The following is a 69,584-nucleotide window of genomic DNA, read 5'->3' as shown; positions in this document are numbered from 1 at the left end:
CCCTGACTTGGAGAGATGGCTGGGACAGAGAAACAGGAAGGCAGAGGTGCCCTTCACAGTACAAACTTGTTTCTCTAGGGGTGTGGTGCCCCCATGAAGTCCTACAGCCGTCTGGGTGAGCAGAGCCCTTTTGTGCTGCAGGGGAGAGCCAACCCGGAAGTTCTCTCCTGGTCCCCCTCACCCAGCTAGGTCCAGTAGGAATCTCTAGAGGCTCCTCTGTGCTGGATGTTATGGACCTGTGTGGGCTGGGCTCTTCCCTGCCCTTCATGGGTCCCTGGTGCTGTCACCTTGCTTCCCTGCCAGGGTGTGTGTGTGTGTGTGTGTGTGTGTGTGTGTGTGTGTGTGTGTGTGTGTGCACCTCACCAGGCTCTACATGGCTGGCATTGGGGACAGACAGCTGGGACTCTGTCTGATGTGGCCTGTCATTATGCTGAGGCCACTTCAGGAGGTTTCCCAGGGGCCTCGTGAGGGGAGCAGGGCTCCTGTGCAGAGAGACCCAGAAAACTTCTTTTGACTCTGGTGTGGGGACACAGAACCACCTGTTGCCTGTAGGTCTCACACGTCCAGCCTGGAGAGCTCAAGCCTTGAGGCAGCTGGAATGGGACCAACAGGCAGGATTGAGCCAGAAAGAGAGGGTAAATCTGGAGAGAATGGGGTACAGCTGGGTCAGCATGAAGAATTCTGGTAGGGTCCTTGGGTCCCGAGGGCAACAATTATAGGTTCACTCTGCCTAGCTGGCTGGAATTCCTTCTTCTGGACTGGAGACTTCCTACCCTCTGGTGCTGGTGTAGGTCACGTTACCTCATCCATCTAACCTCAGTTCTCTCTCTGTAACGAGGAGACGAGGACCGCCGGGACTATTGTGGACTTGGTGGGAACTGTCTACTTCTCTGTCCAGCTGAGTTGGGGGGGCATGGTGGGCAACTTGAGCTGAGAACATGGTACCGGCTTTTGTTCACCCAGAGAAGGATACTGGCCAGTGGTTCATTCCAGGTCTTGGGAGGATGGGGAGAATGGGGTTAGTTCTTGTCCAGTCTGTAATTTGGGTACATATTATGGGGGAGGTGAAGCCATGGTACCCCATCTACTTTCAGGGCCCAGGCGCTTACCACGGCGTGGCTGAATAGGCAGAAGGAATGTGGACAGGGCTCCTGGTCGGCCATTCTCATCTCCCTCTACGCCCCAGCCCTATGCAGGACAACCTAGGCCAGAGGCTGGCCAGGGCTGGATCTTGGTCAGGCGGGCTCCCTTGGCTTTCTGAAGAGCCCGATGGGACAATTTGCAGCGGTGACTTTTCACCTGACGGCTGATGGATGTTGTCTATTACAGTCATTTAATCAGTGCCAGGGTCCCCGGAGCCTCTAACAGGCTGTGTGCGAGAAGATGAATTGGGCTGAATTTGTCAGGAACAGGGCGGGGGCTGGGGAGGGGGCCCTAAGCAGGGCCCTGCCAGCTGCAGTGGGAGGGGGACAGGCTGAGTCCGGGAGTCTGGGGGAAGGCTGTGTCCACCACGTAGCGGGGTACACATGGGGCGGCCGCAGGAGCCCAGGCCTTTCTGTAGCCGGCTCTGGAGCGGGGCTCTTTTGCGCTGCGGGGTCTTTCCTTTTGGCTCCCGAGGGCCCAGCCACCACTTCAGCCTGTGTTTTGCTCTGGCTCTTGTGTTCTCAACTGTGGGCACCTCACCTCCAAGACAGGAACTGTTCCTGGGGGAATCACACACACTCCGTATGTGGATGAAATCAGTATGTGGATGAAATGTGGGGAAACTGGCAGGTTCATGAGACAGAGCCAGCCCAGGTGGCAGACCCACCGTGGGGCTCTTCACTGGAAGAGACTGTTAAATGCAACTCAGAAACGCAGCGAGGGATGCCCCAGTGCCTGAATACCCAGGGCACAGGCAAGGTGGGCACTTCGCCTTTTTCTTTGGTGGCCTCTCCCTGTCAAACAGGACTGCTTCACCCTGTGGACCCCTACCCCCACCCCTGGGATCATGCAGGAGTCTGAGCCACACACATATTGCCTCTGGTGCCCCGAGGCTATGGAGGAAGGTGGGCACTGATCTCCCATGTGTGAGCAAGACAAAGCCCCCGCATACTGCTCAGAAAAGGTGCAGGGCTGGCTCCTCCACAGCCCCTCTGTGGTCTCCTCAGCCCCTCCTGGGAGCCACCCAGGGACTGCCTCAGCAGCCAGAAGCTGACAGCTTTGGGGAAGGTGTCTTCTGTCCACAAAGGGTGGACAACCACATTTGTCACCTGCCTTTCCTGATCTATGTTTGGCAAGGATTAAAAAGGGGTCAGTGGTGGTAAGAGCCCCAGGTAGGCTGGGCGATTGCGCACGTCTTTAATCCCAGCACTTGGGAGGCAGAGCCAGGTGGATCTCTGTGAGTTCGAGGCCAGCCTGGTCTACGGAGGAGATCCAGGACAGGCACCAAAACTACATGGAGAAGCCTTGTCTTGAAAAGGCAAAAAAAAAAAAGAAAAAAAAAAAAGAGCCCCAGGAGGGTTTGGACACAATGAGTCTGACTCACTCTCCTGCCTGGGTCATGTGACTTTTCTTTTTAAATCAACCTTTAAAGAAACTCTTTACACATCCTAGATTCTAATTATTGGTCACATGCACACTGTATTAGTGGTATATTTTTGGCATTCAGGCATGTTGTAGTTTAGGTGAGACACATTCATCATGCTCCTTCTTCACTGCTCGAGGATTCTGTGGCTGAAGACATTGCTCTTCCAAGGTGTCGAAAGCGAGTTCTCCTGTGCTTTCTTCTGCAGGTGGTGACGCTGTGGCTTTCTGGAAGTTCTTTACTCCATGTGAGGCTTGATACTCCACTTTCCTAAATGCAAAGAACATGCCAAGGCCATTCACTAAACAGAGTAACTTTGTTCCTGCTCTGCGCAACACCAGACTCACGGGCCACCTGCAGTTAAGTTTAAATTAATTTAATTAAGTACAATGTAAAATTCCACATCCGGAATCGGGCCAGTCATGTTTCAAGTCACGCAAATGATTACAACAATAGGTAAGGACAGGAACGACAGGGAAGCACAATTAGCCTGTTCAGCGGAATGGCGACATGGGTGGCTTCCTCAATTAGAGCAGGCAGGGAACAGTTGGAGAAATTTGCCACATGTCAAAAACACCAACTGTGGGTCATGGGGTGGGGGCACCTCTCATCAAACTGCAGTGAACGTAGGAGCCATAGAGCAAGGTAATAACAGAACCCACAGGTGTGAATGAACAAGCCTGCGTAAGCAATTGTGTTCAAAGAGCTAGCCACACAGGAAGCTCACAAAGGCCTGGGCTGCTGAGCAGAAGCTGCTAGTTCAAGCATCACTGTGGCAGACTTGGAAGGAGTGGGTGGGGCGAGGTCTCCTGTACTATTATTTTTTGAGAGTGCAGTTTTGGTCAGCTGTCCCTCTGATGGACTCTGTCCACTATGCCCCCATTTCTGCTGATACCTTACGGTCTCCTTGCTTCTCCTTCATGGGCTTACGCTAGTGGTATTTTCCCGCTTCTCGACTTGGATTCTGGACTTGAGATCGTCAGCAATGTATCCTCTACTGGATGTACCTCCCCATGGGAGGCCTTGCTTTCTTGTGGGGGGAAAAGAGGGGTTGGTGGGTGGGAGAGAATGAGAGGGCGGGAGGAAGGAAGAGAGGGATCTTTGATTGGTGTGTAAAATGAATGAAAAAAATTTCTTAATAAAAAAATAAAACAACAGCGTGGCCCTGAAGCACATCGTAGGGTGCAGAGCAGTGAAAGGAGCGTGTGCTGACACATGTGCCTGGGAATTCTGCTACAGAATGATGTGTCTAAAGTGGCTTGTTGTGGAATAGTAAAGATACGTTACATTCTTTTATTCTGTGGAATATTTGTTTAATGATGCAAAGATATGTTGCATTATTTTATGTTGCATTTGTTTAACTCTGTAAAGCTATATGACTGTGCCTGTCTAAAACACCTGATTGGTCCAATAAAGAGCTGAATGGCCAACAGCAAGTCAGGAGAGAAATAGGTGGGACTTGCAGGCAGGGAGAATAAATAGGAGGAGAAGGGAGAAGAGGGAGAGGAGGACACCAACAGCCAGCTACCCAGTAACACAGCCAGCAATGGGTAAGAAGGAGGGAATGAAATATAGAATAGAAAAAGCTAAAAGTTCAGAGGCCAAAAGTAGATGGGGTAATTTAAGTTAAAAAAAGATGGCTAGAAACAAGCCAAGCTAAGGTCAGGCATTCGTAAGAAAGAAAAGGCTCCATGTATTTATTTGGGAGCTGGGTGGCAGACCTCCAAAGAGCAAAGAGTAAAAGAAAAAACCAACTACACGGCTTCTATTGGACTAGACCACTCCTACAGGTTCCTGAAGCAAGGCCACCACAGAGTAGACCATGGCTTAGCTGTTGTCTCTGGTGAGGATTTGGGGTAACTGGTGTTACAAGCAGCTGTCAAGGGGTGCTGTCTGCACTCAGTCATCTCAGTGGAGAGATGAACTTGCATAGAGTATATTGGGATGGGCACACAGTCACTGATGCAGACATGCAGATCAACACGTGTGACTGGGGAGGGCCAATGAGATGGGTGGATTGTGCCAGTATCTTCTATGTAGGATTTCCCCCAACATGACAGGGGAAAAGGGTGTCTGCTCTCCTGTGTGTTTCTTTGCAACTTCCTGTGAATCCATGATGATTGCAAAATAAAGAGTGAAAACCCATGGACACTGTCACACGCCCAGATACATAGGCTCATACACAGTTAGTCTTTGTGCAGAGTCAAGCTGCTGACCCTTCCAGTACTAACTGTTATGTACTTCAGGCTCAACTCAGTCATGGGCTTCTGGTGTCACTGCATAAGTTTGTCACATGCCAGCCCCCACTGCTTCCTCCACAGAGGTCCCAAGAAGGTGTAGGGACCCTGAAGACAGTCCTACCTTGCAGCTTTCGTTTCCAGCATTTTCCTATTTTTGTGTATTTGTTTTGATGTTAACTTGTGTGTTTCATTAAAAACAACAACAACAACAACAACAACGATGACACGACAACAAACCAACAACCTTTTGGTGATCTGTTAGTAATTCATTAAATTTGCAAGTCAAAGTAGTGGCTGGAGAGAAGACTCAGTAGTTAAGAGCACCGGCTGCTTGATCATGGAGTCTCCCCTGCCAGGCCGGGCGGTGGTGGCGCACGCCTTTAATCCCAGCACTCGGGAGGCAGAGGCAGGCGGATCTCTGTGAGTTCGAGGCCAGCCTGGGCTACCAAGTGAGTTCCAGGAAAAGGCGCAAAGCTACACAGAGAAACCCTGTCTCAAAAAACCAAAAAAAAAAAAAAAAAAAAAAAAAAAGAGCACCGGCTGCTCACACAGAGGAGTGGGTTCAGAGTCTTCAACTCCAGTTTCAGGGAATCCAGTGCCCTCTTCTGGCCTCCGAGGCACTAGGGATGCATTTGGTGCACAGACACACATGCAGGCTGAACACTCATAAGCATAAAATAACAATAAATAAATCCTAAAATAAAAGTCAAAGTAAATGGAACCGGCATCTCTAGGGTGCTTTTGTGGTAGCTAGTTTTTCAGGGGGGCATTTTAAGGGTTTCTTCCTGTGAGATTGCTGTGTTTCTTTTCAAAAAGTTGATTCCTAAGCATTCCCCCTGCTTCCTGGTTCTTTGGGATTTTCTGAAACATTGCTAGTGCTTTCTTTTTGAAGACTGCTGGCTTCTGGGCATTAATTCACACACTCACACCTCACGCACAGCCTGGGAGCGTGGAGCCCTTGCTGGCCCTGACCTCAGAGGCAGTGGGGGCATAGCCCGGCTATTAAGATACAGGCTCTGGGACAGTGTCTGCTGTCCCATGGCACCTCCCTTCCCTTGTTTGTTTCTTATAGACTGATGCAAGTCAAGAAAGTGTCCATAGATTCTTCTTTTCAGGATGTCTTCCTTTCTCACCAAAGATACTGGAACCATTGAGAGTTAGGTAGCACTCCCCTGGGAAACTGTCCTGGCCTGGTGCAATTTTGGTGGGAAAATTCCTTGAGCTCTTTGTTCATTCTGTTTGTGTCTTGTCTCTTATTATTGGGCTGGTTTGGGTATAGGTATTTTCCTAGGAATTTTTCTCTTTGGTAACAAAGTACCATATACTGAATGATGTAGAGCATTGTGTGTCGCTGCAGTGAGTACTGAGCAATAATTCTCTGTTTCTTGGGCCTCAGGGTGATGGGCCTCCCATAATGGCTTTCATCTTCTCTTTCCCCCAGCTACCCTTATTCAGCTCCTGTTCCTTTTAAGACGGGGGTAGTTGCCTGAGTCATGCTTTTTTGCTCTCTCTCTCTCTCTCTCTCTCTCTCTCTCTCTCTCTCTCTCTCTCTTTCTCTCTCTCTGTTGTTTCCCAGATAGGAATTCTATCTCTGTCTCTGCCCAGATGGTGGCTTCTGCCTGGTTATGTCCTTCTCCCTGGCCCAGCAGAGCCACAAAGCCTCTGGTCTCTTCTGTGACCCTTGATATTTTCTTGTGATATTTTGGCTTCAGATCCTTTTGTGTGTGAGGTCAGCTCATCTCAGGATTGTTCCCCAAAACCTGCATTGCCTGTGGCCTTGAGTATTGCTGCAGGTGGTTTGGCCCTGGCATCTGCTGGGAACTGGGGGAGTTGGGATTGAGGCCTTCATACAGGACACAGGATAGGGTGTAGCTTGAGTTTTCCTGCCTGGCCCACAGTCAGGACAAATCTCTCTCACCCGCCAGTCCCAAGCCGCTCAAACCCGTTCAAGTAAACACAGAGACTTATATTGGTTATAAACTGTATGGCCACAGCAGGCTTCTTGCTAACTGTTCTTACAGCTTAAATTAATCCATTTCCATTAATCTATACCTTGCCACATGGCTCGTGGCTTACCGGCATCTTCACATGCTGTTTCTCATCGTGGCGGCTGGCAGTGTCTCTCTCTCAGCCTTCCACTTCCCAGTCCTATTCTCCTCCTTGTCCCGCCTATACTTCCTGCCTGGCCACGGGCCAATCAGTGATTTATTTATTCACCAATCAGCAACACATTTGACATACAGACCATCCCACAGCAATAGGGACATATAGCTCCCTTTGTGTGACTCTGTGACAGAGGCCGGGGGGGGGTGGGGTGGGATGGGGAGAGGGATAGACGAGGACGGGCTGAGAGCTTCTAGGTGTCCAGAGAAGAGTGCTCCTAGTGGACTCTGCAGCTGCTGCCCTCACCGCTCTGAGGTCCAGACTAAAGGGAGACTTGTGGCAGATGTCATGGGTGCATGTAGTCCACACAGTGTGGCAGAGCATGGGGCCATCTGCATAAATATTGCTTGCAAAAAGCAATTAACAGTTCAGTTACATGTGGGGAGGTTCTCATTTTCACTTTTCAGGGACAATTTCTTTGCCCATGTGCACAGATCCGATGTCTTGCAACTGACTGTCCTAGAGCAAGGCATTATAGTTTATGATTTAAAATATTTTTGGTTCCATTTTTGTTTCCTTAGATTTGGGGATTTTTTTTTTAAAAAAAAGGAACAAAAGTAACCAAAATTAATTATATACATGTATGAAGTTAAATAATAATAATGATGATTATGATAATAATAATAATAACAATAGTACAGCAGGATGTGTGTGAGGTCCCGGCTCATGATCCAAACACTCAGGAGATCATGGTAGGAGGACTGTAAGTTAGAGGTCAGCTTGGCATACATGGAGACCTCTCCAAAAGAAAGAAAAAGGAAAGGAGAATGAGAAGAGGAGGAGGAAGGAGAGAAGAAGGGAAGGGGAGGGAGAGGAGGAGACGGAGAGGAGGGGTGGAGGGAGAGGAGCGGGGAGTCATTTCTTTGAGGGCAGAGCTTCTCCTAACTTGCATCCCTCTTCCCCCTTTCTCGGTCACAGAGGAAGCCCGTCCTATGGGAAAGCCCAGTGTTGGATCAAAAAGGCTTGGCTCAGAGCCCAGAGGATGAGGATGAGGGAGCCTTGCTCACAGTTCAGCTTCTCCACTCCAGGGCTGAGAGTCATACCCGGGACAGGGCCGTGCTGGGCATGGGGGTTTCCTGACCCAATCAATAATGAAGGCAAATGGCTAATACAGATCTTCAGGTCCCTGTCGGGAGCGTGGGACTCTCCCAGGGCCACCAGTCCCACTGCTGTTTGCTTCTTTGAAGTTTGGGTCGAGCCATGTTATAGTTTCTGACAGAACATTTCCCTATGACCACCATGCCACATGCAGAGCTGACTGAAGGCAGAAAAGGGACAGGCAGGACATGAAGACAAAGACGCCAAGCCTTCTCATCCCATTCCAGTCACCTGTTGGACACTGTGGCAGTTTGAATGTAATTGGCCCCCATAATCTCATAGGGAGTGGCACTATTAGGACGTGTAGCTTTGTTGGAGTGTGTACGACCTTGTTGGAGGAAGTGTGTCATTGTGGGGGCGGGCTCTGAGGATTCCTATGCTCAGCATACTGCCCAATGTCTCAGTCAACTTCCTGTTACCTACAAGATGTAGGACTCTCAGCTATTCCTCCAGCACCACCTCTGCCTGCATGCCTCCATGCTCCCCACCATGATGATAATGGGCTGGACCTCTGAAACTGTAAGTGAGCCACCTCAATTAAATGCTTTCTCTATAAGAGTTGCCATGGTCATGGTGTCTCTTGACAGCAATAGAAACCTCAACTAAGACAGAGGACCTTCAGACAAAAACAACCTTCAGGTCCCTGTAGAATAGCCTGGGAACTTACCCCAGCCTCGGGGAGATGCGTTCGCATGTAGGTGGTGCAGCTGTACCATCTTCAAGTTGGCTGAGAGCAAGGGAGCTGGAGCACTGGTTCAGGTTTCTGCTCTGGAACACTCCAAGTAACAGGAGTTCTTCACCTAGAGACAGTTCCCTGTCCTTTCTGCTGCCTCAGAGTTCTGACCGTCATGGGTGAGGCCACCTGGCCCCTGAGTGGAGAGGGCCACACTCGGTATGGGGGCTCCCTGGGTCAAGCAGCATGCTCAGGGGATTAAAGCCAAGTTGAACTCCTCCCAGTGAGGGTGGGTTGGGCCGATTTTCACACCCCTCAGCTCTGCAATCCCTACCCCACCTCTCCTTCCTGACTGTGTTCAAGTCCCATGCCTCCTAAAAGGCCTTTCTGTACAGGGCCACTGTGGTCATGGGCTGTCACCTGAATGTATTTACGTGAAGATTTTCTCAGAGGAGGTGGTGGGTCATGCCTGTGCATGATGCTCTCCTTCCTGCTTGGGTCAGGTGAACAGGATCTGTTCAGGGGTGTTCTGTATGGTCCAGAGAATGACCTACAGTAGCTTTTGGATATGAATGGGTGAGTTTATTAAGTATATAACAAGTAAAAGGATAGCTACCAAGTGATAGAAAAACATCAAACTATGGACTCAAAACACCCAGTGGAAGTCTCCTGGGGAAGCCCTGTGGAGGCAGCCAGCTGGAGATCCTGATAGAGTCCCAAGCAGCGTCATGTCCCCTCAGGTCAGGCTTCCAAGTAAAAGGACAAATAGCAACAAACAGAGATGATGTCATCAAATCGGATGCTCACAGTATCCAGCAGAAACCAAGTGGGGGTGTTGAGGCAATCAGCAGGAGTTTTTGATTGAGTTTTCTCTCCATGGATACATTTTCCACAGCTGAACTGGCTTCTCTCCTCCTGTGGGGAGTTTATATCATAAGATAAACAGTAGCAACTGCTTTTGGATGTTTCACCTTCTAGCTGTTCTCAGAGACACATTGTTTAGACTCTTGGGCTGTTTTATTGTTCTCTACTCCTTGTCACAGAGTTAGGGGGCAGCCATCCCCAGACAAAGAGCCTTGGAGGACACTTGACATGCACATGCTTGGATTTGAAGTATGGGGGAGCAACCTTGCTATCACAGACAAATTCTCAGTGAGTTCAAACATCTCCCAAGTTTACCAGTGATAGACACCCTCTGAGAGGGTGACTTTCAGCCGAGTGGTGCTCAGCTACTGAGCACAGTTCACATAGAAGAAGAAAGGCAGAGATCCCAGCAGGAGAAACAGGAGCAGAATCATGGAGCCACTGAGAACAAAGCAAGTGTGATTCAGTCCCCAGACTGAAGTGGGGCAGTTGGTGTCTCTGCTGGTGAGAGGGCTTGGGGCACAAAAGTCAAGAAGGGGCTGGAAAGATGGCTCAGCAGCAAGCAGTGCCTGCCACTCCCCAGAGGACGAGTTTGGGTTTCAGAACCCGTGTCTTGTAACTCACAACTGCCTGTGACTCCAGATCCAGCGCCTCTATCAGGCCTCTATGGGCACCTGCATACGTGCGGCATATACTCATCTTATGCTGTACATAAATAAAAATAGAATAAATCAAATTTAAAAAGCCTAAAAGAACAGAACATAAAGCCCTTCACAGGTGGGCTGGGGCAGAGTGGACAGACACACGGAGGGGCAAGCTGGAGATGGTGCCGGCATCCCAGCAGGAATGTGGCCCAGAGAACAAAGCGTTTGGGAATGCCACAGGCCGGCTGAAATGCAGAGGGTGATTTGAGCAATCCCCAGGCCCTTGAGACAAGGGCAAGGAGGAAGAGAAAATGGTACAAGCAAGTTTTTATATATTTTTCTCTAGAAAAAAAAAAAAAGCCTATGTGTCTGTCCCGCTGTCTCTATCCCCTGTTTCTGTCCCTCTGTCTATCTCTGTGTGTTTATCCTATTACATGGCATGTGAATCCTTCTTCCACACTGTCATGTGGCAAGGAGGCCCTCACCAGAGGCAGCTGTTAAACACCGAACTTCACAGCGTCCTGAACTGTGAAAACTAAGTTTCTGCTGTCTGGATTCCCAGCCCGTGTCTTCCGTTGTAGCAGCAGAACTCTGTAAGCCTCAGCACAGTGCTGAGGACCAGGTGCTCCTCAGGGTTCTGAGATGAGGAGCCAGCACAGCGGTGTTTGTGCACTGCTGGACTAACACAGGCATTCACACGAAGGGTGTTAATATACAACCGAGGATGTCTGCACCCGTCACCTTGACACTTTAGATAGCTTTGTGACAGACAGTCCTCTGGGCTCATTCCCTGCCGCTCAGTAGTGCATGATTCCTGTCCTAAGGATGGCCAGAACCTCTCCAGCCTCCTGGTTCTGGAACAGTCTAGCTATTTCCATTACTGGCTACAACAAATGGAATAAACATCCGTGCTCATATGTCTCTACAAAATGGAGCTTACACGGGCAAGGTGGCCCCCCACAGAGGCACAGTCAGGTTAAGGGAAGGCCTACCAGCCCAGACTGTCAGTTTATCTCCAGACCATCTTCCTGGCCATGCCTAAGAGCCCCAGCTTCCTCAGGCTGGGATTGGACAGGGCCACCCTTGCACAGCGGCTTTTCTGTGCACGTCTCAATTGAACCAGAACAGACGCCTTTTGTATTCCAGGATGCACACTCGTTCCTCTCCCTTATCAACTTGCAGAACACACTGCACAGTCGAGTGATGGGACCGCCTGTTCAGACAAGTGTAAGTGTTTTCTCTCTGCCTATTGTTCATCCTCTGTTTCTAATCATAACGTATTCCATTTTACCACAGAGGGCTCAGAATTCTGTAGAGCCTAATCTTTTTGTCTTTTACTTTATGGCTCTTGGTTTTGTGTCTCGTGCGGCAGGGTCACCCACATGTGACTTTACAAAGTGGTCCCATGACTTGTGAAATCTCATGGATTTCACTGGGTACACCAGACACCGGAACATACGATTGTGGGTCTGAGTGGGGCAGCAGGTACAGTTACGTGACTGACTGGGCTGCAGTTTCCTGATGTTTGGATAACATGATTCCAGCCAAGTCCAAGGCTGCTCCTGATGAGGAGAGCAGTGGATGAAGCCACATTCACCCCCTGATTGATTTCGAATTCAAAAGTCTACTCCCTCACCTTGTTCCTGTGGCAGTGGCTGGTCTCGGTTACCCAGGTCTGTACATGGTGTGCCTCCCTCAGCCCGTCCAAATGTTTTTGGTGACTGTTGTTCCTCCAGGCCACCATGCTACAGCCTGTTTCATAGCACCATCCCAAATCGGGTTTCTAGGAAACAACTGACTGATGTTTGTGGGCAGGGGAATTTAGGGTTGGACCAATGCCGGCGGGTCAGCTGGCAGGGCTACCTCCCTGGTGACAGAGTGACACTCTCAAATGCAATGAGACACAGCCATCACCTAATCAGGCATAAAAGACAGTTGCCATTTTAATGTCTCATAGTCCAGTTTCTGACTTTCATAGGGACCTCAGCTGGCAATGGCCAAATGCCCCCAGTGGCTGGTATGGATAAATTCCTCAGAGACCGATTTCTTTGGATTGCTGCAGGCTAAGCAGCCTTTGTCTCCATTTGTCAGCTTCCACAGCCCTCAGATGGATCCCTCCCATTCACATGTCCCACAGCTTTGTGCAGGTTCTTTCATTTTTCCTTTAAAAGTCTTTCCTGGTTCATGCAGTTCACAGGCAAAGTATTCCCTGATTATCAAGTTTCCTGCATGGGTTGTTATGAAGACCTCCAATGGTGTACTCAGTTGGGGATTTCCTCTTCTTTGGCATTTAAGGTCAGACTTGTCTTCATTGCTTCTATTTGCTCTCCCCCCTCTTTCCCCACTGTCCTACTGAATCAGAGGTGAGTGTGGAGGATGCCATCCACATGTCTCCCTCCCTCATGGAGGCAAGTTCTTTCTGGGCAGATTGCTGAGCCTCAGTTGCGTGTCTTACTGTCCATCAAGACCATGCAACTGCCATTGTAGCCTGCTTACTTACCATCCTGTCCCATACATGCCACTCTCAGATCTTGCAGTACATTTTCTAGTTAATTAGGCATTGAGGGAGTGTCCCAGCACTCACATGGCCATCAAGGAAGCATGCCATTCCATGAAGCACAGAAGAGGGTCCCCCAGAGTTTCTCTTCTTGGACATTCTACCTGCAGATGGGGCAGCCTCAGTGGCATGTCTTATTACCCATAGGAGGGACAGCGCTACTACCATGACAGCAGGAAAGCATGTTATTCTATGCCACATAGGAAAGGACGGTCACATCCCTTTCCATGGATGCTTAATCCTTGACAGCTTAGCTTCAGTTACATGTTGCATCACTCATGGCAGGGACAGTGTGACTACTCCTTCCAATTCATTTATTTGGTTCTGTCCATCTCCATTGGGTGCCAAGTGTTTTGTGACTTTTCCTGGGGAGTCTATTTCTATTCATGCTAGGGAGCAATAGACCAAAGAAGTGGTCTGCCCAAGTGTTGTTGGGGGTTTTTACTCTTTTTTACTTTTTTAGGGGGTCTGCCACCCAGCTCCCAAATAAACCACACATGGAGGCTTATTCTTACTTATGAATGCCCAACCTTAGCTTGGCTTAGTTTCTAGCCAGCTTTCCTTAACTAAATTATTCTGACTACCTTTTACCTCTGGGCTTTTCTGGTTCTTTTACCTCTGTGTATCTTACTCTTACTCCGTGGCTTGCTGTGAAGTTGGGTGGCTGGCCCCTGGAGTCATCTTCCTTTTCTGGCTGCTAGATCTCAGATCCCTCCTCCCAGTTTTCTCCTTCTATATCTTCTCTCTGCCTGCCAGCCCTGTCTATCCTTTCTCCTGCTTTGTTATTGGCCAGGTCTTTATTAGACTATCAGGTGTTTTACACAGGCACAATAACACAGCTTCACAGAGTTAACAAATGCAACTATACAAAAGTAGCACACCTTAAAATAATAGTCTACTACACCCAAGTCCAGCTTGATGAAGCCATGAGTTTAATTGGGGTTACTTAGAGGAAGAATTGTTAATCACTTACATATCCTTGGGGAGCGTAGAGAACTCTGAGTCTCCCAAGCCCATGAGCCTTCACTTTCCATGAGAGGATGTTAGCAGAATCAGTCTTGGAAGAGTCATGATCAGTCTGATCCACAATGGCAATGGCCTTGAGAAGACAGAGTTCCCAAACACCTCTCAATGATTGAATCCACCAGTTTAGAACCAAGCCTTCAATACATGAGCCTTTTGGGGATACTTCATATTCAAACTGTATGTGGCCTCTGTAGATGTGACTGAGGTAAGGGCACTGAAAGGCCAAGGGTGGGGTATAGTAGGAGAGCACTTGCCTGGCTCTATACGAAAACCTAGGGACTTTGAGGGTGGGAAACATCCTGCTGGACCTAATGTTGGCACAGACCATCTTTTCACCTGTAGAGGACCACCGAGGTGAGCCCAAGAGGGACCTGAGCAGGCATTGCTGGCTTCGAAGATGGAACTAGAGGGTCAGGGACCAAGTATCTAGAAATTGGAAAAGGTGAAGAAAATCCTCCCTTAAAACCCCCAGAACGGAAGCATAACCTGAGTTTCAATTCCGTGCCTCCAGAGTATCAGGGAATAAGTCTGTGTTGTCCAAGATACTCAGTGTGTCGTAATTTGTGGTGATAACAAAAAAAATGCATATTACTATCTCTGAGGAGCTTGGGAAACAGAGTCTGCCCTATGGGAGGTGGAAATACCAGAATGGACCAGACTGGGGAGGAGGGGTCGAGGGCTCAGACACGGGATGTGCAGTGGCTTTTGGAACATCCAACTGAAGCCTGTGTCCCACCAGGCTGGCTGCAGAGCCTCTACTTATCAGAGCTGTGTGGCTGCACCACAGAAAGACACCTGTGGTTGATATATTGTGCACCCCAATAAACTTATCTGGGGGTCAGAGAACAGAACAGCCACTAGATAGACACAGGGGCGAGGTGAGGTTAGCTGTGGCTTGTTCTGCTTCTCTGATCTTTCAGTATTCACCCCAAAACCTGGCTCCAGGTTTGTTTTTATTAATAAGATCTTTTCAGATTCGTGTTACAGACACCTGCACCACTGAGAAGCCCAATGGCACCCCCTGTAGGTGCATGGTGGCAGCACTCAATTCTCAGGTACAAAGTGGGCTCAGGTATCCCCAGGAGCTAGAGTGTGAGAGGAGAGTCAGAATGAGAGAGAGCACAGGGAATAATGGAGATGGCCTGCCCAGCAGCATCTCTAACATGGCTACTGTCCCTCCATCCTCCTTATACAGGAGGAGCAGGATGATTCTGAGTGCAGACATTGTGACTTCTCATTTCTGGACATGAGTAGCTTCAACCCAGAACCATGGGCTGGAGACAGGGAAGGACCAAAGAGGAAGGAGTGTGCCTGCTTCAGCTGCCTCACAATGGATCCCTCCGACCAGGTCTGCACTGTGCACCACCACCACGTTGCTGCTTGTGACCTCTCAGTCTGTTTCCCAGGAAACACAACTCACTCGCTCATTTAGAGAAAGGCTATTGAATTTTTATGTTTGTCTTGTGTCCAAGCATCTTACAAAGTCTTCTTGGAAATTCTAATTATTGTAGTAGAGTAGCTTGAGAGTTCTTGGTGTAAAGTCACATGATCTTCCAATAAAGATAATTTCACTCGTTTCCATGGATACACTACGAATCTTATTTTCTTGTCTCCGTTCACTAGATAGAACCATGAAACAAATGGTCAACAATAGCTGTGACAATGAGCATTCCTGTCTTGTTTTTCCTCTGGACAGGTACAAGCTTGATGTCTTAAAGACAGACTATCATATCCTGGTCCTTTCCTTCTGTTTTCACACAGGATTGAAGAATTGGAAAGGGATACTCAGTGGTACACAATAGCTTTCAGATATGCCTTGACACATATGTAGGCCCTTCTCTTTACTTGTTGACAAACCTCCTACAGCTTAGCTCTTCTTGTATCTGTAGGATAAATTTTACTTATCCATATTTTCTTATTAACACATTGAGTTGAATTCAATTTACTTTTTTTTTTCAAATCGGCATCAAGATTTGCAAATGCAATTTACTATTACTTTATTTCCCACAGGGTTCTGATGACGATTTTCCAATAACATAATATTGGCTTTACAAATGAATTGTGAGGGCTGGGTGTGGTGGTGCCACATCTTTAATAATAGCACTCAGAAAGCAGAGGCAGATGGATCTTTATAAGTTCAAGGACAGCCTTGTCTACATAGTGAGTTTTAGGCCTTGTAGGGAAACATAAAGAGACCCTATGTCAAAAAAAAAAAAAAAAAGAAAAGAAAAGAAAAAGAAAGAAAGAAAGGAGAATTGTAAAGTTTTCCATAGTTTCTATAGATTGAAACTATTTCAGTAATACGATGGTTAATTTTATAGGTTATCTTAGTTGGACAAGACACTCCGATATGTGGTTAAACATTATTCTGGAAGTTTTTGTGGGAATAGTTTTGGAGAAAACTAACATTTAAATCAATTGTGTAAAGCCATTTTCCCTCCATGCTGTGAGTGGTCCTCATTATCAGTTAAAGGCCCGTATAGAACAAACCCGGTCTATTTGGGGCAAGAGGGAATTCTGAATCCGAATGACCTTGAACTTGAACCAAAGCATCAGCTCTCATCTTGGTCCCCAGTTTGACAGACAGCCCTGCAAATTGTGAGCTTGCCAGTTTTCACAGCCACGTGAAATAATTCCTAAAATAGCACCGCTGCTCTGTCTTTGTCTCTGACGCAATAGGATGCATACACATTGGCACCATATTGCACACATTTGTGCATATGTGAACCCTGTTGATCCTGTTGGCTCTGTCTCTCTGGAGAATCTGGATACAAATATTAAGGGAATCTCTGATTTTTTTAAAAATTAAAATTTTATTATTTTATTTTATGTGCCTACGTATTTTTGTCCGCACCTATGTCTGTGCAACACTTGTATGTCTGTCTGGTGCTTGCAGAGGCTAGAAAATGACACCTGATCTTCTGGAGCTGGAGTCAGAGATCACTGTGCTCCACCATTGACTATGCTCCACCAAATCCCAGTGGGAGCTGGGAATTGAACCTGGGTCCTCTGGAAGAGCAACCGGTGCTCTTAACTACTGGACATCTCACCAGCCCTGATTTTTTTTTTTTAAGTTTAAATGGAACTCATATCTGAGTGTCAGAGCTGCCCCTTTGGATGCTGGTATTTAATCACCCCTCTCATTTAATCGGTTTCCTTCTCAGTTGCCAGGGTCTTTTTATTTTGACCAAAGCCTTTAAATATTTATGAATGGATAGGATTTCCACATGTGTTCCTGTTGGGGCAGGCTGAACTTCCCAAATTTTCCCTCTGGTTTGGATTGGAGGATGTCACGGTGGAAGAAACCCTGGATGAATTCTCTGAGAAAAGGGTAGCTGCTGCAGACCTTGTGCCTGGTCTCGCTTATATGTACTCAGGAGATTGCAAAATGAAATTTCTATGTGCAGAAGTGGAAAACAAATGGTAGTGAGTGTAAGGAGATATTTGACCTCCCAGTGATAAGCAGAAGACAAGTTACAAATCGATGAGCCGTCTTTCCCATGTAAAACTAATCAAGTGGAAAGCCTTGCTTGGGAGAAGGGTCTGCAATGTGGGTATGTGAACTACAATACTGCCAGAGATGAGTTTGGTGATTCCTGCCAACACCACTTCAAAGGTTCATGCCTCACGACCCAGCTATTCCTCTTCTAAGAGTTCCTTAGAGACTCATGTGTTGCCTGCATGCCACACAAACACAGACACCAGGATGTCATACAGCAGAGCTGGAAACAGCAAACCCTGGAGACACTCAGTGTCCCCCCCCCCAGAGAGGCGTAGTCACATACATTATGGAATGTTACACAGTTACTTGTGCACACAGGGAATAATGCCTAATGCACATTGCTGGATGAATGAATCACCTGTGGACACGGGTATAGAGTGAAGGTTTTTTGTAAATTGTGTGTGCTGGTGTGTAAAACGTCAGGATAAGCAGACATCACGTTGTCAGGAGTGGTGGCGGTGTGGCAGGGTGGAGGGAAGAGGAGGGAACTTGGTATCTTTATATTACACATATTTCTTATTGAAGTGAAAACCAAGCACGTATTACTTCAGCAATAAAACAAAAAGAGTTTTTTAGTGCCTGCAGCCAAGAAGAAAAAAAATGCTGATGTAATCTATATCCAGAAGGAGGGCTCTAGGTCTTGTTCATTCTGGGAATTGGACTAACGGTTACTTGGTCTTAAGGGAAACTAGAAAAGTCATTAATTCTATTAATTAATGCACCAGCAGTTCCATCTCAGCAAAGAGGTCTTAACGAGGTGCTCAGGGCAACCATTATTTATCTTACAAACACAGACTGGAGGGTCCCACTGTGGGGTTGAGGGCATGGCTCTCAGAGCACAGACAGCTCACAGGCCCACTCCAGCCAGGAACACCTGGACCATCCCTGCTTTCTGTCTCCGTTCCTATTGACCTGACTCACTCTTCACCTCCCCGCTTCCTACTCTTCACAAAGGCCTTGGCAAAGAAGTCACCGCAGTCTGGACTGCATATTCGGCTCCACCCCTCTCCTCCTTAGCTACTAACTGCTGGTACCCTTACTGACAGAGTCGGGTCTCCCCAAGCTGACTTAGAGATGGTCGTATCCTTGCCACGTTCCCATGGCACATCTCCATCTAGGCAGTCTGGCCTTGTCCAGCCTGGCGCGCAGCCAGCCTACCCGAGTTGCAGCGGGAGCTGTCCGCGGTGCTGACCGCAGGCGCGCCCCACGCCCGGCCGGTGCGCACGCGTCTGCGCGCAACGCTGGAGACCCGCGGGCGCCGTCACTGCGCAGCCTCCCACGCGGTTCGGGCCAGGCCTGTGCGGCGCCGGCGACTCGCGGCCCGGCTCCCGGCGCGGTCTCGTTCCCCCGCGGCCTCCCTGGCCGCTCCTCACATCCTGGCACCGCCATGGCGCTCAACAATTTTCTCTTCGCGCAGTGTGTCTGCTACTTCCTGGCCTTTCTGTTCAGCTTCGTGGTGGTTGTGCCGCTGTCCGAGAACGGCCACGACTTTCGCGGTCGCTGCCTCCTCTTTACCGAGGGTATGTGGCTGAGCGCCAACATGACGATGCAGGGGCGGGAGCGCTTCACGGTGCAGGAGTGGGGTCCGCCCGCAGCCTGCCGCTTCAGCCTGCTCGCCAGCCTCCTGTCGCTGCTGCTGGCCGCTGCGCACGCATGGCGCACGCTCTTCTTCCTCTGCAAGGGACACGAGGGGTAAGTGGAGGCCTCTCAGCAGACCAGCACAGACAGACACAGCACTCATGCGCCTCGTGGCACCCTACCAGGCCCTCCTCTCCCGGGGGGGGGGGGGGGGACGGACGGACATGAGTCCCTCCACCTCTCCTGCTGCAGAGGCCTGCAAGTGTCAACACTGAGCCTCACCACTTCCAAGCAGACTGCCCTTTGTCTACACACAGGCCCAGGGGCCATGAGGCTGTCTGTCCAACCCACATGACCTCCTTCTGTTCCTAGAGCGAGCATTACTCCAGCTTTCCGGCCCTGACCCCTTGGAGTACAGATGTTGCACTGTCATGGCCACAGGCCCGGGCTCTGTGACTCAGCTAGGCCACACTCGCTGGGAACCTGGGACCACTTGCAACAGTCTTGGGCCTACACCCCTCTCCTGTGGATGGGGGAAGAGACCACACTTTGGAAAGAGGGGGTAGTCTTCTATTCCTGCCACCCTATCTTGGGAAAAGATAACAGAGGATGTCTGGGGAGTTCCTTAAGCTCACACCTGGTACTCTGGCCTTGGCTGAAGGCATGAACAATATGTGTGTGTGTGTGTGTGTGTGTGTGTGTAGGGCATGTGGGTGAGGATGGTCCTACTTTGTGGTCCCAATACTTCCAGATTTTCTCCATCCTTTCCTGCTTTGTCATTCTGCTGGAGTCAGTGGGATGTGGTTCACCTGGTGTCCTCAGCCAGCAGCAACCAAGAGTCCACTCTCTGTCCCTGCCTGAGGCTTCTTGGGTCCTGGAGTGCTCCTGCATGCAGAGGAATCCCCAGATCCAGCCCTTCCCACCTCACACATGTTTGTAGTAGCTCCCCTGCACCTTGCAGGGAGGTAGGTGATGAGCACAGGTGTCTGAGGATGGATGTGAGGGTGCAGGAGGTTGGGTGAAGGGGACTCTGGCTAGTACCACGGATAAGGAACTTGAAACAGTTACATTCTCACCATACCAGAGGCTGGGAGTCTAGGATCAAAGTGTCGTGAGAGTTGGTCTGCAGATGTCCTTCCTACACGTCTGCTCCTGGTGGCCCCAGCTCCGTGTGTTCCTCAGCATGGGGCTGGATCATTCCAGTCTCCGCCTCTGTCCTTGAATAAACTCTTGCCTGTTTCTCCTGAGGCAGCTATGTCTATGGGTACCAAGGTTAGGACGTGGGTGTGGCTTTGAGGTGATAGTTCAACTCACTATGCTAAGGTCTACTGGAAGCCAGGGTCCTAGGAGCCTCCAAGTGATGTGGACCAAACTCCTGCCTGTGAGGCTGGGCTTCTGTCTAGGGTGAGCCCATGTCAGCTGGAGCACAGAGCCCTGTCCCTCTTCAGGACCCCTCCTTGGCTCTCAGTCTTTCATGGTCCAGATGAACTTGAGAGCTCTTGTCACCAAACTGGGAGTCACCCCACTGTGTGCAGATTGGAGCAGGTGGTGGCACCCTGAGACAGGAGACATGGCAGTGGTTGATGGGAAGATGGGGCCATGATTTGATGGCTCAGACGCATCCTCTGGCCTTCTGGGTTTCCTTGCAAGAGAGGCAGCCTCATGGTGCGTATCTTCTAGGGCAGCTCTCTAGAGAGGATGCAGATGTGTGGTCTGTGTGTGGGACGGTCAGAGGCTGAGATGAGGAAGTGAAGACCCTCGGGCTTGCAGGTTGGAATCTTGGTTACACAGGGTAGACTGTTCTGTACCAATTAGGCTGCAGACCTGGGACCACCAGCTTCTTCCTTTGTCACTGTAGGTGACATCTGCCCAGTGAGTGGCCATTGCAAGCCCATCTTAGAGACGCAAAAGTGAGGCCAGGAGTTTCCAGCTCTCCAGGGCTCCTTCATTGTGCTTGCCTTCGTGAGGAATGCCTCAGGCTGACTGATGTTCCAGCAGGTGCCGTGGCCTTCAGTCACACCCTCAGCTGAGGCCTGTGGCAGGACTTAGGGGACTGTAGGTGACGTGGCACACCATAACACTTTGGAGAGAACTAGCATGGTCTTGACCCACACCAGAGGCCAGGTCTGGGCCGTTCACACTCCCTCTTGTGGAACCATTGGGGTCCCTTGTCCTCTGCTTCAGTTCTTGGTACTCACCTGTTTTTAACCAGGCATGGCCTCTGTTCAGGCTTCTATAGACTAGCGTGACTACGTCTAGCCTTGTCTTCTCCCGGGACGTCTGACATATACAGTCCTGCTTGGCTACCAGGCATTATTGGCAAGGGCCATGTGGCTGTTTGGCGCTGTCCTTCCCTGTCCCCTGTGCAATCCAGGTGGCAGTCAGCCCCCTGTGCTGTCAGTGCTCACCAGAGTCCAGTTTGTGGGACTAGGGGCACACACAGCTCTGGCGATCCGCCCCAGGCCGTGTATACCCACCACACCCAGGGCAGTGAGGTAACCTAGCACACCGTCTTAGTCTGTCCTCAGGCCAGCACAGAGCCTGGGCTGTTGGAGTTACCGCACAGTGGAGAGGAACAGAAAAACGTCTGGACCACGAGGCTTGCCATTTTGTGGCCACACTACCAACCCTACCTATGATTATAGACTCACGGCCTGGCCAAGAGTTGAGTCAGCCCTTCAGTTTCCCTGAGGTGGTTGGGTCTGCAGAGGCTGGCAATGGGTAAGGTGCCCCATGGAGAGAGAGTGGTGATTCCAGCACATCTACCAGTCAGACTGTGTAATGGCAGGTCATTGGAGGGGACTCAGGAGACTCAAGGAGGTAGGGCAGGCATTAAGCTCATGTGGTAGACAATGGCTTGTAGGGCCACTGGATATACAGCCTGTGGAGGATAGATACAAGGCTTGCCGGTCCCTGGATTTAGAGGGCTTGTTTGGTTATGTTCCAGACACTCTCTGATTTTGAAATTAGGTGCCAGCCCCAGAGGCCACTAAGGTACCTCCCAGTCAGTTCTGAGGTGGAGTTTTTGCCCTGTAGCCTCTTCAGGGACTCTCTTGGTCGGTGCTGAGCATATGGGCCAGATGCTCTGGCAGAGGAACCAGCCTTTCCTTACACAGGGTATGTCTGCCGTGCTAAGCAGGCTCTGACTGCTCACGCATAGGGGTGGAGAGAGGCAGGGTCCAGGGTAGCATTGCAGAGGGTAGTGTACCATTTCAGTGAATGATCCCTAGCACCTATGGTTTCAGTGATGGTCCCTCAGGGAGATGGGAGGGCCCAGGTGAGCTGTGTGCCTAAGGCTTTGCTCAAGAGCAGCCCTTTGAGCTGGGGTTGGTAGCAGTCTCTGAGTGACGGACTAGGGAGCACTGGCTTAACATAACCCGTCTGCCTGCTCACACCTGTCGCTCAGCCTTCAAATTGCTCCCAGGGCTTCCCAGGATAGCTGTCGCCATGGAGACAGCACATCCAAGGCTGGGCACACTGAGATGCAGAGAGAGGAAGATGGGTTAACCCTGTGTGCGCTGTGCCTTTCCACCCACTGTCCTGTGTGGGCCTGTCCTTGGTGTGTGTGTTCAGGGACAGGGAAGGGTGGCATTCTAAATCCAGGAAACAGGACCTGGGTATGGCTTTGGGCACATCAAGTTCTTCAAATACTGGAAGGTCCAGCATGTTACATCAAAAAACAAAAACCAAACCAAACCGAGAAGAGCTAGAGACTTCTGGCTGGTGGTGACCCAGCTTGGTGGGCTGGCAGCTGGGCTCAGAGCTCCTGTGTCTCAGAGCTGCTGTGCTAGTCTCACATCAAGGACATGGGCTAGCCAGATGCTGCGAGGTGTGCATGCCCTGCACTATCTAGAAATCTCGGAACTCTGCCTTGCCCGCTGAGATGGACGGGACGTGATGCTGGGTTGTGGTCGGTCTCACCTTACTGCCCACACCGTGGCCAGCTCAGCCCTCAGAAAGGCCAGTGGGGGGCAACAGTTGGGAAGTAGGAATGTCAGGCACCAATGACACTAATGATGAACAGGGACCTTGGGAAGACTGCAGGAGGCTGTCCAACAGGGGGAGGGACAGATGTTCCCTAAGAGGGGTGCTGTCCTCAGTTCTCAGCTGTCCCATGGATGGATTTCTGTTCATGGACAGGCTTGTGTCCTTGCTTCTGCCCATGGGAGCTTGGCTCTGGCTGCCTTTGATCACCTCATTTTTCTTGGTGGGGGCAGCACAGCCACAGTGGGCCCTGGGGGAACACCTGCTATCTTCTGCTCAGGCTACTGGAAAGCAGAGTTCCACGGCTGAGGTGTCCTTTTCTCTTTGTGGGTGGGCATGGAAGTACCCCAGCTTCAGTCTCTAGGTATCTAGTTCCCCACTCTGTACACCCTAAGTTCCTGGCAATAATATCAACTTTGTGCCTGGGTACAGCTGCAGATGAGCTCATTGAGGGTCTGGGAGGGCAATGGGTCCTTCTCAGCCCAGTCTAGTCCAGGTCTGTCCTGGGACGGCATGGGGTGGCCAGTGAGCACTTCAGAGTGTATGGGCTGCTTGCTCACAGTGCTTCACCTGCATAAGCTCCCCCAGTTTCCACAGTGATCCACGGGAGGGGGATCGTAGTACCCAACTCAGGGGGAGAAAGTGAGGCTCAGAGGAACAGGTTTATTTATTTTACAGCTTTTAGTTCACCCATCATGAAGGAAATAGGAACATGGAGGCAGAAACTGAAACAAAGGCCATGGAAGAATACTACTTATTGGCCTGGTACCCATGGCTTGCTCCATCTGATTTTTATACAACCCAGGACCATCTCCCCAGAGGTGGCATCATCCAGAGTAGGCTGAGATTCCCATATCAATCATTAATCAAAATCTGCCGCACAGATTTGCCCACAGGCCAATTTGGTGGAGCCGTTTTCTCAACTGAGGTGCCCTCTTCCCAGGCGACCCTAGCTTGGGTCAAGTTAACAAAAAACAAAATAACAACAACAACAACAACAACAACCACTCCTCCCACAAAACTAGGCATCACAGGACCACAGTGACCTTGTCACTAGTCCTGGTCAGGGGGACCTAGGGATCCTGGAGAAAGGGTCAGCCTTTTTTTTTTTTTTTTTTTTTTTGCAGGGACACGCTAGCCTGAAGCTTCCCCTAGAAACTACCGCCCTTCCATTTCCCCGTTCTCACCTGGAGCAAAGTGTATTGAGTCTTTGCTCTGATCCGTGCTGGGAGAGGAAGGCACCAAGTCCCTGCTCTGGTCCACACGAGAGCAGTGGACGTCAGGTCCTGCTGTGGTTCCTGGGTCAGACTTTGGGGAAGGATAGGGGGCAGCTAAAAGGAACACCAGTGTAGGTGTGGGGTGGGCAGGGCCAAGAACTGCCACGTGTGCCAGGAGGATCCATGGACAGGCACAGCGAATGAGCCCAGGGTAGGAGGCAGTGCACGTAGCTGCTCACAGGCAGTGGGGGTGCCACACAGGTCTTTGCCCACTGACACTTGATCTTCAGGGCCTGGGTTGCGTAGCGACAGCAGGGATTCACTCCTTGCCTGCCCTTGATGCTGTGACTACCCTGTCACAGCTCATGTCTGGGGTTTGTTGCTGTCAGCCCAATAGTCACCAAGACTGGGTGTCCTTCACAGGAAGCCCCGTGTGATCCCGGGAGACATCAGGTGGTTCCACCTGCTGACAGCTGGGTGTCACCGGTGGTGAGTTGGTGACGTGACCTGAGTTACTCTTAGCTTATTTATCTTGAGTAGTCAGGGTTACACTGTTCCTAGGCCTTGGCCCTCCACGTCCAGCACAGGGTTGGCATATGGTCAAGAAGGCTTGTGGAATGATGAATCAGTGATCAAGCCCGTCAGCAGCTCACATGGCTGTCAGGTCAGAGCAGCTGCTCCTTAACATCTCATTCGCTAGTTTCCCACTGTGAGGCCATTTTGTTACTTAGTTTAGAATCTAAGCACAGCTGGCCTGCACCTAGTATCACGCCTACCACAGGCTGGAGGTATTGCAGTAAAGGGCAGGGTCCTGTATTGGCTGCTCTGCTCTGTGCTATGGACCTTCCACAGTTTGGGTGACTCTGGAGAGTATGGTGGGGTGATACCTCCCACATGCCCTCTTTCTCTGGGTTAACTCGTGACTTGGAGTCAGGCTACTGCCAGCCCCCAGGCAGCAGAGGGGAAGGGAGGAGGGGTCTTCTCATCTTCTTGTACCCTTCTCTGCTTAGGCTTAGGGGCCTGGTGCTCATGCCTTGGGGTTTGGGGTTTCAAGCTATGTATTTGAGGGGACACAAACCCATAGCTGTGAGTGACTATGTGAGTGGGTAGCCTTAGAAGGGGGTCTTGTGTTTTCAGTGTGTGCACTGGCTCCTAGGCTTTGGGACTCATGATCTTGGGTTGTTGGCGTGGCCCTGATTTCCCAGGACAGCAGTGGTGTCGAGGCCCCGACTCTGGGTCTGTGAGAGAACAAGACGAGCCGCTTAGCATCGGACCATTTGCTGGGAAGTCGGTGGAGGAGAGGGAGCAGGCCCTTGGAGCCCCATTCCCTCCCATCAGGACCCCAGGTGCTCACTAGGAGACCTGGGAATGTGTCCCCGTCCTGTGTCAAGGGGAGCTTCTGGGGGTGGGACCCTGAGTGGCTCGCTTAGCACCCCTCTCTTGGCCTCACTGCAGCTCCTTCTTCTACGCCTTCCTGAACCTCCTGGTCAGTGCCTTTGTGGTCTTCCTGGTCTTCATTGCCAGCACCATCGTGAGTGTGGGCTTCACCATGTGGTGTGACACCATCACGGAGAAGGGCACCATTCCCCGCAGGTAAGCCTGGGCCCTGCTTTCTCAGCCACCTCCCTAGGAGACCCACCTCTTACCAGGATCCCAAGATGCTTTTCTCCCTGAATTCCATTCGAGCCTGAGGCTTTGCCCACCTGTGACCCCCACCTGTCGCTCTGTCCCTAAGACCCGCCCGCTCAGCATCAAGCACCTCTTTCTCTGGCCTGGTAGCCTGCAGCCTCACACATGGAAGGGCCTTGTGGGCCAGGAGGCATCATGCAGGCCTTTGTGGTTGACATGGCCTGCTTCAGCTCCTGTTGCCGCTGTGTGGCAGTGGCAGTGGTTGGTGAGAAGAGGCTGCCCTCATGGTGCCCCCATGACTCTTGTGCAGGGCCACTGTGCAGTGTGGCTCCGGGACATCGCTTCCATCTTAGACTGGGGAACTGAGGGACTAGGCAGAGCAGCCTGTGACCCCCGAGTGCCAGACAGACAGTGACAAGATCGCTGAGGCTGGCTGGCTCTTGTCTTCAGGGCCAGTTGGAAAGATTTGCAGCTCCCCTTCCTGGAAGCCATTGTGCCACCCAATGAGGGATCAAAGCTGACTCTCAGTGGAGTTTCTAGAGACATCTGTTTCTAGTCCCCTTTGGGGACTGTTCCCTCTGTCTTAGGGTCACTATTGCTGTGGTGAAACACCATGGCCAAAGCAACTTGGGGAGGAAAGGGTTTATTCAGTTTACATTTCCACATCACAGTTCATCATCCAAGGAAGTCAGGACAGGAACTCAAACAAAGCAGGGACCTAGAGGCAGGAGCTGTTGCAGAGACCATGGAGGGATGCTGCTTACTGGCTTGCTTTATTATAGAACCGAGGACCACCAGCCCAGGGATGGCACCACCCACAATGGGCTGGGCCCTCCTCCATCAATCACTAATTAAGAAAATGTCTTATAGGCCCGCCTGCAGCCTGATCTTACGGAAACATTTTCTCAATTGAGGTTCCCTCCTCTCAGATGACTAGCTTGTGTCAAGTTGACATGGTACACCCCTCACTGTTTGGGGGAAGTATTCTCTGCTCCCCAGCTAGCTGCTTGCTGCCTTTTGGCTCAGGGGCTCACAAGTCACCAGCCACTTGGCATCATGCTATTTTAGCTGCGAGAAGTTCCAGGACGTGGACTTGGAGCTGAACGTGGACAACTCTGCCTTCTACCATCAGTTTGCTATCGCCCAGGTAGGTGGTGTTCTAGGCAGGAAGAGAAGTGGCCATGTTGGGGATGGGGGTGGGGACCACAACAGAGAGAACCGACTCCTGATCCCAGGCAAGGAAATTCCAGATTCAGCTATGGTGGGGCCATTAGGGGAGGTGCAGGCTGGGGGAGCAGCAGGAGATTCCCACCCCCCACTTCAGGGTGGGCTGGGGGAGCTGAATCTCTGAGCAGGGGTTGTAGGGGGCAGGCAAGAGAAGGCATGGGTAGACACGCGGAGTGAACTCAGGAGCCAGAGGGTGGGAAGTGCTGAGTGGGTGGGAGGAAAGAGGAGGGCATGGGAGAGCAGGAGGTGCAGGGAATGGGGCATAGGGTCTGGGGTTGCCAGCAGGACAGGGTTTGGATTCTGGTTGGCTCCAAGTGTTCGGAGAATGCTGGAGGGCCCCTGAGCCGCCTGGTGCTGTGTCTGAGGGTGAAATGAGAGACCTGCCCTAGGAAGATCTTGATCCCACCCTGTCCTCCCTTTCATGTGACTTTTAGACTATTGGGACACATTGGTCGTTGAGGGCCCTGGGGAAAGCTTTAGGATTTCCCTGTCCCCTGATTTCTGCATTTGTGCTCCAGACAGGTGGTGCAGGCTAGGGGCACCTAGGTGGGGCTGAGCATGGACACCTGTCCTTTCCCACGCTGCATGGGGCTTTCCCCCTTCATGGCTTCCTTCCATGCCCCAGTCTGGCTTCCGGAGGCTCTGCTTTGTCAAAGGCTGGACTGAGATGATTCTTGCCACTGATAAAAGCCCGTGGAAGTCCTAAAGTTCTTTGCTGAGATGAGCTGAAACGGTCAGAGAGACCTTCACGCAACTTTAGCTTAAGATGTTTTAGAACTAATTTGGACCAATTAGACAGAGGCATGCACAGTGTGAGGACAAACACGCTCAGATGAGAATCAGTTTGATGCAGTGCGGACCTGGAGCTGATTTCATTGTTTCTCCTTCAGCTGTTTGGAAACAGCAGATAAAGGTCAATTTATTCCCCTGGCTGGAGGGGCTCCCTGATCTATAGGCACTCCATAGAGCCCAGTGGGTCGGGGTGGGAAGAGAGCATTGCCCGGGTCCTGCTTCTCCTCAGGGAACCTCACCAGTGCAGGTGAAAATGACTGAGTACCACCAGCCTCTGCGCAAACCTGGGTTCTTGTGGGCAATGGACCTAACAGCCACTGCAGAGAGTAAGCCAAAGGAGGGTGTGCATGGGCTCTCAGGTGCATGACCCCCTCTGGCCTTAGTGTGCCCTTCCCTTCCCTGCAGAGCTAGAGCTAGGAGGTGAGTACGGAGCACACTGGACAATGAACTAACCACCACCACCACCACCACTGATGCTGCTCTATCTTCTCTGCAGTTTGGCCTGTGGGCCTCGTGGCTGGCCTGGCTGGCGATCACCACCCTGGCGTTCCTGAAGGTTTACCACAACTACCGCCAGGAAGACCTGTTGGACAGCCTGGTTCACGAGAAGGAGCTGCTGCTGGCCAGGCCAGCCTCCCGCACCTCCTTCCAGGGGGAGAAGAGTGCTGTCATCTAGGCTGTGTGAGGGTGGCCCCCTTTCCCGAGGCCTGCCCTGAGGGGTGGCTGGGGCCCCACCCAGGCTGGCCAACGCAGTCCGCATGTGTCTCTTGGCTCTGCCCTCCATGAGCAGAGCGCTCGTGTTCCTGTGGAGAGCCCGACAGTGGTGGCACAGAGACCAGAGACTTGGGGATGGGGTGCCTTCTGGCTTCCTGTCCCGGCCTGGTTAGTGTGATCCATGCTCTGCCTCTGTGTGACCATTGGCCCATCCATGTGTAGATGGGAGTGTGACTGCAGAGCAGAGGTGATGGCGCTGGGTTGGCGGCCTCGGCACCGCCACAGACTCCGGCACACCCGAGTCCCTGCCCCTTCTGGAGGGGCTCTCTTTCCATCCCATAGCATCTTCAGCTAAGGCCCCTAGAAGGTAATGTCACCCCTCCCCCAAAGCAGCAGGTGGAGGATCCTGGTAGGAACGTGGGACCCTGGGCTGGGCTCTGTCTTCTGCTCTGTGAGGGTATCTGGGGCTGCTTGGCTGTGGCAGGAGAGTCCCACCCTCCACCCTTTGAGGCTTTCTAGGTGGCATGGTTCTCTGTGTTCCAGGGGTGGGGCCCCCATGGCGGGAGAGGCCCAGCCCATCTGGATCTCAGTGAGTGCACTCAGTGTTCCTGGCCCTAGTCTGAAGTTGTGCTCCAACACTGTTCCTCCATTCCCAGGCAAGGCGATCCTGACCTGGGTCAGCTCACTGTCCACCATCGGTGGCTGGTGTGTTCCCAGGTGGAAGGTGCTGGGTCCATAAAGGTGTGGCCTAGGCTCCCTGTGAGGGCTTGAGGGGGATCACTTGGGCCCTAAGAACTGAAGCCAGCTAGCAAGGATGGTCAGGATGCTGTGTAAGGGGGTGCCTATCTGGGGAGGTCAGGGCCAGGCAGACTGACACTCCAGCCTTCTCTGGGGGCTTTGGCTTGTGGCCTTGCTGAGGTCTCCAACCTGACCTGGTCTCTCCTCCAGACCCTCACACCAGCCCTGTGGGACACGGAACTCTGTCTAGCCCTGAGTCCCCTCTTTTGTCTCCCTAGGATTGGCTCCTTCCTCATCTTCTGCCCCACATCCCTACTAAGGCTGTAGTCTCTTAGGACCCGGAGGAACAGGAGGCAGGCTGGGGCCCCTGGTACCTCGGATCTGCCTCAGGTGTGGGCCTGACCTTGGCAGCTGTCTCTTGGGGATTGGGACCTGGTCAAGTCTAGAGAGGTCTTCATTCACCTAAAGATGCCTAGACTTTCCCAGATGTCAATGTCCCAGGGACTCCTGGGGAAGGGCCTCTGGCCTAGGATCTCTGGCAGGACCTGTTGGCTGTAGCCATGGGCAGGGGTGTCTGTCCAGGAGAGGCCTCTCTGGATATATGGCAAAGAGGCAGGCAGAGGATGCAGCGTGGTCCCCAGGATGCCCCTGCTCCTCTCCAGCTTGTTTCAGGGCAACCCTTGTTTCTATCTTCCTGGTAAAGCTGATAGTGGTGAGTCTAAGCCTCCACGTGTCTGATTCTCAAGTCAAAATATCAAAATAAAGATGAAACATCTGAGATGCTGTGTGGATGAGCTGTTTGTGGCTTTGCCAACCAGCCAGTCCAGTGCAGGTCCCACCTCCCACCCCCTGACTCTTAGGCTTTAGCTGTTTGTTTATGATTTAAACGGTCTTGTCCTGTTCGCTTCCAGGTGCTCATGGGGCGGTCCTTCTTGCCTGGGCATTTAAGGAGTTTGACTCTTGTGGCCCCTCCCCCCGATTCCTACACCATCCCTCAGACATGAGTTTGGGGTTTGGTGACATCTCTTAGGCACATGTATCTCTGTGTATGTCTTTGAACATTTATTCTGGAACAAAATAGGACTGGGGATGTAACACGGTGGCAGACGGCTTGCCTAGTGGTGCTGGGTTTGCACTGTGAAAGGAAACAAAGCAAACCGAAAACCCAATCTAGCTAGGGCAGGGTTCTGTGGCCCCTACAGAGCTGGGCACACTTTTTCTGTGGTGGGAAGCCCTGGTTCTCTGTTGTAAAACATGGGGTGACCAATCCCCTTCCTAGAGGGTATTCACTCTCAGAAGCAGGGACGGAAGGGTGACCTCAAGGTCTCCCATCTCATCTCTTAGTGTCTGTTTCCATAGCTGGAATAACAGGCCAGCAATGAGCCTGCCTTTTACCAGAGCGGGATGAGATGAATGGGTCCTGGGGCAGCTGGGCTGGTGCAGGCAACAGTAGCCATGGTGATGGCTGATCCTGGTGAGTGGCTTCCCAGGCTGGTCCTCTCTAGACCACTCCTGGAAGCAGGGTTTCTCTCCACTGGCCCCTCCCTGACTATGCCCTCAAACTTTACAGCTGGAGACCACTGTGTGGAGCACCTGAAGGCCAGAGAGGGGCAGATGGCATCCCAGTGAGCTAGAAATCTGAGCACATCTTTCTGGGGAGGATGAGGTCCTGGAGGCATGGTGGGTCCCCCAAATTCTCATGAATGACAGCTGCAAAGGACCTGTGGGTTGTAGGGGTGGGTGGAGGGTATGCTCTGGTGTCTAGATGAGCATGCTTGACCCTGAAGGGATTCCAGAACAACTGTGTTGCATCCCTCGTTTCTGCAATAATCCTGAGGTGAAGAGGGTGTGAGTGTTTTAATATGGAATCTGTTTCTGCCCACATAAGTAGGAGACACCTTAAGAGGACAACCACAAGCCTCCCCCTGGCTCCCAAACCCTGGTCAGAAGTTTATTCCAGGGTGGTGCAGGGTCCCCCTGGTGGATCCTCCTGGTGTCTGACTGAGCCTCCTCTCTGTGTTCAGGGCTCCCCCTCCAGGCAGGTCTAGGGGGTCCTGAAGTTCAGTACGATGTGCTTGCTTCCCTTGACCTTGCAATATGCACGACAGAACTATGTCTCCATGGGTTCAGGAGACAAGGCAGGCCTGGTGGCCTTACCTAGGCTCCGATACCCACAGGGCTCCCATGAACTGCAGAGGAAGGCCCCTGAGATCGTCTCCTGATGGTATGACAGAAGCCGAGGCTAGCCTTCAAAGCAGCAGGAGTTTGGGGCTCGTCTTTCCAAACTGCCCCTCAGATGCAGGTGACACTTATCCTCAAAGGGTTGTATGGCATGCGTGACAATATCCAGGCATGACAGCAAGCAGGCATGACAGCAAGCAGGCCAGGGATCCCAAGACAAAGGACTGGCCGGAGCACAGGAGTCCCCAACCACGATGGCTGAGTTCTTTCTCTGGTACAACCTTAAAGCCCCAAGGTCCCAGCCTGTGCTGACTGGTGTAGGGGGTACTTGTAGCATCAAGCCAGAGGCACCCCCTTTACCACTTAATCCACTACAGCAGCCCTTTGGAGCTCCTGGGTTTGTCAAGCATTGGCTAGCGGAGCTCTGTCTTGAGGCTAGTCTTAGTGTCTGGGCTACACCACCATGGCCCCCAAACCGCCCTACCCGACCCCCTCCAACATCACCCTCTGGCGATGGTCAGAGGTGTAATTGCCATTCAGCCGCGTGTCAGAGCCGCAGGAGGCAGTGCCAACAGGCAAGGACTACATGCCACAGGCGCAAGACGAGGAGGAGGAGCCAGCCCCAGAGGTCCTCCAGGGCTCCTGTGACATGACGGGCCTGGCCACAGTACAGGCCTAACACCACTCCAAGCAGAACACACAGAGTCAGCCACAGGCATAGGGAGCCACTGCAGGACGCTGGCTGGAGTAGAGAGCCACCGCGGGAAGCTGGTCGGCTGGGCACTGTAGGAGGGCTGTAGGTCAGTCCAGGCAGCTCCCCAGCGAGGCCCTGCAAGGCTCTCTCTCTCTGCTGGTGGGGCTGGTATGGAGGGAGACTTATGTCGCCCGGCTGTTGACCTGCACTTGGCCATCAGGATGATGGTCAGGTCGGGTCCTGGGGTGAGTCTCATGGAATCCGTGGGGCATGGGCTCTTGTCCTTGCCTGCCTAAGGAAGACTGCACCCATTTAGGGATGCTGCTGCTCACTGACATGTCAGGGATCTGGGGAGTGGCCCTGTGGGGATGGGGTCACTTCTAGGGCGATCAGGGGAGACAGAGTCAGGATCTAGAGTGACTCGGGATGTGGGGACAGGGGTGTGGTTGAGGCTGTGTCTGGTTCTGCCCTGTGGCGGAGGCCCAGGACCTGCTGGCAGATGGGGCCTCCTTCTCAGAACTCACCCTTGACGGCGGCGGCTGAGGTGTCCTTGCGGGCAATGTCTGGGAAGGAGACCACGATGCTTTAGTTAGGAAAATGTCCTCAAGCTCTCCCAGCCCACCATACAAAGGTACCGAGACAAGCCTCACTGGCCTGGCCTGTGAGATGAAATATCTAGAACCCAACCTAGAGAGAGGAGGTGATGGTCACAAATGCATTCTCCCCTGTTGGCTGCTGTCCCCCTGACCATGGCTGAGCCTCATGACCCCATATCACAGGTTTACTGGGGCTCTGTCTGGGAAGGCAGAATAAGGACCGGCTTTTCTGGATGGTCCCAGACCATGGCAGAGTTGCAAGGGCACCTGCCCACCCCACCCCACGCCACCCAGACCCTCGCACCAAAGCCCCCGGCCCCTCTTACAGTGGACAGCCACCTCCAGGGGCTCTCGGAACCGCACGTGCCTTGAAGTTCTCTGTGGCTCAGCCCCATGGCACCCACATTCCTGCCGTCTGGGTCTCAGGATAGAGGGAGGGCACTTCCTGTCACCACCCTAGGGTGGGGATGGAGAACAAATGGTTGTGAGCCCTTTCTGTTCAAGCCTGGCACCCTGGGCTGTGGTGTGTGCTGATTCTTCGGTGCTTAATGGAGAGGACCTACTGTGGAGGACCAGAGAAGGACAAGGAGACCTCAGGACCAGCTATCCACCTTGCCCAGCTCCTCCAGTGCTGCTCCATGGAATGAAGCCTCAAGAGTCACGAGTGGGTAAGCGCAGTGCCTGGAAGGCCCATGCTTCTTCCCAGGCTGTGCCCCCTGCCAATCCCAGGGGTTCTGAGGGAAATTCTTCACACCTGGAGGAATGGCAGCAGTAGACAAGGGTGCCAAGGATAACCCCACCAACCGAGGATGGCCTGTACAAAATCACATGATCCCTGGGAACACTGTCAGAGGCCGCGAGACTCAGGCACCGAGAACCCAGTGGCCAGGGAGCATGACTGGCAAGGGCTGGGTCCAGAGCCTGACAACTTCCCTGAGCCATGTGCTTGGCTTGAGACACCCTGGGCTTCTGACACATTTCCCTGGATAGGCGTTGCCAGAAAACTCAGACCTGGCTTTGCAGCCTCAGAGGTTGCTGGGCCCTCTTCTCTGAGAGGAAGTGTACCAGGCAATTGTTCAGACCCCTGTAGGGATTGTTGGGGGGAACCTGAGACGTGGGGGAGGGTCCTTGGTTTAGAGGGCTAAATCTGTACACTCCATAGAGTGGGGCGTCCCACAGAGTTGATGGGTGGCTGTGGGCCAGCTGGCAGGCTAAGGTCTATCCTCTATGAATCTCCCCTCCCTTCACTTAGGATGCACTTCAGGGTGTCTGGCCGGTGGAGGAAGGCAGCACTCACATCCTGCACACCCAGAGGCTACCTTCCTGGCCTGCTCCAGTCACCCTGTGAACCTCAGTGGCTTCATCCATGACACGGGACAGCAGGCTGTTTGTGGGACAGAGCGCAGGGAAGCCAGGGCTATTTCTAAGTTGTCCGTGGCAGGATACTGGACTCTGCACAGCTTGATGAGAAGCCCTGGGGGGCTGCCCTGCTCCACCCACAGCTGCCTGCGCTAAGGTTAGCCTGGCATATCTCTGCCTCTTCCTTGGCCTGGCAGCAAGCGTCCCAGGTCTGGGCCCCTCCCACTTGGAACCCCCTCTTGCTCCTTGAGCCTCTTCCCTCTCGTGTTTACTCCTGGACGGAGCTGTTAACGGCTCTCCCAGCTGTGTCTCCACCCCTTCTGTCGCTCTGACATCCTTCACTAACCAGCTCTGTAGCCAGCCACGGCTCTCTCCCCCTCCCCATCATCTCCACCCACCATCCTTCCCTGTCCCTCCAACTTCTTCCCTCTGATTGTCATACCTCCCTGTCCATGCATGCTGATCCCATGCTGTGACCCCTGGACAGGCGCAGAGCAGAGCCTCACCCCAGACCTGTGTGATCCTCTTTGTGCCCTTGGCTGTGCTACACCACACCCTTCACAATGGAACCATTTCCCTGACTCCCACCAAGCTCCTGGTCATATGGCTTCCAGAGTTCCAGGGACAGAGGATCTCCTGAGAGCAAGGACAGGGACCCTGTCTGCCCTTCTGGCCCCCGCCTCTCTCCCAACTCACAGCAGCAGCCCGTATCTCTAGAGCTAGTGTTTCAGGCAGCATCGTGGCTTTACCCTCTCAGTCCGGGGAGGTTGTGAGCCCCACGTGGCCCCCTCATTCTCTCTGGTTGGCTGGCGTGTCCGCGGGTGGGAATCAGGGCACAAGACTTGAGCTGCAGACCTCATTTACTGGAACATGGCCCTATGATAAGACAGACGTTATTTATTGCACAAGCCATGCTTATAGAGATAGAGATAAAGGGATGAGAAAATTCCTCCTTGGAAACCAGACTGGCTTCCTCAGCCCCCACCGTTCTCACAGACCCGCAAACACCAGCTTCCTTTGCAGGGATCACGGTGCAGATAAATCCTGTGCCCCGCCAGCTGCAAAGCCTTACTGTCAGCAATTTCCTCTGAGGGCATCGTCTTCATAATTATCACCTTTGATGGCTGTGTAATATTCCTTTGGGCGCTGATGCCCTGAGATTTACAGCTGCCCACCCACCCACTGTCACGGGCTGCTCAGGAAGATGGCAGTTTATTGCAGGAGTTTGTAGTGCTCTGAGATCACAGATAAGGCTACATACAGTAAACGCTTCTGGCTTCTGTCAATCCGCTAAGCCCCCATCACAGACGCTGGGAGCAGATGACAGTAGGGGCTTCTCATTGTCAGGGATCCCCCAGCAAGGAAAGGCTTTTCTGGAAGGTGTGCTGCCTCCTCAGTTGGCCCTTGTGTTGGGAGGGATGGGGTACAATCCGGCCCAGCCCGTTTGTCTCTGTCCTTCTCTTTGTCTCCATATCTCTGCTCCTCTTTGTCTCTGACTGTCTCTGCATATGTGGGTAATTCTCAGAGCCCGTCTCCCTGCCAGTCTCCCTGTCTGCTGCTTTTTCTCTGATTCCATCTTTCTCCTGTCACATCTCACATTTGGGTGTAGAGGTGTCCCTTCTGCCTGTGGAGTGTGGAGCCGGGCCCTTGTCACCCGCCCCCCCCCCCACTACCTACAACAGCCCACTGTGTGGTTATCTTCCATAGCTTCAGCCATGCCTTCTGAGTCCTCCGGTCCTGTTTGGGTGCAGACCCTGATTGGAGCCTTGGGGTGGGGGATGGTTGGGGGAGCTAAGAGACCGCCATCCCCCTTCTCGGTAGATAGAGACACTGAGGTCAGAGAGAAAGGAAGTGTCCCTGGGCTACTGGCAGGGTGGTTCTCCTTCCTTTCCCCAGCTGGAAAGAGCAGTGTGAGGCAACTTTCTTTCTCCATCCCACCTAGATTCTCCCGATCTCTGCCCTGGAGAATGCCTTGAGATGAGGGCAAATGCCTGTTTTCATGAGACGTGGCTCTGGTTTTTGTAGACTCCAGGGGCCTTGCCCTTGAGAACTTGAGATAAGAGCTTGCCCTGACTCCAAGGAGGACCCCCTCAAGGTCTCCCCAGGAATGGCTGCTTTGAAGGTTGACCCAGAGGCCTCCATACAGTCTTCCATAGGAGATAATGGAGCAGCTGAGTCTTTATGCTCAGCGGGTGTAAGTACGGCAGGTGGCTGAAGCCCTGTTAATGTCTGCCTGGATGTGTTTGCATGGCTCAATTACTTCACAAGGGAGCACATTCTCCTATCATAGCATCAGATTTTATTGCAATAGGGTAGAGAAGGGGCTGGCCACAGGGAGCAGAGAAAAGAGGGAGGGGAGGGGAGAGGAGGGCCTTAGGCTCCAGGCTCACTTTCAGGGAAGGGGCCACTACTGTACCTTTCTGCCAGCACTCACTTTTTGGTCCTCTGTGGCCAGGTTCTGCTAGGGGATTGTGAGACAATATGTGTCAGTGTTTTTAAAGGTTTACTTCACTTACTGTTTGTGTGTGAGTGTTTTGCCTGTGTGTATGTATGTGTACCATGTATGTGCAGGTTGCCCACTGAAATCAGAAGAGGGTGTCAGATGTATGGATGGTGGTGAACTACCACGTGGGTGCTGGGAACTGAATCCCTGCCCTCTGCAAGAGCAACAAATGCTCTTAACTACTGAGCCATCTCTCCAGACGCACGTGTGTGTTTGTATACACATAACAGCATGTATGTTTGTGGGTGTGCATGTGCGTTCATGGGGTCGTATGACATGAGTAGACACTTGTTTGTGTGAGCATGTGAATATTGACCTGTGGAGAATCTGTGTGTACACGTAAAAATGTAACTGTGTGGCTATTGTGTGCTAGCATGTGAGAATATGCATATGCATGTGATCTGTATACACACAGGCATGTTTGCACATGCATGAATGTACCTGAACCACATATGTGTGCATGTGTGTATGTGTGAGTGTGTTAGTATGTGGCGTGTGTGTGTGTGAATATGTGGTATGTGTGTGGTGTATGTGTGTGTATGAGTATGTGGTATGTGTGTTGTGTGAATGTGTTAGTATGTGGTGTGTGTATGTATGAGTATGTGTTGTGTGTGCTGTATGAGTGTGGGGGTGTGTGTATGTGAATGTGTATAGGGTTTGTGTGTGTGGTGTGTTTCTGAGTGTGTGTGAGAGTGTGTGTTTGGTATTGTGTGAGTGTGTGTGTGATGTACATGTGAGTGTATGTGTGGTATGTATGTATGTGTGTGTGGTATGTGTGAATGTGTGTGGTGTGTGTGAGTGTGTGTGTGAATGTGTGTGTGTGAGTGTGAGTGTTTGGTATATGTATGAGTATGGTGTGTGAATGTGTGAGTGGTGTGTGTGTGTGTGTGTGTGTGTGTGTGTGTGTGTGTGTGTGTGTATTTGGCTTGGATCCTTATCTCTGTGGCCTCAATCAAGTAGAGAGCTCTCAGGCTTTCACACTCCCATGAAGAGTCCAGAGGGGGCGTCTCTGGCTCACGGAGTGGACGTAGTGGACACAGGCAAGCCTGCTGGTGTCCCCTCCCGCTGGCCCCAGAGCAGAGGCCTTGGCCCTGGCAGGAACAGGCCGGAGCTCGTAACTTGAGTGCATTTGCTCAGAGGCTGGCTCGTGACAGATGGGTGATAAAGGGTGGAAAATAGTACCAGGAGCCTGGGGCCCGTGGAGTGCCATGGCTGAACCATGCTGGTTGGGGAGGGCTGGTATCTGGGGTTCTGTCCTTCACTCGGGGAAACAGCCCAGCAGCTGTCCCCCTTAGAGTCCAGGGACAAGCATGGGAGCATGGTGCCCCTAAGAGTGGGGAATTCTGACCCAGGTAAAGAATGCCACCAGACAGGCTCAGAGCCAAGCTTGGACACCGCACCCTCGAGTCCAGGCAGGTGAACATGGTGTTTGCAGACAGCTGGAGCAGACACAGAGAGATGGGCTGTGTCCCAAAGTCAGCCCTGGTGGCCTGAACCAGGGCTCTGGAGCTCCTGGTTCTTTACTAGCCCCAAATCTAGACAGTCTTCCAGGGTCTATCTGAAGGCCCCTCCTCCCTCTCCTTATCCTGGAGATTTGGGGAGTCAGCAGTGGCCCCACACCCCATCCCTCTCACCAGCCTGGCTATCTGTGCTTTGCGCCTGTCATCCACACCTCCTCGGTCTGTGATGTGGTTTGGAGAGTCTCTGGAGGTGGGCAGGGTGCCGAGTGCAAGAGCTGGCACATGGGTAATTTCAGTGCCCTACCAGCCCTGCCATTCCCCCACAGGAAGGTCCTTCCTCAGATCTGACCAGTGGCTGGCACTGTGCTTGGCAGCCATGGCTGCCCTCTGCCCACCCTCACGCTTTCGCTATGCTCGAGACCTGAAGGGACAGGGTGTCCCCACCTCTGAGCAGAGCTTGATTTCCTGCTGTCTTGCTGCAAGATCACCTCTCTGGAGATTCCCCAGAGGGACTGGAGGTGGCCTGGCCTGCTGGGAAGCCCGAGCCTCTCGGGGGCTTTCCTTACATGCACACAGACACAGGGGCCATGTGCACTAATACACACACACGCACACACCCCACACACACCCCATCACACACACACACACACACACACACACACACACACACACACACACACCCCGCACCACACACACTCTCACACTCACGCACACCAAGGCCTGCCCCACCTGGGTTCCTGTGGCACTGCATTTGTCTTGTGTGTGGTGGCTCACCTGCCTTCTCCTGCGGTCTGCTGCCGATCAGAGCCCACATGAGGCAGGAACTGGAGCTGTTGCTCACAGAGCAGCTGAGAAGTTTCCATTACAGAGACATGGGGGCAGTGGCCTCAGCAGCCTTGAGGGTTGGCGGCCTGCTGGCCTCTAGTCAGTGGATCTCTAGCAGGGTTGTTATACTCAGGGCCTAGTGGCTCCCAATAGAGTTGAATGCCATCCCAGGCAACTCAGCAGCTTGCCCACAGGTCTATGAAGGGGCACGGACAAAGGCAGAAGTTGCTGTCTGCTGTTCCTCTTCCCAGCTAGAAAGGAAACAGGAAGCCGTGGACACCCCTGCCCCTTCACCTCCCTTTTGCAGGGCGGGAGGCAGAGTGCAGGCCAGGCAGGCGATGGGGTCCCTGGAAGGGCTGGTGTTACTAATCTGGTGCTCCAGCCAGGAATAGTCTGGAAGCTCTCCAGATACCAAACATTCCTGACTTAAGTGAGAGAGAGTCCTAAGGAAGGCTCCCAGCTAGGCTGGTCTCTGCTGGCTTTGCTCACGCACCCTTGGCCCGGAACCAAGGAGTAGGAGCAGGCACTGGACTCATGTCCCCCGAGGCCTTGTTCACGTGAGCTGTGGGGTCTGCACAGCTCAGTAGCATTTGGCTCATGAGGTTACCGAAGCACAGGTGATGGTGGTGTGCTGACGAGGTTAGGGGGGGCCTCAGAGTGAAGCAGGGTTGGTCTAGGCCCTGAGAGCCTCTGGTAGACAGTGTGGGACTCTCCCCTAAGCAGGGCTTAAACTGAGGTGAGCCCTGGGGGCTGCGAGCCATGTGCCAGCTGCCTGGGTACCAGGCAAGTGAGAGAGAGGCTCTGCAGCAGTGCCCAACAGAAGAGGTCATTGTTCTAAAGAGACATGCCCGTGCAGGGAGGCCTGACCGGCATGCTGACTCGGCCCCCTGATGCCCCGGGAGCAGGCCCTGGTTCTGTGCGCTGTCTGATGCAGCACTTACTATCCTATGTGGCTAGAGGACAGTGCTCCAGCATTTAGGTTTAAGCAGGTCACCTCCCTGCTCCTCCCAAAGATGGCCTGGCCTTGGGCAGGGGATGGGCTTGGGGCTATTGCGGCCCTAGGGCCAGGTGTAGCCGCCCAGAGCCTTGGAACACCAGGTACCTGAGTGTGAGGTACCTGGTGACTGAGCCTTCCCTCTGCTCCCTATGCATACAAGGACACATGGCGTTCTGGGATTCCCAGCTGCTGCGCTTTGTCTGCAATGGTCTCCACTTTAGGAAGCCCCTCGGACCTTGTGGAAGGGAATGGTGGCCGCCCTGGAGTGTCCATGGTGACTTGTGCGGTCTCTGCCCAGACCGCCTTCATCCCGTTGCCCACCACAGTTGGCTCCTTGCCTACACCTGTTGCTGGAAATCTTGATCCCAAGTGGGAAAGTCACACAGACCTGGTCCCCAGAGCTGGTTACTTACCTGGCTGCCTCCTGGGTCCACGAGGGCCAGAAATGACCACGCTCTGCAGGACGACTGTGGGACGCAGTCCAGTAAGGACCTGGTGGGTTCCAGTCAGTAGTACTCCCTGTCTCCTCAAGAGGGAGGCCCTGGACAGTACCTGTAGGTCACATTGGTCTCCACAGAATTCCTTCTGATGGGGCTGCTTAACTGTATGCAGGGTACAGTTACTGCTGGTCTGTGTTGCCTATCTGGGCCCTCATGCTGAACCGCGGAGCCGTCCAGATAGCAAGGGCTGAGCTGTGACTGCTTCCCCCTTTGACAGAAATTGCGACAACCCCGCAGAGCGGCCACTGGCTCCAGATCTGGGAGGTGCCGTTTCCCAGGGCCCCAGTGGACAGCAGGCCAGGCCTGTAGACAAGGCCAGGGGTCAGCACCACTTGTCCTGCCCATCTTGGCCCCATTTGTTCCCATCAGGTCAATTCCAGGACTCTTGGAAAACCTGTATTGTGGAGTGAAGGGTAGTGTGGATGTGTGAGGGTGACATGGGGGCTGTGGAGATGTGGGGTGACTGTAGAATCCAGCCCCTGCTTAGGCTTTACAGTAGAGCTTTGAGATGGAGATGGGTCCTAGCCTGTCCCAGGCCTCCTGCTTCATAAGGTGTCCTGCCCTGGGAGTGTACAGGGCCCAAGTTATAGATGGTAGGCATGTTGGCTGGACCCCAGGAGTATCCTGAGATGAAGGGTTAGCATTAGGCCAGAGAGGGGCATCTGGGGTGAGGGACTGCTTTTCCTAGGGTCTATCCTGGGCTGGCATAAAGGGCTCTCTGCTGCATCTGCCCTGGCTTACAGATGTTGAGCTTGCCCCTCCTTTGTGCATGAGAGACGTGGCTGTAAGGGATAAAACCATCTGCCCAAAGCCACATAGCCAGGAGATGATGGGCTGGCTCCGGTGTGCTGGCCCCTGCTGAAGCCCCTGTCAGCTCATGAATGGCTCTTACATGGAATGAGAGGGAGGCCCTGGGACCAGAGTCTTTGAGTGTGCAGGCCTCTGCTGGGTTGAGGACTATCTGAGGTGTCTCCGCCTTGTGTGGTTGCCTGTCAACCATGGCCTCTCTTCTGAAGGTGGGAATGACCAGACTCCTGCACCGGACTGTCTCCCTGTGTTCACAGGCAGTGAACACTGAGAAGGGGCCGGTGCTGTCTTCCTGGGAGGGCGTTGAAAGTCTCCAGCAGGAGGTGACCCATGAGACCAAGGTCGTGGGGGCTTTATAGTTTCAGCTCCTCTGGCCACACAGTAAGGCCTGTGACTACCACCGTGACCTTTGTTTTATCAGCCCTTGGCGGTGTTCCGGTCCTGCGCACTGCTGTGCCATGCTGGCCTAGCTGCCAAGGCTTCCTTGTGCAGATGGAAGGCAAAGGTCCCTTCCAGGAAGGCAGGGCAGGCGGAAAGAGCACAGGCCTTGGATAGCCGCACGCTGGTTCCTGGCATGGGCAGCAGGTAGTGGTGATGGCGGTGTGGGACTCAGGGTGACAGGAGTTAGCCCATAGGTCTGGGGCAGGGTTGGGGGTGGGGCGCAGGACCCTATCTGCTACAGCAGCAGAAGGGTCTCCCAGGTAGGAAATTTCCCACTGCCTCAGTCTAGTGGGTAGAGCTGGAGCCTGGAAGCCATTGCTGGTGCTAAGACACAGCCTGGGGATGCTGTCAGTGAAGTCAGGCTTCTATAGATCCATAGGTTCGGGATTTGGTTCAGAGGTGCTCTCTGTCCCACTATTGTGGCCTAGACTGCTGGGGTGAGGGGTTGTGACTCTGGACCACAGGGCCACTGGTGTCCCAGGACTTTCTGTTTGTAGGGGCAATGTTGTTTGTTACGTTAGTCATCACCCTCAGGGCTTCTGAAAGACTCTTGAGGTGGGGTTTGTGCTCAAAGGGTCTGTGGATAGGTGTGAGCATCAGGAAGCAGGACAGAGAGGCAAAGGGTTGGGAGTGGCCCTCCTCAGGGAGGTGGGTGAGAAGGGATAATGACTGATTAGGTTTGATGGATCCCTCACTGGATACAGGGAAGAGCTTGGGTAGGAAGAGGTCAGGGCAGAGTTGACTCATGGGCTGGCTTGTTCCTGTAGGGAAATGTGGTGGGGGCACCATGAGGAAGCAGGAGGGCTCCTGCTGAAGGCAGATGGCCCAAGGGGCTGACTGAGGATGAGACAGGGTGATGGTGCTCGCAGGACTTCTGGGTCAGATATTTATTGGCTAGGTATGTGAGCAGGCATGCCACGGTGTTCCCATTGCAGCTAGAACAAATGCCGCTGATGGATTAGCCCCTTTTCCTTACTTCAGAGTTGAGCTGTGGGCTGAGAGCAAGATGCAGCAGGACCAGTACCTTCAAGGCCCTGGGGAAGGTCCCTCTATGTCCTTTCCCAGCTTGTAGAGATCTCTGCAGACCTGCTTGTGTCTTTCTCCCCAGCTTGGAAGCCAGGAATAGAAGAGGTCATCTGAACCACTTCATCCTTCTCATGGGTAAGGACCCACTGAAGCCTCTCCCCCAACATTCACGATAGTCTCTTGATCTTAAAGATCCCAAGTCTCCAACAAGGCCAGTCCTGTCTGTAACCTTTGTTTTCTATCATCCAATAACCACATGTTCTGTCCCTGTCTGGAGAATGAGCTGTTATAGCCATGAGTGAATGACTTCATTAAACACGTGGTCGACAAAAGGCAAGAAACAGCAGGCGGCAGATAGAAGCAGCCAATAGGCAGCAAAGAATGGTCAAATCAGGACTCTACTGATTTGATTGAGAGAGTGAATGAAGATAAAAATCATTAAATCAGAGCTTACAACAGCCAGTGGAAGTTGACTGTAGGAACCGAGGCAGTTACCTGCTCTTTCCCACTGCAGGTGTTTCTGTACACTGTAATAAACGATGGTAGCCTCCTTGAAATATTTCACCTTCTAGCTGTTTGCTGTTTTTTCCTCACTCATTCCCAATCCAGAGACCAGGCTGACCCAGAACAGGGGGCTTTGGAAGAGACAAGAGAGAGACTACTCGCTCCCAGGTCCTCTTAAACAAACTTAAACTGCACCTGGCAATTTACTAATACACTGTACGTTACACTGAGAATGTCCGGGCTCTGGGGAGTGAGGATGGAGATGTGTTTGGGGCATTATTCCACTTTCCACAGGTTATTGATGACGTTTCCACAGGTGCGAGATGAGTGAGTTTGGGATGTCCTAGGGATTAGAAAATGAGATCTGGGTAGAGATGGATGGAGGGTTGGGAGGCCATGTACATGTACGGGGATTTTCATGGTATCCAAATGGAGGTGAGTTTGGGGTTACGCTGTGTGACAAGCTGAACAGTGGTACCCCAAAAAGATCTATGTGAGGTTTCTGGAGTCTATGAATGCAGCTCATCTGGGAGAGTTTTTGCAAGTATGCTGAGATAAGGACCTTGAGATGGGAAGGGGACATGGGACCGTGTATCCTGTGGACACTGAAGGTCATCACATAAGTCCTAAGAGGCAGGGGTCAGGGGTCAGATGCAGAATAGGAGATGGTGTGACACAGGGTGCAGACTGATGGCAGAGTCACAGGCCATGAATGTCAGTGGCCACCAGAAGCCAAAGATGCAGGAAGGTCTTCCCATTGCTGGAAGCCCCTGAGCTACCATGGCCTGCCAACATCCTGCGTTTGGACATTCTCTTAGGTCTGAGGCTACATCTGTTTGTTCTATTGCATTGATGGAACCCTGGATGCTCAGAGATAGAGGCACATGGAGAGCCCATGGGTCCTGGGTGCTGTCGTATGAGGGGGTCAGGCTGGTAAGAAGAAACCAGAGATAGAGTTGGCTACTGCATGTGGTATGCTGGGGCTCCAAGGCCAGAGGGAGGCTGGACGTGGCTGAGTGGGTAACAGGGGGGCTTGGCGCAGGCTCGTCGGTAGATGGGGGTGTGTGGTATGAGGGTAGGGACCACAGTGGAGAGAAGGAAAGATGTCAGGGTGGGGTGAGAACAGGCTGTGGAATGCTAGGGCTGACACAGGACTCCAGTGAATATGGTAGGTGCCTGGGCTGGGTCCACAGGCCCGGGGGTCTTGTGGGGCAGACTGGGGGAATTTTTCTAGACAACTGTCTGAGGGAAGAACTTCCAACAGTGAGGTAGTGAGTCCTCCATCACTGGAGGTAAGCAAAGGTGCTTCTTGCCTCTTGCACTTCTCAAGGGTCTCACAGGCCTTTGGTACAGCATATTGTAAGGAGAGTGAGCAGTGGCAGCGAAAGCGTGTGCCATGTGGCATTCTGATATCATGTGGGAGTGATGCTTCTCTGTCTTGCCAGAGTCACAGCCTTGCTATGGGGTTGACACATGCTAGTCTCTGGCTGAAGCAGGGACCTCTGACAGATAAACCTGGCCACCCTTCACGAGCCTAGACCCTCAGTAAGATGAGGATGCTGGGCAGTGTCCTTGGCCCCCAACAGGGTGGGCTCCTGGGTGTCAGAGGCTGGTCCCCTTCAGTGGGACACTCAGAATGACCAGCCACAACGCCACCCGCAGCCGGGTAATAGGAACCTCTGGGCCCAATTGTACACTAACAAAAGCACCCTGGTTCCATTTTCCTAAATTATTCATGACCTCCAAGAGGCCATAAAAGTCCTCAGCTCTCTCCAGGAACCATAATTACAATGATAAATTTTATTTATAAAGTCAGTCCGTCCCCACAAGCCCGCCGCCTGGGGTGCTGTACATAAGCCGTAACGGAGACAGGGACTGCCTAAAGCCGCTGTGACAGCTGTTTCTCCAGCAGGGACTTGGGGGCTGGCTGGAGTGGGCCCAGGGATGTTGGAGGGGCAGAGGCCTCAGTCTGCCACCTCCAGCCTGCTGAGGGTAGAAGGCTCAGGAAGGGCAGTCTCAGGGTGTTCTGGCTGTCACGGCCATTGCAGAGCCAGGCTCCTGCCCACAGCCTGTTAGACGGGGTCCTGTGTGGGCTTTGCTGGCTTTCCATCCCCAAGGACCCATGGCAGGGAGATGGCTGTCCCTGTTCACACGCGGCACACGTACTTCAAGTCTCGTACAGGGATATGAGCAGGTGCGCGTCCACACGTGAGCCATACTGTCCATCACAGAAGTCCTTGTGGGCGGGATAGAAACTGGGCCTTTGCATGTTTTCTCAGAGCCCCACTGAGCTCCAGCGGTGGCCACACTGGCTGACAAAGACGAGGACTCTGAGGAGGCAGTGTCATGCTCAAGGCACAGCTGTAGCATCTGGCACAGCCACATCAGAACCGCACAGCTGCTGGAACAAGATACCGTAGGGCAGCGGTTGTCAATCTGTGGGTCTTGACCCCTTGGGGGGGTCTAATGACCCTTTCACAGGGGTTCCCCAACACCATCAGAAAACACAGATTTTGCATTATAATCCATAACAGTAACAAAATTACAGTTATGAAATAGCAATGAAAAGTTTTATGGTTGGGGGTCACCACGACATGAGGAACTATATTAAAGGGTCACAGTGTTGGAAAGGTTGAGAACCACTGGCCCAGAGGCCTGGGGCCGGGCCCAAGATCACCTCTACTTTATTGTGTTGTGAGGTAGTCAATGCCCAGTGAGCTCAGCCGACCTTCCTCTGTGGGAACGCTTGCTTTGCTGCATATGGTACGTGCTGAAATCCAGGAGGGGTGGGCAAATGGACACCCAGTCTGTGCTACCATCACGGCAGCAGCCAAGAGCTCAGAATGGAATCTCTGGTGGCTCAGATGTGCCTTCTATGTGTGCTTCCTTCCTTGGACACTGGCTGGGTCCCTCACTGGGGTCCCTAGACCGGGTGGGGGGTACAAGTTCTCCCGACCCTTAAACCATCCACAGGGGTAGCCTCACTGAGGCCGCACAAGGCAGGGCAGTATGAGAGACTCAACAGCAGCTATACGCAGGGAGGGAGGCGTGCCTAGATGTTCTGAGAGCTGCTGGATTCAGAATCTGAGTTGCTCTTGACATTAGAGGATCAATAACAACACCATGGTTAGAGTGAGGGCTTAGAACAGTGGTTCTCAGCCTTCCTGACACTGTGGCCCTTTAATACAGTTCCTCATGTCGTGGTGACCCCCAACTATAAAATTGTTTTCATTGCTATTTCATAACTGTAATTTCGCTACTGTTAGGAAACATAATATAAACATCTGATATGCAGGATGGTCTTAGGCAACTCCTGTGAAAAGGGTCATTCAACTCCCAGAGGGGTCATGACCCATAGGTTGAGAATCACTGACTTAGCAGGTCAGTGGTAAATGAGCCCGGTGGTAAAACGTCTCTGGAGCAGGGCAGCGGTGGTACATGCCTTTGATCCCAGCACTTGGGAGGCAGAGCCAGGTGGATCTATGTGAGTTCGAGGCCAGCCTGGTCTCCAGAATGAGATCCAGGACAGGCACCAAAACTACACAAAGAAACCCTGTCGCAAAAAAAAAAAAAAAAAAAAAAAAAAGTCTCTGGAGTCAAACCCAGGCTCCTTGTGCATAACTGGGGTTGTTTGCACTTAGGGCTGGGATAGCCTTCACATCAGTTCCCTGGCCCAGGAAATAAGAGCCACTGGGCATGATGAAAAGCAGAGAGATGGCCAATTCCACCTTTGGCCAAAAAAGTAAGGCCATAGCCCATAAGGGACTTACAGAAATTAGAATCACTTCAAGACTCAAAGGATGCAGGCTGTGGTCTTACTGCATCCCTACTCTACTCCACTGTGTGGGATCTGATGAACCAGAAGGGTCCTGGCAGGTGGTGGTAGATCATCTAGTCCATGACAGATGGGGACGGATCACCCAGCCTGGACCAATGGCAGATCACAATGGATCACTTGGCTTAACTCAAAGGCGGATGATGATGGATCACCTGTCTTAGTCCAATGGCAAATGAGGAGAGATGACTCTGTCTAGCCTAGAGGCAAGTGGTAGTGAGTAACCTGGCCTAGCCTAGTGTCAGCCTCCACTGAACCCGCTCTTGTGGGTGTGGTGCCCGATGGAATGAGGTCTCTGTATCCTCTCCCGTGGGCTGTGTGTGCTCAGGATGCAGCAGCAGAAGAGCTGTATCTTTTGTTTTTCACTTGTGAGCGAGGGCAGTGAACACAGCCTTGCTGCTGTCCACCCTCCTTTCTTCTTCTTCTTCTTCTTCTTCTTCTTCTTCTTCTTCTTCTTCTTCTTCTTCTTCTTCTTCTTCTTCTTCTTCTTCTTCTTCTGTCATTGTCCAGTGTCTGAGGCGACTCCTGGTCTACACAGGATCACACGGGCCAGCGATATTCCTACCACCACAGTTGACCTGGCCAATGTTAGGTACCGTAGCAGAGCCAGAGCTGCGTGGTGTCTCTGATAGACCCTGGTGAGAGATGCGGAGCACGGTGCCTAGGAACCGTGTTCTGCTTTCCCACCGGAGATGGAAAGCTCTGGTCCACTGGGTCTGCCCATCACAGACCAAGACATGTTAGGACACCGGACTCCACCTAGGCAGAGGACATTGTTCAGTCATGTGAGCAGGTAGCTTAGGTTGCCATGGACCTAGGTTACCCTGCAGCACTAGAGCACTCAGTTGCTGCTGGAGCTGGTGACAAAGCCACCACCCAGTTTGCTGGTGAGAAAATCAGAAAAGCCTGACGTGACTGATGTCCCCTCAGAGCATAGACGAGGGGCCCTCTCAGTGGCGAGGGGTAAGCACTGCCTTTGGTGTCCACCGTGTAGACGGCCTTACAGGAGAGTGGCACAAACTAACGGATGCTGGTGGTAGGCTCAGATGATGGTGCAGGGGCTGGAAGGAGCAGGGTCCTTGGGGGATGGCTGCTGGACCTCAGCATGGACACAGAGCATGCGCCTTGAGTCTGCCTGCTGGAGAGTATAGGCTGGAGAGGGAGGAGGTGAGCCAGGCTGGCAGAGGTCTTGGGACGTGGCGAGAAGGAAGATGTGTCCCTACGGCACTGTGTCCGCTTCTCCTTCCCCGGCCAGTGCTTACCTCTCAACTGGAGAGGGAGGGCGGGGCCAGGGGTGGCTGGGAGCAGCACCTTTCGCTCTGGCTTCCCGGGGCTCCTGAGCCTGCAGGGTGGGTGGGTGGATAGCACAGGTAAACCCTGCAGGAGGCCAGGGCGGGAGCAGCACAGGTGAGAACTCACAGAAGGAGGGAGGGGCTGCTGGGACAGCCTAGAACGTCCTTCTGAGTTGGGGACCTCACAGACAAAGCTAGCTTTTCCTTGTCAGGTCTCATTTCTAATCTTGCTAGCAACAAAATTGATTGGCCGTGCCAGGAATTTTCATCTCAGCGCTGCTGCTCCTCCTCGGCTTCTCCAGTCTCTCTGTCTGTTCACCTGTCTGCAGGAGAAAACCAGCCAGGCAAGTTCCACAGGAAAAGTAATTTAAAAACTGGCCTGTGCCAGACCCCTCTGAGGACCCCTGGCGAAGGACAGTCACAGCTGCCAGGAGGACTGTCTGCTTAGCATGGGTAGGAAATGCAGAACAAGCCACAAAGGCTGGACAGGGAACGTCAGGGTCAGAGCCAGGAGGACTGTCTGCTTAGCGTGGGTAGGAAGTGCAGAACAAGCCACAAAGGCTGGACAGGGAACGTCAGGGTCAGAGCCAGGAGTGGCAGGCAGGATTTGGTCCCTGGCAGAAGGGGCAGCTGTGCAGGGCTTTAGGCTAGGGCATGGGGTGAGGCTGGGGGTGGGGACCCTGGGCTGGGCTTCTGTCTCACACAAAAGTAGCTCTTGGCATACTGTAGAACACTGAATCTCTCTCTCTCTCTCTCCCTCTCTCTCTCTTTCTCTCTCTCTCCCCCCTTGGGTTAGTGTGTCCTTTCCCTTCTCTGCCTTTATGGATGGGGAAGGTGAAAGGGGAACCGGTCCAGGAAAGTAAGAATCTTATGCCTCGTGTGGGTGTGTGTGCACAACCAGGCAGAGCTGGGGGCTATGTTTGGGCCTTGTCTAATGCTCTACAGGCAATAGGCTCTGGCCCCCAATTTGCAGGTCTTTGGGACCCATGGACAGTGGCGGTGTATAGTTAGTTATTCAGATTCATGATAATTAGCTGACAGATTTGCTAGAGGAAGGGACAGAGGCACCCTGAGGACACTTGAATGTGAGGAGAGATACTGGTCAGAAGTCATGTGTAGGTTGTCAGGGAAATCTCTCCCAGCCTAGCCCAGCTGTGTCCATCTGACCTCGTCTCTCTGGCTTTACCCGGCTGTAAAGTGCCACCTCCATTGCCTCTGTGCAGTGTCCGGGTTAGCCCTGCTGCCCTCCTCTCAGACCCCCTCATCCTGCAAAGTTTGAGGAGGCTCAGCAGTTCCATGGACCAGGCAGCCCTGAGCAGAGGTGTCCCTGGGTCGGGAGAGGTAGACTGCCAGCTCCCGCCTGCCTTCTAGCTCTGGCCTTTCCAGTCCATGGCACTTGCCCACTCCCCCAGCTCCATGCTGCCACCGTGCATTGGCCCCTGTACGGACGCTGCTGTGTGAAGGCAATGCTTGCCGTGGAAACAGACTGCCCACTGCCCACAGATCTGCTCTGGGGTGCGGGGAAGTGCCTGCACTGATGACACAGAGTTACCCGCTTTCTCAGGTGCCCACCTTGCAGTCACCCCCTCAACGGCTGACATGACCCATGGGGTCATGCTCACATGTGCCTGTGGCTGGAACAAAGCCCTCTCAGAGCACATGCGGGGGAACATGCTGGGTTTTGTCCCCATGCCAAAATAGCTGAGGAAATGACTTAGGGGGGAAGGATTTATTTTGGCCCGTGATTTCATAGGTTCAACCCATGCTGTGCTGGCTCCATTGTGAGGCAGAGTCCGGTCTGAACATGACAGAGGAGAGGCCATGATGGGCAGAGTCACTCATGTCTCAGCAACTGGGAAACGGTGGTGGCGGTGGCGGCGGTGGCGGCGGGGTTTGTGAGGGGCGGCGCATGGAAGAAAACATCCTTCATGGTCCTCTTTCTCTAGCTAGGCTTTACTTGCTAATATTTCCACTTCTTCCAAATAAGCATCCCTCGGTGGCAAGTCACGGAGAAAGTCAGGCGCCTAGGGATCCAGTTGTTCCCATAGCCCCACCTCTGAGCTCTCCTTCATAAACTTACAGGGAAAACTTCATATCCAAGCCACAGGAAAGTGTCCTTTAACCCCCAAATATCAGGACACTGGGCTGGATGGGTCCTGTGACCCTGCCTGGCGGGAGTAGGGAGCCCCCAATGTTGACTTCAGTGTTCTGACTTTGTGTTCATGAATCCACATGGATCCTGCCTGTTAGGGTGAGAGGCTTCCTGGGTGCTATCCACACAAATTGTGGCCTCAGCAGCCCGAGAGCTGATGGGGCTAATTAAGTTCTAGACTTTATAGTTCTTGGAATCGGGAGTATCGTATAAAATCGCCACTCGATGGGAGCTGTGCCCTGTCTGTGCGGAGATGGCTGTAAACGCTTCCTGACAAGGCAGGCGAGGAGAGAAGGAGACAGCCTGGAGTACGTAGGGAGTTTATGGCTCTCCGCTTGAACAAATAATGGAGTCATTAAGAAAAATACCTTTTCAGAGCATTAAAATTAGAGGTGAATTGATTCTGTGGTAAACGGCTGGGTTTCCCTTTTGGGGAGTTATTTAGGGCTTTTAGGTGGTATTCTCCATGTAATAGTGTCTAAGAGCCTAGCTGGGAAACTGTCAGCTTCCAGAGCTGGCTTGGCCCCCTGGGAGGCAGGATCACACTGTGGTGGTGGTGGTGGTGGTGGGGGTGGTGGGACTGTGGAGGGAGGAAGAGAAGCCTAGGAATCCTCTCTCAGGCCCTGCCAGGGATACAGGCTTCCTGCATGGACTGCTCACCAGCATGCAGGTGCCCAGGGTCCCACAGGACCCTGACAGATAGGGGGCGAGCCCAGAGAGGCTGCTTCCTGAAGAGGTCTCTCACGTGTGGATTCTCACGTGTGGTCTCTCACGGGCTTCTCCCTGGCCTTTCTCCCACTGATCTGTGCATTTCATTTTGCCAGAGTGAGCCTGGTACTTACGAGCGAGGTAAGCATTCATGCCACAGCTTCCACAGCCGTGGCAGCCACATCAAGGTGGTGGTTGATCAGGTCTAAAGTGTGCAATGGGGGAATTCCCTGACTGTGAGCAAGGAACTCTGTGTGAGCTGAGTATACACCAATGCTGGGTGGGCTCGAGTCTGGGCTTCTGGAAGGTTCCCAAGGAAACGAGCGTGGAGCAGGTAGCACTTTCGAGCAAAAGGTCAAGTCTGGAACTCCCTGGACATGGTTGCCTTGTAGGGATCCTTGGCAGGACCTGGGTAGGTGTATCTTCAGGGTAACCTTACCATGACCCCAAGCCATCAGATTCTGTCCATACTGATGGCAAACACTGATGAGTTCTGACCCAACCGGTCTGTCCTTCCATAGACCAGGCAAGCACACAGGTTGCAAAGGCCTCTGAGAAACACCGTGGTGACCTGGCCTCCATCCACGCTATAGTGGGTGCTGGTCAAGAGTTTCATTTTCTAGTCCCCCACCCTCAACCCCAGGCAGGTTGCCCGCCACAGTGGGTGCCCTGGTTCTCCACCACTATCAGCCCTGGCCACAGCTGGGAGGATGCTGTGGTGGCCCACCGCTTTCCGGCCCCACGCAGAGTTTATCTGGAGCGCATCTTCACTGAGTTATGGCTCATTTCTGCAGCGAGGGACGGCTCACTTTATTAGCCCCATATCGAAAGATCGTGCATTTTAATCTCTGTGGCGGTTGGGAAGGCCGCCTGATGGATTTCTCCCATCCTGTCTTTGTCTGTTCTCTTCTCAGGGAGTGTTTCCCACACATGCCACCACGAGGTGGCTTTTAAGGCAGGTGTGGATTCCAGGATCTTTTGGGGGAGAGAATTGGAGCTCAGGGAGGTAGAGTGAGGGGCTGCCTTGCCCCCCTCCTTCCCTTACCAGCCCTGGTCACCCCTCTGCTTCCCAGTCTATCCTTATCTGCTCTATGGCCTGCTGTGGCACTCTCATCCCCGAGCCCAGACACTCCTCTTACTCATCACCAACCTCCAGGCCCCCCTCTGCTCACCCCACAGCACTGCAGGACCTACTTTCCTCCAACCCTCTCTGTCCACTTCCTTTTTGGACATCTCTTCCCCTTAAGAGGCTTCCAGGAAGCACCTCAGCCCAAGGTCTGGCTCAGAAGAAGAGGCTATGGAGTTTGGGAAATGATGAGGACTGCATGCTCAAGTGTCTTTGTTGTGGGAGCCCATCTGTTCTCAGCTGGGGTAGAAGCAAAGAACCAGTGTGTGTGTGTGTGTGTGTGTGTGTGTGTGTGTGTGTGTGTGTGTGTGAGAGAGAGAGAGAGAGAGAGAGAGAGAGAGAGAGAGAGAGAGAGAGAGAGAGAGAGAGAGAGGTGGGCAGCCAGGCACCTTAACACATGGCTGCTGTTTCACAGCTGGCTCTGGTCTCCAGTGCCTGACCCAAGTCCCATCACAGACCTTCTTAAGCACAGTTCCCCTCCCACCCCAGGAGAGCCCATGCTCCCCTCAGACCGTCCTCTTCCTCCCATTCTTATCCGAAGGCTGCTGGTACTTCAGAGTACAGTGGTCCCTCTCTGGAGACCGGCCCCCAGCTGGCCCCTTAAAGGTGCCCTGGCCCTGGTCTGACAGGTAAGCATGCCTGGAAGATTTCTGTCTGTGGTCAGGGGGTCCAGGTTGTTTGCAGTCAGAGTGGATGCAGGGGGAGGACGAGGGTGCTTTCCCTTCTCAGCAGCCACACAGAGTGGCTTCCGGAGGGAGGAGCTTGTTTGGGGGATTGTGAGACCCTTGAACACCCTCTAGTTCACACCTCGAGGGGCCCTGGACACCAGGACCTTCACACTTCGCACACCTGCAGTGGTGATGGCAACCCTCCTGACATGGCAAAGGAATGCCTTTGGGATGGTCCTTAGTGTTCTAGGAAGGAGGAGGGGCCACACGTACCCTGAAGATGCTGTTGGCTCCTGGGAAACCAGTTTCATGGGCCCCATGGCCCCACAGGCCTGTCTACAACACTCACAGGCACCACCTCCAAACAGCCACTGGCTGAACTGTTGACTGGGGTAAGACTCCAGGAGGCTCAGCAGTCACCCTGAGACGTGCCCCACATTCAGTGTCCTTCTGTCCCTCTCTCCTGGGACATCTCAGACTCACGTCTTGAGGTGAGGAACAGCCCTCAGTTCCCAGCGGCTCCCTGGGTTGGACTTCCCGTCACCTGGTGCTCCTCCTATCCATCTGCCCAGATCTGCCGTCCTGCAGCTGGGGTGCACAAGGAGGCGAAGATGTGCTTGGTGGCAAGCAGTCTGTGGGGATGTCCTTAGCATCTGGGATGGAGCCATGCTGTCTGTGGTGAGTGGCTCCTCAGCAGGGTCTCTGCTACTCAGGCTGCCACAGCTCTGCCTGTGGCTGCTTCAGGGCATGTACAACTGTACCTGCCTTTCACATGGTGTCTCCCAGCACTACTGGGCCCTGCAGTGTGGGATCCAGGCCCAGAGATGCCAGCAGACAGGTCAGGCAATGCTCAGGGCAAGACTATGGCCAGGAACTGACCTGAACCCCATTGTTACCACCGCGATTCCTGTGAGGCCCTGAGGAAAAGGGCCTGTGGTCTGTGCTGTGTGGTTTTTGGTTTGGGCCGTATCACACGATCAGGGGCCCCAACACCCTGCTTTCCCATGATCCTCTCAGGGATAGGCTTCTCCTGACTGCAGGAGCTGCAGTGGGTACTGGGTGCACGGTCACCTGAAGGTCAGCCCCAGCCCGCGCCTGCCGTCTGCCCACGCCTGCATTCTCGTCTGTGAGCACCTGAGGCCCAGGTGAGAGTCTGATGCATGGCTGACCCGGTGCCAGATGGTCTGGCTTCCGGTCATATGGGTTCCTGAGATGGGCCAGGCTGGACACTGGCCATGTTTTCCATGGGCCTGCCTGAACACAGTCTGAAGGTACACGTGGCACCTCATTGCCCGGGCCCTTAGCTGCTTGTCCACTCACACGCTGGCTGGCCTCTCAGCTGTGTTCCTGTCCTCCTTTTGAGTTAGTCAGCTGAAGCAGGAAGTCAGGGTGACGCAGAGCTGCCCTGGCCAGGGGGAGCTGGGACCACAGCAAGCACTGGCATCAGGACTCCCAAATTTTTAAGGGCCTCTGGTCCTGGCTGCCTGAATATAGGAGTGTCAATCACCACAGCCCCAGGTCCCATCCTTAACACTTCAATAGACAGCAAAAGCAATGAGGTTGAAGGGAGGTGGCGAGTGGTGTCTCGTAAAGGCCTCTCATTTTCCCCAGACCCGCACAGGAGGAGCAGCCAGCATGCGAGATGTTTCCGTTTAAGACCAATGTTGATTAGAATTTTTATAAGTTTTTTTTATAAGAGTAATAACAGCTCTTTGGAGACAATAATGTGGCTCAGGAAGGGTTTTAAAGAGCTTCAGGAATGAGGATGTGATTAGCAATCAGGAGCTGCTCTGCCTGGGCTGGCTGATGTCTTGCATTTGTGTTTATTGCCATTTGCCCTCTGGGGATGGAGCTCCTGTAACAATCAGGACTCCTCAAGAGCGAAGGCGCTTTTGCGCCAGAAGCCAGCCCGGTGACTGGGTTCCTCAGTTTCCCCAAATGCTGATCTCTGCAAAAGTCTGCAAGGCCAGTCAGGATGGTGGTCCTGTCTAGCCAGGGGGACGGACAGGCATCCATTGGTGCTGCCTGACTCGTGAGGATATGGCCACCAGGTGGCGTAGGAGGACTGGCCAGAGAAGGTCAGGATGCACCCTTACCTGGGCTGGCTCTGGGAGATTGTCCCATAGTTGGTGTGGCTATTCTAGGCCATTCAACAGTCCAGGAGCCCTTATATCCAAAGGGAACCCTGCAGGAGCAATGTGTTGCTCAGAGGCAGGACCACTAAAAACGACTTTCAGGTCAGGAAGGAACCACACGGGTGCCTGGATGAAGGCAGCCTACAAACTCACAGGTATGTACTAGGTGGTGGGGGTTACAGCCTTGTGGGGTTGGGAGTAGTTTGGTGTTATGTGCTTCCTCAGAGACTTAGGCCCTGCTCTGGGGTACCAGTAACCCTCCGGCCTCATCCAAATGCCCTTACCTGGTTGGGACCTAAAGTGAATGGTATCCAGTCAGGGCCTTCCTAGCAGGGGGCTGCAGACACTTTTGGGCCCTGTGGGCTCCTAGTGGCCAGGGTTCTGGTTGTCGACCCATGGTTCCCAGTGTCAGAGAAAGCTTGTTGGCCTGCTTAGTCCATCTTTGTTAGACTGGGCCCTCCTTTCCCATCACTTCCCAGGGGTCAGGCGGGCACTTCTGCAGTTTTAGATACAGAACCAAAGATGACCTACACTTGCATAACTAAGTAACTGGGTTGGATCCTCCTCCGACCAGCTGAGGAAGAGCAGTGGGGTCTGGAGAAGACACCAGCCTCTGTGTCATCGTCTGTGTGACCATGAACATCACCGCTCTGAGCCTGTGTCAGGGACTTTTGGCTCAGTCCAGAACTGGTCCTAGATCCCAGCACACATGGATTCTTGATCTCACCTCATAGCACTCAGATCTCAGCCTCATATTTGAATCCTTGTTTTTGTCTACATGAGCCCTAGTGCCAGCCCTAACTGAGCCCTGATCCCAGCCCACATGGATCTCCAGACGTCACCCGCAGAACCTGGCTCTGGGCTGTGATCTGAGAGTTTGTTTGGAGAGACAGGCATTGTGGGGCAGCACATCTTTCTACTAAAGGAGATGGCGATCTTTAAAAATGTCTAGGGGAAGCCTTTAACTTCCTCCTGGACGTGGGGCCAATGACCTGTGACTTGCAGGGAGAGAATATACCTTGAGGAAGCTCTGGGCTCTTGCCTGGGTGTTTGAATCCCGCCATTAGCACGTCCCCTCCCCATGCCAAGTGTTGCCTGCCCACAAGGACGTCTGGGAAGGTGGGGGAGTCCAGACTCAGAAGAGAGCTGTGCTGTGGGTTGTGTCTTTGTCACAGGAGGAGGTGGGCGTTAGTGCAATCAGCCGAGTGGAGCCCCAGGATCAGGAAGACATCTGCAGGACACTCTGAGCCTCAGCATGGCCAGGTTAACCATCCACTGCCAGCATCCTCACCTCCAACTCCACAAGCAGCCCCGAGATGATGACAGCATTGTTACACTGTCGACCCCATCTCAGTTCATTCTCCCCCCACCCCACCCACGATCCTGCATAACCACGCCGCTGACTGCGTGTGAGTGTGGGGGAGTTCTGAAAAATTACCTGCCACCAGCGCTTGTTTAAATCCCGGGTGATTTATGAGTGTGGACAGTTTTAAGGCCACCATGGAGCAGGTCCTCAGCCAGACTGCTGAACTGACAGTTTCCAAAGTGAGCGCAAAGGCACTGGTGGCCGCTTGCTACTGCTGGCTCCTGCAACCCAGCCCCTGCCCACTGCAGCTACGTGGTCAAGCCAAGCCACATGCAAAGAACGTGCAGGGGGCCTGAGGGTGTCCCCACAGAGCAGTCAGCCTTGGGAAGTGGAGCAGGCGACCCAGATGTGACCCTACAGTGCTGAGTGACATGTTTGGGTAGGATCAAAGGACAGGGTTACCCTAAGGCTCAGATCATACCAAGTCCAACAAGGCTGATTTGGTAGGACCCCTGGTACATGCTCACAACAGACCTCCCGGGGATGGGATCAGTATAATCATGGACTTAAGCCTACCCTACCCAAACTTTAATCCTGAACAAATCTGATCCCTATCCCTACATCTAGCCATACATATAACCTTAAACCTAATATAAGCCCATTCCTACTCATAAGTCTAACCAAAATTTAACCCTACACCTTGATCTATACCTAGCCTGAAATCTAACTCCAGTTATAAGACTAATCCTAGCACCGGCCCTAACCCTTCCCATAACTGTAATCCCAACCGCCCTAGCCTCAATCCTTGTTCTAGGCCAATCCTAGGACTAGTCACAGCCCTAGTTCTGGCCCTGATCCTATCCCTGCCTCTGACTCTAGCCCTGACCCTAACCTTAGTCCTATCCCTAACCCTAGACCTATCTGTAGTATTTAGTCCTTTCTTTGGCCAGGATGCCCTGCATGAATCTTTCCCTGCCTCAGGCTCAGGACAAGGAGCCCTAGGGTGCTTCCCAGCTGGGCCTCATGGATGAGATCCAAGAAGGCACCAATGTTGGGACCCTTTTGGGTTTCCATGTGGCCATGTGCATGTGAAGGTGCATACTTACATATGAGTGGCACTGTTGTGTGCACATATCTGCAATACTTGTGCTGCCACACATGTATACAAGTCAGCTCTTGTGTTTATGGGTGTGGCATGTGTGTATGTGTGCTTGTGTATAAATGAAGATGTGTGTGCAAGTGTGTAGGAATATATACATGCGTATGTGTGTGTGTGTATGTGTGTGTGTGCTCACACAAACACGGGTATGTGTGCATGTGTGAATATGCTTGTGTGGTCATATGTGCGTGCATATGTGTGCGTGAGTATATGTCTGCATGTGTATGCATATATGCATGTGTGTATATATGTATTTGTGTGCAGGAGGGCAAAACTGGCCCCTCTGCAAGGGAGAATGCAAGCTGCCTATATGTATGAGGTTGGCTGTTACTTGGGTGTCTCTGTGTCCCATGTCTCCCATGGCCGTGGTGGCATTGAGGGGTGTTCGGTGAGTGGCCAGCCACTCCCATCACCATTTTGGTCCCATTGTGGATGTTACTTGGGAATGCCTGAGGAAGGTACCTGGAAGTTGATCTCTAGCTGCGCCAAGTTGGGAACTCTGTTGCTGGGTGTTGGTGGTGGAGGTGGGGGGAAGCTCTCTGGCCAGGAAACTGGGTGGGTAGAGCAAGATGGCTCAATTGCCTAGCGCCCTAGGGATGCCTCCTGCCCAGCTCTCTCTTCTTTAAGTGTCAAGGACAAGTCAATGAATGTTGGTGGCCTAGAAAAGAAAGGGGCTGTTGGGGGGGAGGGTAGGAGTGGGACCCAGGGTCAGCTTGGAACCCCTGCTTCAGGCAGGCCTGGTCTCCAGATTGTGAGTCTAGACCACGGGTATAAAAGGGGATTCAGCTCCCACAGGACAGAGTGGGACAAGTGTGACCCTGGGGTGGGTCCTCATGACACCAGGGGACAAGTAGGGTCCTGGAGTATGGCTGGCACAAGGGTTCTGGCTGTCCTTAGAGCTAGGGCCACAGACTCCAGGGTAGCTTGGGGACAGCTTTAATAAATAAGGCATTCAACAGCCTAGAGTGCTCTTGCTTCCTTTGAATGTCAATGATGAGGACACAACCTGGACAGAGCACCCAAATTTCTAGAGGAGAGACCTGTAACTTGGGCCTGGAAGATCTTGGGGTCTTCTTGGTTTCGTATCAGGGCAGAGAGCAGGGAGAAAGACTGAGACCCAGCCATTGGACGTGGACATCTGGGGTGAGGGTAGAAGACTGGGGTGGGGGTGGGGAGGCATTGGGCTAGCTGCCCCAGGTTAACTAGCATCTGAGAGCTCAGGCAGGCTCCCAGGGTTGCTCCACACACTGCAGCAGCCCTGGATGGGATGAGCTGGGCTGTGTGGGTTCACGGCCTGGGAGGTAGCACCAGCTAGGCAGTATGGCAGCCCTTGTACAGTGGTCTCAAGATCAGCACCCCCATGTGCCTGGACCCTGAGGGCCACAACTGCTGCCCTGCACAAAAATGAGCAGTGGGTCACAAGTGCAAACCCACAGCTAGTGAATATTTAACATCTCCTAACAAAAGCGCATGCATAATTAACCAGGCGGCAGAGGAGCTGGAATAATTTGTCTTCTTAAAGGGGATTTGGTAATTTGTTAAGCTGTTTTGAAATCTGCAGTCTAGCTGCGGGAGCTGCTCTGATTTCTAAATTAATTTGTGTGATTTAGAAAGTGTGAGCCTCCTGGTTCTGTAGGGGCTGCTGGCGGCAGGGCAGCCTCCGCTGGGCTAGCTCTCAGGTTTGCTGTTGACTGACCAAATGATTGATGCCTGTGTTTATGGAGAACCCTGCTAGGGTCTGCCCTGTGCACCCCCTTTCGGCTGCCACTCTGGTTTCCATTTGCAGGGCCCAGAGGCTCCCACTTCCCAGTGGGTTCTTGTATATGCAGATGCTGGAGGGGTGTGGTCTAGCCTCTCCCTTTCCTACCTTGTCATATACTTCTTGCTGTGCTGACTGAGTGCCTCTTGGGCATGAAAGGGTGTGCCCGCCCACCTCTGTGCCCTGTAAGTACCAGGCTGAGGCTGGTTGGCCCATCTATGAGTTAAGGACCAAGCAGAGAGTATCTACAAAGTGAATATTGACTTAGGGACTGTCTTACTTAGGGTTTCTATTGCTGTGATGAAACACCATGACCAAATGCAAGCTGGGGAGGAAAGGGTTTATTTGGCTTACACTTCAGCATTGCTGTTCATCCCTGAAGGAAGTCAGGACAAGAACTCAAACAGGGCAGGATCCCGGAGGCAGGAGCTGGTGCAGAGGCCATGAAAGGGAGCTGCTTACTGGCTTGCTCCCCGTGGCTTGCTCAAGTCCACCTTCTTATAGAATCCAGGACCAGCAGCCCAGGGATGGCACCACTCACCCTGGGCTGGGCCCTCCCCCACTGGTTACTAATTGAGAAAATGCCTTACAGCTGGAGCTCGAGGAGACATTCCTCAGCTGAGACTCCTTCCTCTGCCCACTCTAGCTTGTGTCAAGTTGACACACAAAACCAGCCATTACAGGGAGTCACTGCGGGTAACTAGGAGAAACCTCCCCATTCCTAGCTTTAGGGCAGGACTGTGAACACCGGCTGTGGCCAGTGAAGAGGAACCTGCATCACATCCTGGAAGTTCCATCGTCATGAGCCTGTGTCTCCAAAGGCCATGCTGCTGCTTCATCAGCTGCAGGATGGTGGGAGGTACGTCTTTGTTTCTTTCCTTGTTGGGATAAAGCACTCTGACAAAAGCAAGGTAAGGGAGAAAGGGCGTATTCGAGCTCATAGCTGAAGGTCAGTCCATCATGGTGGAAGTCAAGGCCGCAGGAGCATGAAGCCATGGTGGTAACACGTCCATGGAGACGTGGTCAGGAGGGGGGACAATGAATGCTTACTTAGCTCCCCTTCCTGACTCTCTGCAGTCCAGGACGCCAGTCAGGGAATGACCCTACCCAAACTGAGATGAGTGTTCCCACATTAACCAACACAATCAACATAATCCCCTACAGGTAATGAGTCTGGGCTCAACTGTTGGAAGCCTGGGTCCACTTTCCCAGCTAAGAGTGGACTCATCTGCCCTGCTCAGCGCCTATGCTAACCCTGGTTTTCCTCCCATGCTGAGCCCGGGTCCACGTCCTGTGTTGAGTTTGAGTCTGTCTCTCTTGCCGAGCCTCATGACAGTCCAAGTGAGAGGGGCCCTTGTTCATTCCCAGGCACAGCTGTAGAGAGCCAGGGTTTGTCCTTTGCAGTTGTGGTAGCTACTTAGGAGACTTCTGGATGTGAAGCACAGAGAGTTGGGTAACTCTCACCACCAAGTCTAGCTATGGGAACAGATTTTATGGTCCACTCTACACAGGCCTGGGACCCCAGATCTTTGAATGCTTGCTTGTTGTGGTGCCGCAGGCCACAAGAATATGAAACAGAGATTCAGCTGTATATGATACAGCTGTCCCTAGAAAGATCAAGGAATCCTCCTAAAGGAGAAGTCATATATCAAGGAATATTTAATGTTATTCAGCTTTTAATATATCAGCTGTTTCCTGCTATTAATTTCTTGTGTGCTCATACTCCTAGGCCATACAGCAAACAGCATAAGCTTCTCAGACCCACTGCTCACCTGAACTAGGTAATGCCTGTCTCCTAGGCCTAGGAGATAGGTGGATGTGTAGATGCATAGCTTTGTTTCTTGTGCAGATGAAGCTCAGACCATCCCCTTCCTTCAGGCCTGGTGGCTCTCCAGAGCAACTGACTGAGAACAAAAGGTTTTTGTTTTTTTTTTTTTTTTCATAACCAGGTGCCAGTGAAGACTGGGGCAGAGTTCCTGACTCTGGGTTAGGGTTGGCCGAGGAGTAAGGAGCAAGGAAAAGTTTTTGTAGGTGGTAGGTGGATTTGAATCAGGGCAAGAGAGTAGGAGAAGAAGGAAAGATGGGGACAGAGGAATGGAGGATGAAGATGAGATGGATAGCAGAAGAGCTTAGTTTGGGCTATGAGAGGACAGTAAACAGGGACAGGGAGGAACTGAGTGTCAGAACAGAACTGTGAAGATAAAATTTTGTCTTAGAGAAATAAAGGATGGACAAAAGGGCCCGGTGTACTTAGATTCTTTTCCCTCAGAATACCCGCACACTGGCTGTAGCGTCTTCCCCAGGACCCTGGGGCAAGTCCCTGGAAAATTCTGATATCATGGAATATTATTTTACCTAGGTAAAGATGTATCGCGTTTGTTTATGCTGTGGAATATTTCTTTAACTGTGTAAAGATGTGTTACATTTGTTTCACCTTGCCTGCCTAAGGCACCTGATTGGTCTAATAAAGACCTGAAAGGCCAATAGCTAGGCAGAGAAAAGATGGGCGGGGCTGCAGGGGAGAGAGAATAGGAGGAGAAATCTAGGCTTGGGAGAAGAAGGAGAAGAGAAAAGAAGAAGAGTATGAAGAGAAAGAGGGACATGACCGGGGTCAGAAGTCAGGCACCTGCCAGACAGACAGACAAAGACAGCAGGAAAGTAAGACATACAGAAAGAAAGAAGGTAAAAGGCTCTGAGGCAAAACGTTAGATAAAGAGAAACAGGGTAAGTTATAAGGGCTAGCAACAAACAAACCTAAGCTAGGCCGAGCACTCAAAACTAAGTCTCCATGTCATGATTTGGGAGCTGGTTGGTGGCCCCCAAAAGAAAGCCTAGTACACCAGCCCAAAGTCATCTCTGTGTATGTTTGTCCCTAATGGAGATATGGGCATCCTTGGCCTCTGTACCATGGCCCTGACAGAGTTCTTGGAATATCAGGACCACCTGCCACCTGGCCTCTTCCAGGTAAGATACCAGGAGTCGAGAGGAGGAGGGCAAGCTCCCAAATTCTTCTGCTAATGGAAGGAGTGGGGGAATGGATCTCCCAGGGAACTTATGGCTAGTTCTGAGGTGGGGTGGGGGTGAGATTCTGGGGGAGCTAAAAGGCCAGGGATCCCTCTGTAGGGTGAGTGACCAGCCAAGGTGAGTAAAAGTGGTCATGTCCTATTGTGGTCTGTTCCCTGATGCTGGGCAGGGCAAGGAGGCTGTGTCTGGACTTCCATAGACCCTGGACTCCCACAGGCCCTGGACTCCCACAGGCCCTGGACTCCCACAGGCCCTGGACTCCCACAGGCCCTGGACTCCCACAGACCCCAGGCTTCTGCAGACCCTGGACTCCCACAGACCCCAGGCTCCTGTGGCCATACTCACTTCGTGTCTCCTCCTCCTCCATTGTCCTATTATGCTCCCTGTGGCCTGTGGCCATGACTTAACGTAGGCTTTCTTATTCGCTGGGTTGGGAGTCCTTGAGGGAAGGTCTTTAAGCTTCTTTCTCTCCTTGAAAGGCCTGACCACTTGCTGATTGCCAAGAGCCCTTAGGGTCAAGAGTCAGAGGGCCAAGACCAGGCCAATGACCACTTCCTCCAGACTCTGAGGTGAGGCACCTGCAGAGACTGGACAGGTGCATTGGGAACAGTGGCAAGGGCCGGTAAGTGGAGCCCCAGCCTGTGTGCGGCACCCACTGCTCCTGAGATGACCTCCTCATCCTGCTCAGAGCTCAGAATTTCCTGTAGGGGCTGGGAGAGTAGATGAGGAATGAAGGCTGGTAAGTCTTTGAAGGCTCATCCTCTAGTCAAGCCAGGCAGAGGCACCAACTATGGCAGTCTGTAGCTTTGAAACTATGCCCCAGATGGGTCCTTCCCCACTACCATAGACCTTTCCCATCACCAAGCATGCCCTTTTCAAGCCCTGGGATTCAAAGCCAGCCTCACAGGTCCTGATCAGACTTTGCCTGTGCTGATAATCATGAGGGGTGCAGGGACCTCAGGGAGAGGCCTCTCTAGCTAAGCATGTCTGAAGCAGCCCAGCCAGGCAGACCATGGACAACACAACACTCTGGCTTTCTAAGAACGGAATTGGCCACTTGCTGCTGGAACACAGAAGGACTGGGTTTAAGGCAGAGCTGTGAGCCCAGGTCAGGATGCAGTTCCCTGGGGGAAAGATGGAGGTTATCAGATCCTGGGAGTCTCCCTCTTTACAGCTGTGCACAGGAGGGGAAACTGAGGTTGGGAGAGATTTGCCCAGGGCTTCCAGGAAGTGGAGTGGGGGCTTGGGTCATCATGGGCTGCCACTTGGCCCTCTGCTACCCACTAGGCAAACCCTCCCTGTTCCAGTAAGGGGGTTTCTCCCTCAGAGCCTCCTCACCAGGGCGGCCAAGCCTCTAGCCTCCCTTTGTTCCGCCCTCAGAGCCCTCCACGGCACTTTCTCCACGGCTGGGTGAGCCCTGAAATTCTCTTTCCATTAAAAATAAATGCCCCATTTTATCTGCCTGGAATGGCTCTACTCTGATTGTCTTTTCCATGAGGCTGTATATGGAGAACTATAAAATCATAATACAACTATTAATCCCCTGTATCTGCTTGTACCTAATTTTTATTAAAAATATCCTGTGCTCCAGCTGCCTTGTAAATTACAGTGAGGAGAGGGAGGGAGAAGTGAACGGAGTGCGGCTTGTTCAGAGCCCTAGGCTGGACCCAGGTGACCTGGAGTGGCTCCAGGACCGTCTTGATTAGGCACAACTCTGGTTCTTGGGCCTCACAGTGCCTGTCCCCCTGCCCAGCGTGATTCTCCAGGGGTCAGATAGGTGTGGAACCCAGGGGCTCAAGGTTCTTGTAGGCTCAGTCTGATGCAAAGGGGTCCCCCTAGCCAACTTAGGCTGGGGCCTGGCAGAAAGCTATTGTGTCATGTGACTCACAGTGGGCAGTCTGTTCTGTAAGAGGGTTCATGGTAGGCAGGGATAGGTGCACATGTCTTAGAGGTTCACAGCCTAGTCAGATAAGACCTGGGCTTCTTTTAGTTTAAGTCCTGTGTGGTTTGCTGTGTAGGGGCAGGGGGTGCCATGGTGGCTGGGATGACCGGGCCACCTAAGACCACCAGCAGCATGGGGAAGCAGTCCCTGGGAGTCCAGACCTTGGCTGCAGGGACAGAGGGGCTGCTGGGAACAGAGGTCCTGAATGCCCTGCTCTGCACTCTTACCTCTGACTCAGGAGATCAGGAACAGTGGCCTCCAGGAAGAGGAGGTGGAGGCTGCTGACCCCCACTGAACACGCCTGTCTTCAAAAGCAAAATCGAATGCAACGTCTTCACATGGTTACACCGCGATGCACACAGAACTCAAGTCATAGCCAAGTTCCTGGTCAGGGAAGACTGCAGCTGTGTGGCCCCATTCTCAGTCACGCCCCCGGAGCGAAGTCACGCTGCTCTGGTACTCTCCACTGGAAGCCACACTTCCAGTCCACACCGACTGAGGTTCGTTTGTTTTGTTTTGCTTTTGACCAGAGGTCAAAGCTTTTTTGGGGTATCTAATTTGTGTTGTAATTTCATTGGCTCGGGTGTCCCGCCAGTTCTGTGTCGGTGGGTTCAACGAGGTTCAACGAGGATGGAAAGCCTGAAAAAATCTGTAGGGACACCTGCAAACTGTTCTCACTGATGTTATCTCCCACCGGCGCAGTGGGAAAACCTAGGACGTAGTGCGGGCATCAGGCCGATGTGCTAACGCGTGGAGGCGGCGCAGGAGTGCTCACAGAGGGTAGGTGTGTGTGTGTGTAGACACCTACCTGAGGACACTTGAGCATCTGAGGTCTCTGGGGATCTTCGACTGCCCCCAGGAAGTTCAGAGCAGGGGCTACATGCAAGGTCTCAGTTTGGGTCCAAAGCCTGATGCACCAGGCAAGTATACCATGCTGTGGGCATCTGCCTCTGCAGAACCCTGGTCACTTTGTTAGGCTTTAAAACCTTTCTCTTTAGGTGACAGACACTGTTAGGTTTCAAACCTGGGACAAATGGCTGTGGTGTCTATTTAACATATCAAAGCGGACTCATCCCTCAGTTTCCACCTGTTACAGGGCCTTCCTGGCTGGCATGCTGTGCTCCCTACCCTGAGATTCTGCAGCCCAGGAGCTGGGCTGCCCTTCCCCCAGATGCCCTTCCCTATATAACCCAACCATTTTGGTTACCCTGTCCTCTTTTGGGCCTCCTGGCTGCTGCACATGACTCCCCCCCCCCCCCCCCCCCCCGCCTGCGCTCTTTACATGGTTCAGCTCAGTCTGGTCATGTCCTCTCTGGACTCTCCCAGATGTTCCTGCCTCTGGCCATGCTCTCTCTTTTATCTACAATAAAAGTTTCTTCTCCACTGTACCTAGGACCAGTCAGGTCCCTTCCTCTCTGTTTTGTTTTTTCGTTCTTCTGGTGCAGAAACCTGGGGCTAGTCATGTTCCTTTCCTTTCTTATTTCTTTTTTTCATTTACGTAACTTATAGATGGCTTTCACAACTGGCTTTTTCCTGAGACCTGCATTTGTAACAGTGTCCCGGCCACACATGGGAACCTCACTGGCTCTCCAGCCTCACCACTGCCTGCTCTACCTGGGAGACCCTTTGTGACTACTACTGGCCCGGCTGACGATGGCCCAGGAGTGATGAAGTCCACTGCGCTCTTCTTTGCCTTTAGCTGGACCTTGCATTGTGGAAGGTTGTCCTGGCCAGCAGGTGACAGTTCAGCTCTGCCCTGGAAGCCCCCGGAATGCTCTTTACAGTGGAAGGAGGAGCTTGCTGTCAGGTCTGAGTGAAAGGGTCATCTTAACTTTTGTGCCCCCCAAGACTGCCAGCCTAGTGGCCTCCCCACATCTAGGGTCAATCCCTCAGGACTCCCTCCGAGTGCAAACTTCTGAAATGAGTCCTCAAGAACAGGTGCTGAGTGCAGACAGGCTTTTCTGCCCAGATTGTTACCCCCTCCATGTATACAGTGAGGCCACTTGCTTTCTCAAGGCTCCTGTAGAGGGGGCTCCCACTGTTTCTGATGCTGCATGGGGGTGGGGGTGGGTGGAATGCCAGAGGTCTCCCTTGCTTTCTGTCTGTGGCTTTCTCTCACTTCCTTGGCCTCAGGGCCTTGCCTGGGTTCCTAGAGAGAGGCTGTGTGTGTGTGGGGGTGGGTAGCCTTTTGGAGTGTGGGGGCATTTGGTCTCCCTCGAAACTACAACTTCTTGAAGGCTTTCAGCTGTGGGGTATGGCCCCCTGCAAATCCCCTGAGGCCTTGTGCCTGCTTCTCCAAGACTCACATAGGGACATAAAAAGTGATTTCCCGCAGAAGCGGAGCCTTTAATCGACATTTGCCTTTTATGAACAGTTTTATTACAAAGTAGATTTCCTGCAGCCTTCTCCATCAGCCGACCCACAAGGCCCCAATGGCTGCCTGTGTCAGTAGGGTTTCTAATTGCAGGGGAGGGGACCAGGGTAAGCTCCTTCTGCCAAGACTGGCCCATCTCTGGCTCAGAAATCCCCTGGGTTCTGACCTCCTGGACGGGTCCTCATGACAGGCATCCTGTGACACCATATTACTCTGAGAACAAGAAGATGCGGTGTGTGTGTGTGTGTGTGTGTGTGTGTGTGTGTGTGTGTGTGTGTGTGTGTGGCAGCTGTGGCCTCAGGCAGCATCAGTGTGTCTTACTGCAAGTCAGGACCTTCCTGGGTTACCTGTGCATGCCAAGGTCCTAGCTGCCTGTGGCCCCTCCTGCTCACAGTGACATTATCACAGACAAGGAAGTCTTGGAGGCCCAGCAATTCTCTGGAAGTCCCCAGGGGGGTGTGGTAGTGTGGATAGGATTGTCTCACTCCAGCACCTGAATCCATGGCTCTGAGGGTCAGCTGCCAGCTGTAGAGCCCTGGCCTGTCTGTAGATCTTGGGCAGAGAGGCTCAGAATCAGTGAGATGGGGGACAAGTTGGCCTTGAGGAAGGGAGGGTTCTCAGATCTGGCCTTGGATGATGTCTTAGTCGGATCTGTCAATGTGACAAGATATCCAAGGTGTCATCGGGAAGAATGGTTCATTTGTCTCTGTTTCAGAGACCTCAGTCCTGCTCTTGGGCCTGTGGTGGCACAAGGCACTGTGATGGGAAACTCTCTACCTCAGGGAGGAGGGGACAAGAAGGGATGGGGATCTCAGTAAGACGACCTGACTCCCTCCTGCGTGGCCCCACTTTTGAAATGTCACACCACCTCCTTATCACCACACATGTGGCTGGCCAAACCTTTGTCACTAAGGCCTTAGGAGAACATTCCAGAGCTAGCTGTAGTAGATGGTCAGCTGGGCTGAGGAGTCCTGGCTGTAGTCTGGGCCATGGTCTTATTGACTAATGTCACCAAGTGTCCTCCCTGGAACCCTGTTTGGGCAGAGTCCCTAAAGAGAACTGCATATGACCAGAAATGGATGGGGACATATGGTGGCCCCTCGTTTCTGAGACTTACCTGCAAAACTTTTCTCCTGTGGGATGGACCTTCTCCAGAGCTGGGCAGGCATCAGCTAGACTCAAGGTCCGCAGGAAAGGCAGGAGACTCGCTGAGGGCGGCAAGCTGGGGGCTGACTTACAGCTCAGCCCTGACTAGAACCTTCCACAGCATGGAGCAGCATGGAGCAAAGCCCCTGCCTCCATCTGACCCTCCTTTTCTACCACCACAGAAGTCACCCCTTATTCCCTGCTCCCTGGGAGGAGGGCTTAGGTTCCTCTTGAAGGCTATATGTCCTAGAGGTTAGAGGGAGCGGAGAAAGAGGCTGAAAGCACAGCTCAGAGAGGGAAAGGGGGAGAAGTGGGGACCCAGACGGGCACCTGGCCTCCTGATAAGGCGGTGACCAAAGAGGCCTTGCCCTCAGAGCCTGTTGCATTGGCGGTTCTGACTTCACCTTCACACTCATCCTTCACTTCCTCACTCTTTTGGGTCACTCTTTCAATAGTTGCTGGGCCTTGCAGACTCCTGCTGAGATGCTGGGGTCAGAGAAACACAGAGCTTGATCAGAGTGACCAGGCTGCTCAGACACCGGGGACAGCGGCTGACAGATCACATCTGATGGATCATTCCAGGGGAAAATCAAAAGACAACCTAGTAAGTACAAGGGAAGAAAGATACTTTGGAGAAGACTCTGACACTGAAGTCCAGAGGGGCCCCCTAAGCCTGAGAGGAGAGTGAGCTGAAAGAGCGTTTCATTGGGAAAACAAACTGATAAAATTACAGCATGCATCCCCCATAAATGCTGATAAATCAACCTAGAGGTGCGGTTATAACCTAGCTCTTGGAACTGGAGAGATGGCCTAGAGATTAAGAGCACTGGCCACTCTTCAGAGGCCCCTGCTTTGATTCCCAGCGCCCACATGACAGTGTGCAACTATCTGTTCACTTCAGTTCCAAGGGTCCAAAGCCCTCTTCTGGCTTCTGTTGTCATTGCATGGTATACAAATGTACATGTAGGCAAAACACCTACACACACAGAATAAATATAAATCTTACACAAAACCCAAACTTCCACCTATTGTAAAATAAAACCTACTTTATCTCACTTTTTTTTTTTTTTTTGGTTTTTCAAGACAGGGTTTCTCTGTGTAGCTTTGCGCCTTTTCCTGGAACTCACTTGGTAGCCCAGGCTGGCCTCGAACTCACAGAGATCCGCCTGGCTCTGCCTCCCGAGTGCTGGGATTAAAGGCGTGCGCCACCACCGCCCGGCTATCTCACTTTTTAAGATACAGAGATGATTAAATCTTTTGCCTCCAACATGTTGCTTTCTGTAGCTGAAGCTTTCCTGTGTCCACCCGGCTCTGCAGCCACTCAGACCCAAATAAACACACAGAGGTTTATATTAATTAAAACTGTATGGCCTAATGGCTCAGGATTCTTGCTAGCTAGACCTTACATCTTAAATTAACCTATTTCTATAAATCTATACCCAGCCACATGGCTCGTGGCTTATTGGTATCTTTATATCTTGCTTCCTCTGTGTCTGACTGGCGACTCCTGACTCTGCCTTCCTGTTCCCAGAATTCTCCTCTCTGCTTATCCTGCCTATACTATACTTCCTGCCTGGCTACTGGCCAATCAGCGTTTTATTTATCAACCAAATCAGAGCAACACATTCACAGCATATGGAGCGATATCCACAGCAGATTTCAGTTGTATCAGTCAGCGAAGAGTAGACTATGTCACAGCATCAAACATCCCCAAGCCTCAGAAACATACCCTTCTCAGCCTGAGAGGGGTACCAGGGAGTAGTTCCCCCACCCCTAAAAAAAAGCACAGCCTGAAAGATGTCCTTGTGGAATGATACACCATGGCATCTTGGACCCTTGGAATTTGGAATCTG

The 69,584-nt window shown here is 52.6% G+C and overlaps 2 protein-coding genes and 1 long non-coding RNA gene across 3 annotated transcripts; 2 read left to right on the top strand and 1 right to left on the bottom strand.

Annotated features, from left to right (window-relative positions):
- The first annotated feature begins 18,394 nt into the window (after positions 1–18,394).
- Tmem179 (transmembrane protein 179) lies at positions 18,395–29,990 on the top strand. The gene is made up of 4 exons (XM_052739119.1): positions 18,395–19,025; positions 25,568–25,705; positions 26,810–26,888; positions 28,257–29,990. The coding sequence occupies exons 1-4, from the start codon at positions 18,433–18,435 to the stop codon at positions 28,434–28,436; spliced, it is 990 nt and encodes a 329-aa protein (XP_052595079.1). The 5' UTR covers positions 18,395–18,432; the 3' UTR covers positions 28,437–29,990.
- Positions 29,991–30,103: 113 nt separating this feature from the next.
- CUNH14orf180 (chromosome unknown C14orf180 homolog) lies at positions 30,104–39,725 on the bottom strand. The gene is made up of 5 exons (XM_052739120.1): positions 38,780–39,725; positions 34,792–34,918; positions 33,010–33,139; positions 32,612–32,650; positions 30,104–32,176 (listed from the first exon to the last, which is right to left on the bottom strand). The coding sequence occupies exons 2-5, from the start codon at positions 34,900–34,902 to the stop codon at positions 31,941–31,943; spliced, it is 516 nt and encodes a 171-aa protein (XP_052595080.1). The 5' UTR covers positions 34,903–34,918; positions 38,780–39,725; the 3' UTR covers positions 30,104–31,940.
- A 19,413-nt stretch (positions 39,726–59,138) lies between these two features.
- On the top strand, positions 59,139–68,761 carry LOC128110988 (uncharacterized). The gene is made up of 3 exons (XR_008218439.1): positions 59,139–60,104; positions 64,450–64,711; positions 65,721–68,761. It is a non-coding gene; the product is annotated as an uncharacterized LOC128110988 (long non-coding RNA).
- The last annotated feature ends 823 nt before the right edge of the window (positions 68,762–69,584 follow it).

The sequence above is a fragment of the Peromyscus californicus genome, unplaced genomic scaffold, assembly GCF_007827085.1.
Source record: "Peromyscus californicus insignis strain IS unplaced genomic scaffold, ASM782708v3 Scaffold_15__1_contigs__length_86483966, whole genome shotgun sequence".
In the NCBI taxonomy this organism is placed as follows: Eukaryota; Metazoa; Chordata; class Mammalia; order Rodentia; family Cricetidae; genus Peromyscus; species Peromyscus californicus.
Note: the sequence above shows the minus strand (reverse complement) of the source record. Positions and strands in the feature narration are given on the sequence as shown.

Bases quoted from the DNA above. Each gene is read 5' to 3' on its own strand.
- CUNH14orf180 (XM_052739120.1), bottom strand. From the start codon at position 34,902: ATGAGGTCTGCAGCTCAAGTCTTGTGCCCTGATTCCCACCCGCGGACA. The intron at 33,140-34,791 runs GTAAAGCCACGA...TCCCCACCCTAG, and splicing joins AACCTCCCCGGACTGAGAGG to GGTGGTGACAGGAAGTGCCC. The intron at 32,177-32,611 runs GTGAGTTCTGAG...GCCCTCCTACAG, and splicing joins CTCAGCCGCCGCCGTCAAGG to TGCCCAGCCGACCAGCTTCC.
- Tmem179 (XM_052739119.1), top strand. From the start codon at position 18,433: ATGGCACATCTCCATCTAGGCAGTCTGGCCTTGTCCAGCCTGGCGCGC. The intron at 25,706-26,809 runs GTAAGCCTGGGC...ATGCTATTTTAG, and splicing joins AAGGGCACCATTCCCCGCAG to CTGCGAGAAGTTCCAGGACG. The intron at 26,889-28,256 runs GTAGGTGGTGTT...TCTTCTCTGCAG, and splicing joins ATCAGTTTGCTATCGCCCAG to TTTGGCCTGTGGGCCTCGTG.